This window comes from Phacochoerus africanus, chromosome 12 (assembly GCF_016906955.1).
Source record: "Phacochoerus africanus isolate WHEZ1 chromosome 12, ROS_Pafr_v1, whole genome shotgun sequence".
Taxonomy (NCBI): Eukaryota; Metazoa; Chordata; class Mammalia; order Artiodactyla; family Suidae; genus Phacochoerus; species Phacochoerus africanus.
Window position 1 is genome coordinate 2,455,157 of NC_062555.1, and position 72,089 is coordinate 2,527,245.

A 72,089-nucleotide genomic window follows, 5' to 3' on the forward strand; every position below is an offset into this window, starting at 1 on the left:
CTCTAAATCATCACTATAAATCAGAGGCTGAATGACTCTATTTAAAGAGCAACATAGAGTGTATCATCTTGTTGCTATTTTGAACCAGAAGATAATTGGATCATATTCCCCTTGCGGCATCTCCAGAAGTTTCATCAATAGTTGAATAAGTGTATATAAATAATCTATATTAAATCAGTATATCTAAACCTGCCTTTGCTGTTTCACAGGTAAGAGAAATTTTCAGGTCATTTTCAGAACAAATTCAGAGGTGGGAACTAAATTGGTGATACTAAAATGTTTTCAATTCTTACTACTAAATCCTTTAGTTGTTGCCTATTACAAAGGCAAGTACAAACAATAAAGTAAATCAAAACAATTGAATTTCTGCAGAGTTAAAAAAAGAGTACTCCAAATTGAGTGTATGTTTTTATTTTATTCATAGAAGACAGATCTGTTTAAAATAAGCACGACTAGGAAAATTTGTCAGTGGAAATCAAGAAAACACTTGACTTAGCCAACAATCAGAATGCTTATATTATGCTATAATGAGAAAAACAGTCAATTATATTTTTGTTTTTGACTTTGTGATATAGAAGCTGTTTTAAATGACTATTATTTCATATAGTTTTTTTCTTCATATTATAAAAACATCTAAATATGTAACAATAATCATGTTTTATTTCACTGAAAGTGGCAATTGGGAAGTCAGTTAGAGAATGAGGCCATGGTATTACAGGAGGCAGTAAAAAATGATGAAAATGGATATACTATATTGGAGATCTTGGGTTAAATCTTGGCTCTGGCACTTACTAACTGTGAGAAACCTTATACAGGGGAAATAAAGGAATGTATACAAAAGCCCATTCCTGTTACATGTGCTTGATAGATGGATCTTATTATATTTCCCCACCTTTGTGAACTTTGTGTTTCAAGATTGAGCCAAAGATAGTTGGATTTTCTGCCTTCCATTGAAATTGTATTTTTAGAAAAAGCTTTACATTAAAGTTGGTCCTAGATTACTAAATTCTTCAAGAATCACAGTCATTTTCTCTTTATAAAATTTTCAACACAATCTAATATTGAATTAGTTATATCCAGTATAATTTTATTTTTGCCTCTAGCTGAAATATGTGTTTTAAGAGAAATATAGCTGAAGTATTGAAACATGTACTCTTTCACTTTTATTTTTACTGAAGTAAACTTAAGTTCACTGTAATGTAAAAAATGGAATTGCGGTGATCTCTCTGTGTATTTTTGGTCTCAACAAAACACAAAATTCACATTTTTTTAAGCCATGCCTATTGCATGTGGAACTTCCCAGGCTAGCGATACAACCCCTACCACACCAGCAACTCCAGCCACTCCAGTGACAACACTGGATCCTTACCTTGCTGTGCCAGTATGGAAACTCTTTTTATTCTTCAATCAAGACATAAAGAGCAAGTGGAGAAAAAAAAGAATAACTCAAATTTGATTTGCTGGATTTAACCCTAGTAAAATAATATTTTGGTACATATTAATAATCACAAAATAAATATATTACATGTAGGTAAGGAATAGAATATTTTGATCAAGACCCTGATCACATATATTTTAAGTTATTAGTTATAATATTAATTTTGTGATCCAATATTTGCTACTATTTTAAACATACATACATCTGATTACTGAATTTCAATTATATGGTTGTATTAATAACTAATATATGTAAAGGAAATTGCTTTGTATCTTTGCTACTTTACACATTAATTAATATGCCTGAATACATATTGTTTTGTCTGCTTGCTCATTTTACTATAGTAGTACTTCAAAGTACAGTTATCTGTATACTCATGTACTATCTCACCTGTTTGGACATGAGAAGGAAATTATTTTTTAGCCAATCATTGAATGTTTCAATTTGATTTAATATGAAAACAGCTAATAGAATGAGGGGGTAAATTAACCAAGTAATGGTTTTAGAAATGACATGAATACAGCCAGGGATTGAATGAATGCATGTGTATTTCCATTGGTTCTTCAATGAATGGCATGAACACTTGACCCAGTGTCTTGTCACCATATCCTGAAATGCACCTGGGAAATTATACATTGCCAAAAAACAATGTGAGGATGCATCTCTCATTCCCTTGAGTCACCATATTATTTTTCTTTTGGTAGTAAACAAATTGTAATTTTTGAATATATTAAAGTGTGTTCCATATGGTATAAAGATGAAGAATGTCACAGAAGTTACAGTAGTTGTACTAAAGGGCCTCATAGACGATCGTGAACAGCAGATCATCTTATTCTTCATGTTTCTAGCAATTTACCTGTTTACTCTAATGGAAAATTTGGGACTGGTTTTTTAGGTCATTTGGGGATTCCAGGCTCCATAACCCCTTGTACTATTTTCTGAGTGTGATTTCACCTGTGGATGCCTGCTATTCTTCAGTACTTACCCCCAAAATGTTAGTAGATTTTATGTCAAATAAGAAAATTATTTCATTCCCTGGGTGTTCAACACAGACGTTTCCTGCTGTAACTTTTGGGACCATAGAATGCTTTCTCTTGGCTGTAATGGAATATGATCACTATGTAGCCATCTACTCTGCCCTCCTGTATTCATTAACATGTCACCCAAAGTCTTTGTGACACTCATCACTGCTTCCTATGTTGGTGGCCTCCTACCTGCTTCTGTACATACAGTGACCACATTTAGTCTATCCTTCTGTGCATCCAATGAATCTAAGCATGTCTTTTGTGACATCCCTTCTCTCTTGGCCATTTCTTGCTCTGACACCCATACAAACCAGCTTCTCTTCTTCTACTTTGTGGACTATATTGTGCTGGTCACTATTTTGATTTTCCTAATCTCCTATGGTTTCATTCTGTTGTCCATTCTGAGGATGCATTATGCTGAAGGGAGAAGAAAAGTCTTTTCTACATGTGGCTCTCACTGAACTGGAGTGCCAATTTTTCATGGCACTATTTTCTTCATGTATGTTAGACCAAGTTCCAGCTATGCTTTGGACCATGACATGATAGTGTCAATATTTTACAGCATTGTGATCCCCATGCTGAATCTTATTATCTAGAGTTTAAGGAACAAAGATGTCAAGAAGGCAATGAAGAGAGTGTTCAGGGAAAACTGGTTTGTCAATAAAATATATTTTAGCTGTAAAAATTAAATGAAAAAAAGTGAGAGTGTTCTGTGCCTCAATATCAAGAAGAAATGAAAATATTTTGTTTTACTTTATAAATGTTTCTTTACTTCTGGGATATTTTAAAATAAAGATCATGGTCAACCCTCTACTATACAGAAAAAACTATTATCCATTTGATTCTTAATATGTTCTGTTGATATATACACACATACACACACATGTGTGTGTGTGAATATGTGTATATGTATGTGCATAGAAGCTATATGGATTGATATGATAAATTATGTCATGAATACTTGAGATATTGAAATGAAAGTAGATAGAGATGCAGTTACACAATAATTATTACCAAGTTATATTCTTTAAAATGACTAATATTACAGTATAGGAATTTACTTCTATAAATTATTTTAAAATAAATTTAAATATAGTTAGCATTTTTAACTGTCATTTGTGTCTTTTTCAGTGAAGTTCTTCACAATTTTATATTTTTCCCATATAATTTGCATGTATTCTCTGTAATAAATTTTGTTATAATAAATTTTGTCTATTATATGCAATAAAATAGTGGGTGTTTAACCTAAAAAGGAATGTGTCCTGCCATAGAAATGGCAGGGTTGATGGATGTTTTTAGAGGTGCTCTACACAGATAAGAAATTTATTGTGTCTTTGAAATATAGGATTCCATGTCTCCCAGAAAGATTTAAATATTTAATGTCAATGAAAACAATTTTTCTCCCTTTCTTGCTTTCTGTGTTGCCCAGGGTGATAAACCCTAGGAGGGAAAGAGTCCCTGATATCAACAGTCAGTCTCTCTGTTATTAGTGGACCCTGAGAACACATGCTGAGTTGCTGTGTTTGTCCCTAACACATTCAACATCTATTTTTACATTAGAGACCAGTAGATGATAGCCTTGAAATCACATCAGAAGCTATTAAAAATTAATTTCCAGTAGGAGCTCCTGTCATAGCTCAGTGGTTAATGAATCTGAATAGGAACCATGAGGTTGTGGGTTTGAACCCTGGCCTCGCTCAGTGTGTTAAGGATATGGCATTGCCATGAGCTGTGATGTAGGTCACAGATGCAACTTGGGTCCGCATTACTGTGGCTGTTACGTAGGCTGGTGGCTACAGCTCTACTTATTAGACCCCCTAGCCTGGGAACCTCCATATACCAAGGGTGGAGCCCTAGAAAGGACAAAAAATTACTTTCCAGTAAAAAATAACATAAAAGATTATCATTATGTACCTTTTAAAATTTACTCAGAATTTATTATTTAGGAAAGCTATTGATTTTTTTTTTCAAAAACAAATAAAAACTATTTGAAGGAGTTCCCATAGCAGCTCAGCAGTAATGAACCTGACTAGGATTCGTGAGGATGAGGGTTCAATCCCTGGCCTCACTCAATGTGTTAAGGATCTGTCATTTCCATGAGCTGTGGTGAATCCCACAGACAAAGCTAGGATATGGCATTGCCATGGCTGTGGTGTAGGCTGGTGGCTACAGCTCCAATTTGACTCCTAGCCTGGGAAATTCCATATGCTGCCTAAAAAAGCAAAACAAAAACAAAAACAAAAAATGAAACAAACAACACTATTTGGAAAAATTAAAAGAGCTCTTATAAATTGCAAATAATAAGTTAAACAAGATTCTAAAAAATAGGAGAAAACAGGCTGCTCTGCAGAAACTTTACTTCAAAGACATGTACTTACCAAATTAAAAAGAATCCTAGTTTTGTCATCTGTTACATTTCACTTAAAAAATTTAATAACAGATAAGGATACATACAAATGTCCTCCTATACAATAGTTAATTGCACAAACTTAGAGACAATAATTGCTGTAATCTTTATCTGTTTAAATTAAGGATACCTTTATTAAATATATTATATCAGAGTGAAACATGCACTGAGTTGCTTTATGTGTAAGAAACAGAAAAAAAAATCATGATACCATGCCATTAACAAACATCCTATACAGACTCTTTGAGAAAGTGAGTCTCATTGAGTCTAGATTATCCCATCATATATATAAATAATTATATCCACTTTCTAGGTCACTTCTGCAGGATAATAAATTAATTATTTCAATGATTCTCGTATGTTCTGGGCACAGAGTACATTGCATTATAGGTTACGGTAGCCCCTCCTTCACTTATTTGTCTCTATAAGAAAATAAACAGATCAACCTATACCTTACACATTTTTAAAAATAAAAACAGGCTTTAATCTATTTAAAGAAGAGGAGTGTAAGTCTTCTTTTAATTAAGAAAAGAAAGTGGGTGTTCCTATTGTGGCTCAGTGGGTTAAGGCCTCAACATTTTCTCTGTGAGGTTTTGGGTTCAATCTCCAGCCTCACGCAGTAGGTTAAGGAACCAGTGTTACTGCAAACTCTCATGTTGTTTGCTGATATGGCTTACATTTGTGTTGCTGTAGCTGTGGCATTGGCTGAAGCAGCAGCTCTGAGATTTGACCTCTGGCTGAGGAACCTTAATATGCATCAGGTGTGGCCATAAAAAGGGAAGAAAGAATGGAAGAAGAAAGGAAGAAAGAAAGAAAAGAAAGGCTAAAATATAGAGGGATAGAAAAGGACTGGTTCATTTGGTCAAAGAAAGGAAATGTGATTTAATAAAACCATATTCAGAATTTCTGAATGATTATAGATAGGAACAGCATTAAGGTGTAAGTCTCCTGGTTGGAAGCTGAATCACACTGGTGATGTAATTACTGTTAAGGAAAAACCCAGGCTATGGAAAGTGTTTCCCACGGAAATAAGAAAATACAAGAATGATGACAAAGGATGAGCTGGAGAGAAGGCCTGTAGCACCTAAGGGGGAAAAACAACAAGTAGATATCACTATAGCTAATCATCACCTTATAGTGAGCACTATTTTTATCATTAGGAGCAGAAACACACACAAAGGCATGACTATGTATATGTAAATACAAAATACACATATATACATGCAGGTATATATTCATGAAATTTATATTAATACATTTTATATGCATAAAATACTTATATATAATCATATGTAAATTAATGTATATATATCCAACATCTTACAATGCATAAATATATTAAAAACTTAATCAAGCAGGTCTAAGATCCAGAAATGTTTCTCTGGAGAGTTGTATTTCTCAACATTGTGAAAAGGTAAAGAGGAAAAACAATTTAAAAAGATCTGAGGACTTCCCATGTAGCTCACAACATAACTACTCAGTGTTGCTTCCAGAGTGGCTGTGGCTCGACCCCTGGCTTGGGAACTTCTATATGCCACAGGGGTGGCCACTTGTTAAATTAAAAAAAAATTAAAAATAACAAAAATAAAAAATTAAGATATCTGAAACTCCTAAGTATTTGTGAACATAACTGATTTGAAATGAAACATTTAAGAATCTGGTATATAACGGGAGACAACAAAAACAAAAACATTTTACCATCTATTAATTCTTTCCATTTCCCCCATTGAAAGATACAAGCAGCAAAATAAATGGCTCCAGAAAATCTCCCTCAAGTGAATGAATTCATTCTAATGGGGGTCTCAGGCAGCCCAGAACTCCAGATCCCTCTTTTCGGCATTTTCCTGGTGATCTATGCTCTGACCTTAGCAGGAAGCGTGGGCATCCTCACCCTCACCAGTGCTGACTCTCAACTTTAAATCCCCATGAACATTTTCCTCAGGAATTTGGCTGTCATCAACCTTGGCAATTCTATGTCCTTGCCCCTGAAATTGTGTTAACTTATTGGTTACAAAGAAAACCATAGGTGTGTAGCCAGGTGGGATGGATTCATGTTTATTGTGGCTGAGATTTTCATGCTGGATACCATGGCCTATGACTGCTACGTGGCTATTTGCAACACCCTGCTCTTCTTGGTGGTGGTTTTCCCACAGATCTGCCTTCTCCATGTGTCCCTCATCCACCTCTACAGTCTGACCACCGCCCTGATGGTCTCTTCCTGTGTGTTCTCCGTGTGGTATTGCTCGTGCAATGTGATCAACCATTTTTACTGTGATAATGTCCCTTTGTTAGCCTTGTCCTGTTCTGATACCTACATTCCAGAAAGGGCAGTGTTTACCTTTTTGGGGGCCAACTTTTTTGTCTCTATGATTATCATTCTAACTTCCTGTTTCAACATCACCCTGGCCATTTTGAGGATATGTTCATTAGAGAGGTGACAAAAAAGCCTTTTCCAGCTGTGCTTCTCACTTGATGGCTGTCACTGGGTTCTATGGGACCCTTCTCTTCAAGTATTTGCAACCAAGGACCTACACCTTAGACACTGATAAGATGACCTCAGTCTTCCACACCTTAGGGATACCAATGCTGAACCTCCTCATTTATAGCTTAAGGAACAAGGATGCCATGGAGGCATTGAAGAGATTTCTTGATAACCCCTGTCAATTGTTCAAATGAATGAAATTTTTAAATGACACCTACCCTTATTTAATGGTTTATTTTCTCCTGCTAAGTGATAGGGCAATAGTTTTTTTTTTTTTTTTTTAAAGAGTCAATTATTTTAAATGGAACAAACCCTTAATTATTTTCATACAAACTTTATTTTTGTCATGATCTCAATGAACATTTCCATTTACTTTGGATTATATGTCATTATAAATATTGACAAATAAGACATAAAGGACGTCTTTGGGTAGGTCAGATGAAAGTACAAAAATTATGTGTGGGGCTGCAGGTTAAGGATGGTTTCTGCAGCTGAGACATGATAGCAAAACAGTGGGAAACAGTGCATATTCTGTGTCAAAGATAGCCAGAGACCATGCCTTGTTTGGAGAAGCAAAAAAGGAGGACATGCTCTGGCCAGGAGATACAGTTCTGGGCTCTCACCACTAGAGGCCCAGAGGTTAAAGCTTCAGGGTTGGAAGACCAACCCATGGGTGACTGGCTACAGTTGATGATGGACAGGGCTGAGACTAGGCAGGGCATGGGAGGTGGAGGCTGTTGCCATGCATCTGGTGACCCCTGGTGAATGACACCTGCCTTTGGTGTGACTCTTTTGGGTTGCTCTTGGCATCAAATTCCTTGTCTTTGTAGGGCTGAGGGAACAGGGGGAGATGCCGGTTCAAGGTCAAAGGTGGAACTTATACTGCAGCTTCTCAAAGCACTTCTTTCTCTACCAGAGGTACAATCTGCAAGGGGTCCTGAATAGCACCAGGGTCCTAGTGAAGGGTCCGTCACTCCCTTGGAGTCCTTCTGCCCAAGCACCCCATCCTCCACTTGGGTGAGCTATAGAGAAGCCCTACCTCCCAGCCTGACTGTCCCTGCGGTCAGCTGGGACCATTTTTCAGGACCAAGTCTGCACTTGCACATCCCAGGTCACTAGAAGGCCTGGACTAGGTTCCAGGGGTCCTGGGTCCTTACCCCAGCCAGGTCCTCTATAGGAACCTTCTGCTTGCTGGGCCTCAGATTCTCCATCATACTGACTTTAAATTTCCCTGTAGAAAAATACATTCATTGTTCAAAGAAAATGCACTAAGTCAAAAATAATCATTTGAAAGTAAACACATTTTTAAGTAATGTATTTATAAATGAACTTATTCACAAAACTGGAGTTCCCATTGTAGTGGAGTGGAAACAAATACTACTACAATCCATGAGGATGTGGGTTCAATGCCTGGCTTCACTCTTTGGGTGGAGGAGGCAGCTGTTGCCATGAGCTGTGGTGTAGACTGCAGAAGGGGCTCAGAATCACTAGTTTCTGTGGCTGTGGTTCCAATTTGACCCCTAGCCTCTGAACCTCCTTATGCCACAGGTGTGACCCTAAAATTAAAACAAACAAACTTATTTACAAAACAGAAATCGACTCACAGAGGTAGTAAAAAATATTTATGGGAAAGATAATGGATAAATCAGGATTTGGGGATTAAAATATACACACATATAAAATAGATAACCACAAAAACCTACTACTCTATAGCACAGGAAGCTATACTCGATTATCTTTGCTTTTTACTTCTTTGGCTTTTTAGGGCCACACTCATTGTGTGTGTGTGTGTGTGTGTGTGTGTGTGTGTGTGTGTGTGTGTGTGTGTGTGTGTGTATGGCTGTACACATCAAACTATCGCAGCCTTGTAACTCAATTGTATTTCAATAAAAATTATTTTTAGTATGTGAGTTAGTAGTGTTAGTAAAGGGTTTCAGAATTGCTAAACATGGATGAGAAAGCCTTGTCACTCATGATGGAGGAATGCATGCAGGAATCAGTTCTTGGACGGTTGTCAAGAGTCAGGAAAATCATCTTCCTGGTCACTGATATCTTTTATTCAACTGTTAAAAGTTTTGTATTTTTTGCCACATTTTACCCATAAGCTTATTAACCTTTTTGGACCAATTGTTATCTTGTATTTAAAATATATTTACATCACAGGAAAAAAATAAACCTTTAGGTAAAATAAAATCTAAATATAAAATGCTTAGCTATACTTGAAAATAGCCCATGTGGCAAAACAGACTGAAGAAAAAAAAGAGATTATAAAAGAGAATTCTACTTTTTCACTTCTCATACTTGGCATACATACACGAAGCAAATTTGATACTTAACCAAATATGACATAGAATAACTTTACCTGTCTTATTCTCATATTAAATGTTATTGTAGAAAAGTATTTTTTGTTATAAGATCATAACCACAAATACTTCTTTTAACATTTTTAGTCAGTGTGTTTTGGATTGAAATATTTTTATAAACACACAAAAAAACACAGTTCTCCAAATGACACCAATCATCAAAAGCTCTCATTGCAAAAAATGAAATAAATAAGTCATTTTGTGCCCTATCTCTGTCTGTATGTATAAAATGCTACTGACATACAGTGGAGTGGGGGAGAGTGAACTTGTCATGGGAGGTACAGACAACATCAAAAGATAAATTATTCATGACATTTTCAACGGAGTCAGAAATAAGTCAAACGTGGGAAACATGAAACTCAGGCTCATGAGCTAAAATTTCTAAAATTAGTCACAAATGATTAGTATACCTGAAAACAGAAGTGTCACACTATATGATGGAAATTTGTGGTCTTCAGGGACAAAATCAGCAATAACATGAGAGCATTAGCTTTTAGGATTAGTATGTTGTATTATTTATAAATATATAAAATAGACAGAATATAATTTTGGTTGTTTTTACTTTATTATGGTTGTATTTGCCTTTAAAAGTATAGGCACTTGCAATTAGAAATGTAGAGTCCCCAGCTGAAAGCCATCCTCTTAGGTGCAGAATTGGGGCAACAGGTCTGAACTCACCTGAATTCCTACAGATGCTCTATATTTATCTTTATTTTTATTTTAATTTTATTGGAGTATGGTTGACTTATAATGTTGTATTAATTACAGGTTTACAGCAAAATTAATCAGACATGAATATAAATATATCCATTATTTTTCCCCTTACAGGTTATTGCAACCTATTGAGTATATTTTCCTTGGTTATATAGTAGATTCTCATTAATCATCTGCTTTATACAGTAGTGTGAATATGTTATTCCTACCCTCCCAATTCTTCCTTCCCCCCAATGATTTAACTTCTGGTGACCATAAGATTGCTTTTGAAATCTGTGAATTTGTTCCTGTTTCATAAATAATTTCTTCTGAACCATTTTTCAATTAGATTTCACATAGATATGATATATATTATATAATCTGGGATAGTTCATTCAGTATGATAATCTCTAGGTTCAACATGGTCCTCTATATATTTTTTGTGCTTTATAAAAATTATTTATTTTGATGAGAGTTCCTTTCATAGTGCAGTGGTTAATGAACCCAACTAGGATCCATGAGGATGCAGGTTCAATCTCTGGCTTTGCTCAGTGTGTTAAGGATCCAGTGTTGCTGTGAGCTATAGTGTAGGTTGCAGACACAGCTCAGATCCTGAATTGCTGTGGATGTGGTGTAGGCCTGTGGCTACAGCTTTGATTCAACCCCTAGCCTGGGAACTTCTATATGCCATGGGTGTGGCCCCCAAAAAAGCCAAAAAAAATTCTTTATTTTGGAAAAAAATAAACTTAGAGAGAAATTATAAAAACACCCCTCATCTGTGCAAACTTCACCCAGATTCACCAACAATGAACCCTCTGCCTATCTGCCTTCTCTCTGTGAGTGAGCAAAGAGGGAGTGAGGGACAGAGACTGTAGCCTAAACCACATGATAAGGTGACTTTCTAAAAAGGGAAAGATAATGTACAGTGTTTTGATTAGCAACAAGCCTTCTCTTTAAAAACACCCTGCACTGACACTCTAAAAATATATAAAATAGACTTTACTGACACATTTTAATAGATTAAAAAGTTTCTTATGACCCTATTTTATTTATTTTATTTTATTTTTTCCCACTGTACAGCATGGGGATCACTTATCTGTATACATTTTTTCCCCATCCTTTGTTCTATTGCAATATGAGTATCTAGACATAGTTTTCAATGCTACTCAGCAGGATCTCGTAAATCTATTCTAAGTTGTATCTGATAACCCCAAGCTCCCAATCCCTCCCAATCCCTCCCTCTCCCATCAGGCAGCCACAAGTCTATTCTCCAAGTCCATGATTTTCTTTTCTGAGGAAAGGTTCATTTGTGCTGGATATTAGATTCCAGTTATAAGTGATATCATATGGTATTTGTCTTTGTCTTTCTGACTCATTTCACTCAGCATGAGAGTCTCTAGTTCCATCCATGTTGCTGCAAATGGCATTATGTCGTTCTTTTTATGGCTGAGTAGTATTCCATTGTGTATATATACCACCTCTTCCGAATCCAATCATCTGTCGATGGACATTTGGGTTGTTTCCATGTCCTGGCTATTGTGAATAGTGCTGCAATGAACATGCGGGTGCATGTGTCTCTTTTAAGTAGAATTTTGTCCGGATATATGCCCAAGAGTGGGGTAGCTGGGTCATATGTTACTTCTATGTATAGATTTCTAAGGTATCTCCAAACTGTTCTCCAGAGTGGCTGTACCAGTTTCCATTCCCACCAACAGTGCAGGAGGGTTCCCTTTTCTCCACACCCACTCCAGCACTTGCTATTTGTGAATTTATTAATGATGGACATTCTGACTGGTGTGAGGTGGTATCTCATGGTAGTTTGGATTTGCATTTCTCTTATAATCAGTGATGTTGAGCATTTTTTCATGTGTTTGCTGGCCATCTGTATATCTTCCTTGGAGAAATGTCTATTCAGGTCTTTTGCCCATTTTTCCATTGATTGATTGGCTTTTTTGCTGTTGAGTTGTATAAGTTGCTTATATATTCTAGATATTAAGCACTTGTCCATTACATCATTTGAAACTAGTTTCTCCCATTCTGAAAGTTGTCTTTTTGTTTACTTTTGTGTTTCCTTTGCTGTGCAAAAGTTTTTCAGTTTGATGAGGTCCCATGGGTTTATTTTTGCTCTTATTTCTGTTGCTTTGGGAGACTGACCTGAGAAAATATTCATGAGGTTGATGTCAGAGAGTGTTTTGCCTATGTTTTCTTCTAGGAGTTTGATGGTGTCCTGTCATATATTTAAGTCCTTCAGCCATTTGGAGTTTATTTTTGTGCATGGTGTGAGGGTGTGGTCTAGTTTCATTGCTTTGCATGCTGCTGTCCATGTTTCCCAGCAATGCTTGCTGAATAGACTTTCTTTTTCCCATTTGATGTTCTTGCCACCCTTGCCAAAGATTAATTGACCATAGGTGTCAGGGTTTATTTCCGGGTTCTCTATTCTGTTCCATTGGTCTGTCTGTCTGTTTTGGTACCAGTACCATGCTGTTTTGATGACTGTGGCTTTGTAATATTTCTTGAAGTCTGGGAGAGTTATGCCTCCTGCTTGGTTTTTGTTTCTCAGGATTGCTTTGGCGATTCTGGGTCTTTAGCTGTTCCATATAAATGTTTGGATTGTTTGTTGTAGTTCTGTGAAAAATGTCCTGGGTAATTTGATAGGGATTGTATTGAATCTGTAGATTGCTTTGGGTAGTATGGCCATTTTTACAATGTTGATTTTTCCAATCCAGGAACATGGAATATCTTTCCATTTCTTTACATCTTCTTTGATTTCTTTGATTAAAGTTTTATAGTTCTCGGCATATAACTGCTTTACCTCCTTGGTCAGGTGTATTCTGAGGTATTTGATTTTGTGAGGTGCAATTTTAAAAGGTATTGTGTATTTGTGTTCCTTTTCTAATATTTCATTGCTGATATACAGAAATGCAACTGACTTCTGAATTTTAATCTTATATCCTGCTACTTTGCTGAATTGATTAATCAGTTCAAGGAGTTTTGGGGTTGAGTCCTTAGGGTTTTCTATGTCATGTCTGCATACAGTGACAGTTTGATCTCTTCTCTTCCTATATGGATGCCTTTTATTTCTTTTGTTTGTCTAATTGCTGTGGCTAGGACTTCAAAACTATGTGGAAGAGCAGTGGTGAGAGTGGGCATCCCTGTCTTGTTCCAGATTTGAGTGAGAAGGCTTTCAGTTTTTCCCCATTGAGGATTATATTTGCTGTGGGTTTGTAAGAAATGGCTTTGATTATGTTCAGGAATATTGCCTCTTTACCCACTTTGGTGAGGGTCTTGATCATGAATGGATGTTGGACTTTGTCAAATGCTTTTTCTGCATCTATTGAGATGATAATATGGTTTTTGACTTTTCTTTTTTACTGTGGTGTGTGATGCTGATTGATTTGCGTATGTTGAACCATCCTTGTGAACCTGGGATGAACCCTACTTGGTCATGGTGTATGGTTGTTTTGATATGTTGTTGGATTCGGTTGGCTAAGATTTTGTTGAGAATTTTCACATCTATATTTCTCAAAGATATTGGGCGATAGTTTTCTTTTTTTAGTGGTATCTTTGTCTGGTTTTAGAATTAGGGTGTCAGTCGCATCATAGAATGTCTTTGGGAGTGTTCCTTCTTCTTCAACCTTTTGAAAGAGTTTAAGGAGGATGGGCACATGTTCCTCTTTATATGTTTGGTAGAATTCTCCTGTGAAGCCCTCTGGTCATGGACTTTTATTTGTAGGGAGTGTTTTTATGACCTCTTCAATTTCATTTCTAGTGATGGGTCTGTTCAGTTGGTCTGTTTCGTCTTGGCAGACTGTAAGATTCAGTTTTGGCAGGCTGTAAGATTCTAGAAAATTGTCCATTTCTTCCAGATTGTCAAATTTGTTGGCATATAGTTGTTCATAGTATTCTCTTATGGTTTTTTGAATTTCTGCAGTATCCGTTGTGATTTCTCCTTTTTCATTTATAATTTTGGTTATTTGGGTTCTTTCTCTCCTCTTTTTAGAGAGTCTGGCCAATTGTTTTTACCTTTTCAAAGAACCAGCTCTTGGTTTTATTCATTTTCTCTATTGTTTTTTGAATCTCTATTTTATTGATTTCTTCTTTGATCTTTATAATTTCCTTCCTTCTGCTGACTTTAGGCCTTTTTTGTTCTTCTTTTTCTAATTCATTTAGGTGGAGGGTTAAGTTGTCAATTGGGATCTTTCTTCTTTTTTGAGAAAGGCCTGTATTGCTATAAATTTCCCTCTGAGCACTGCTTTCACAGCATCCCATAGATTTTGAGAGGTTGTGTCTTCATTATCCTTTGTTTCTAGCTATTTTTTAATTACCTTCTTGATTTCCTCATTGACCCATTGGTTTTTTAGTAGCATGTTGTTTAGCCTCCATGTAGTAGGTTTTTTCGCATTTCTTTTCCCATGGTTGATTTGTAATTTCATGGCATTGTGGTCAGAGAAGATACTTGAGATAATGTCTATGCTCCTAAATTTATGGAGGTTAGCTTTGTGTCCCAATATGTGGTCGATTCTTGATAACATTTGATGTTCATTTGAGAAGAATATGTATTCTTATTTTTTTGGATGTAGTGTCCTTAAGATATCAATTAGGTCTAATTTTTCTATTGTTTCCTTTAGGATCTCTGTTGCTTTATTGGTTTTCTGTCTAGAGGATCTGTCCTTTGGAGTGAGTGGGGTATTAAAGTCTCCTACTATGATTGTATCCCCATTGATTTCTCCCTTTATGTCTGTTAATATTTGTTGTATGTATCTGGGTGCTCCTGTATTTGGGGCATATATGTTGACAATAGTAACATCCTCTCCTTAATCATTAAGTAGTGTCCTTCTTTGTCTTTCTTTATGTCTTTTGTTTTAAAGTCTATTTTGTCTGACATGAATATTGCAACTCCTGCTTTCCTGTCATGTCTATTGACATGAAATATTTTTCCCACCCCTTCACTTTCAAACTATATGTATCTTTTGTCCTGAGGTGAGTTTCTTGTAGGCAGCATGTTGAAGATTTTTGCCTTTTTATCCACTCAGCCACTCTGTGTGTTTTGATTGGAGCATTCAGTCCATTGACATTTCAAGTGATAATTGATAGATGATTATTTATTGCCATTTTGAACCTCGTGTTCCAGTTGATTCTATGGCTCTCCATTCTTCCTTTCCTTTTTTGGTTGGATGGTCTCGGTTTATTATCTGTTTGAGTGTTTTGTTTTGTTTTGTTTTTTCATTTTTTGCGAATGCAATGTTTGGTTTTGGGTTGTGGTTGCCCTGTTTTTTAAGTATGCTGACCCCTTCCTACAATTGTGTGTTTTAGCCTGATGGTCCTGTAGGTTCAAACACTTCATTACTATATTAAAATTAAGAAGAGAAACAAACAAACAAACAAACAAAAAAGTGTCTATCTCCTAACATCCCTTGCCCACATTTTATGATTTTGATGACTCTTTTTTTTCTTTTTAATTTTATTTTGTTTGAAACATGTTCATGATTAAATCTGTATGCTGGCTTATTTGAGAGAGTGCTCTCTGATTGTGGTTCCCTCAATCCTAGTTCTTCCTCTTCTTTTTTTTTTCCTTTTTCCTCCCTTTCTTTCCTTCCTTTCTTTTTGGTTGAGAGAAGCCCTTTCAGTATTAATTTTAGCCTGGGTTTTGTATTGCTGTATTCTTTTAACTTTTGTTTGTTGGAAATTTTTTAAATTTCTCCTTCTATTTTAAATGGATATCACAGAATTTCTTATCTCCCACTTATTCCCTTAGAAGCTCATTTATTTTTCCCATTGAAGTCATGTTTCCCTCTCTTTATATTAAGTATATAAACTCTATCTCTAATTATTGAGAAAGCCACTTTTTTGATGCCCTGCTACATTTTGGATGGTGGAAGATTGCAGAGGTGCTGAGAGCCATTCCTGGGTTGCGGGAAGAGGGCTGAAAAAATCAGCTTAAAGTTTTAGGAAGGTCCTCCTGGCACTAGAAGGTGGGAAGGGAGGGGCAGCAGGGATGAGCCCAGGTCAGGTGCCAATTTCAGAAACACATGAAAAAGGAAAAGCCCTCATTAGAGTGACATCAGTGGGCATAGAGGGAATGGAGTGGCTGAAATGGCATGCAGAATGGGACTCTTGACCTGAGGTCCGCTGGGTGTGGTCAGCAATGTGTTGGAAATAGCCTAAGCTCTTGGTTCTCAGTCAGTGCTCCTCCCTGCACCAGTTGGTCCCACATCCTCTTTCCTGAGACTGGGCAAAGTTTTCCTTGACCCCTGTGGTTTAAGGCACTGAGAGCTGTGAGTCACGTGGGATGTGCAGGAAGGCCCCAATGTGAGGCCATCTGCTGGCCAGTCTAGTGCCAGTGCTGTTGGTCACCTGGGCTCAGCAGGTCAAGACAGCTGCCACCTAGTGCTGTCAGGCTCCAAGGCCACTCATTCTGTTAAGCTCACACCTGGGATGCCTTGAGAGTGACCAAGGCTGGTGGCCAAAATTCTTTTCACCCCTCTCTCCCCACTCCACCTGCCTCCCCTACACTCAGAATAAGAACTGCTTATTTTGACTGCAAGTGTGATGATGCTAACCATAAAGTCTACTCTGAATTGAGAAAAAAAAATTAATTAATGCACTTTGTCTATCCTTACGTTAATCAACTTTTTTCAGTTCAATTTGCATGACCTTAATCCGAAAATCTAAGAAAGTAGAAGAAAAGTTTTTTTTCTCTTATAGAGTATATTTCATATATGTGTGTGTATGAACACACAAAACATATGATGTAATATTTATGACATATGTGTACATGTTTCCAAAAGCCAATATGTAATATATATTTAAAATATTATCCTTCTTTTCTTCCAACAACTCCCAAAGAGATTTAATCATGTACCTGACCAAAGAATCAATCTGTATTTGCTTCTGTTTCAAAATCCATGGCCACTGAGGAAATATTTTTCTCATCATAATTCTTTTTTTTTTTGTCTTTTTAGGGATGTGCCCACAGCATATGAAAGTTCTCAGACTAGGGGGCCAGTTGGAGCTGTAGGTGTTGGCCTACACCACAGCCACACCCAAGGAGGGATCCAAGCAGTGTCTGTGAGCTATACCACAGCGCACTTCAATGCCAGATCCTTAATCCACTACATGAGGCCAGGGATCAAACCTGTGTCCTGACGAATGGATGCTAGCTGGGTTTGTTAACTTCTGAGCCACCATGGGAACTCCCTCTCCATAATTCATTTTATTCCTTCTTTGTCCTCTGTGTTTCTTACACTGCAAATCAGAAGATTTAATATTGGAAGCAAAAATGTTTAGAACATGGGCAGGATTTTGGCTGTATCCTGTGGGTAGTTTGAGCTGGTCCCCAGGTCAGTAAGCATTATTGTTCCCTAAGGAGAGTCACCACTATGATGTGAGGGCACATGTGGAGATGGCTTTGCATCTGCCCCTCAGAGACTGTATCTTCAGGACAGTGAGAAGGATTCCCAGGTAGCCTAGCCACTAACCACTACCAGAAAGGTAGCCACTGAGGTGATTCCAGAGAGGACAGTAAATAAAGCCTCACTGTACTCGGTATCAGAACAGGAGAGTGGAAAGAGCAATGGGATATCCCAGAAATACTTTCTAATGACATTGGGTCCACAGAAAGGCAGACCAAGCAAGCCAGTAAGGTGGGTGAGTGTATGGGCACCACCTAGTAGGTAGGAAGCCATCACCAGGTGGATGCAGAATGTGGTGGTCATGAGACATTTGTACTGAAGTGGGCAGCAAATGGCAACATACTGATCATAGGCCACCACAGCCAGGAGGAAGCATTCTGTGGTCAGCAACATGCTGACAAAGTAATCCTGAAGGACATAACCTCTGTAAGAAATGATTTTCTGTCCATCTAGGTAGTTCACCAACATCTTAGGAATAAAGACTGAGGAGTAGCAGAAATCCAGGAAAGCCAACTGGCTAAGAAAAAAAAAGTACTTGGGAGAATGGAGCTGGGCACTGACCAGGATGACTGTGATAACCCAAATGCTGCCCACCATGGTAATCAGATAGATGAGGAGAAACAGCACAAATAGTACTGTATTCAGTTTAGAGTCAATAGTCATCCCCAGGAGAATGAATTCAGTTATCCTACTGAAATTTCTGATAGCCACTTATGTGGCTCCTCTATAATGGATCCACTGAGAATGAGAGGAAAAAGAAAATAGGAAAAGACTAGAGTTTCCACTGCAGTTCAGTGGGTTAAGAAACCAACTAGTATATATGAGGATGCAGGGTTCAATCCCTGGCCTTACTCAGTGGGTTAAGTATCCAGCATTGCCATGAGCTATGGTGTAATTTGCAGATGAAGCTTAGGTATGGCCTTTATGGTCTAGTCCAGCAGCAGCAGCTCAAATTTGACCCCTAGCCTGGGAACTTCTATATGCCACAGGTGCAGTCCTAAAAAGAAAAAAAAAAAAAGAAAGAAAATAAAATAAGCAAGTTAAGGCTTGGACACATGAATTCTATCTACTAGTATCTTTAGAAAACTGCAAGGTTTCAATAAATATAAATAATCCACAGCAAATTCAAGTCTTACAAGTATGAATAGTTAGCCTGATACAAAACTTTATTAGGATCAGTGTCTCACCAAGGGATATACACTATCATTATGCACCACATAAGAACTCCTGGAAAAATTAAAATCCCTGTGAAGAGACTTAATAGGAATTTTTTTTTTAACAGAGAAAGTTCAGGAGAGGGTTCCTAGGTAATGATATATTTCAGATTCCAGACATGAGGCAAGAACCTCATATTTTAAGAAAAAGCATACCTTAACAAAGAACAAAAAACTTAATATTTAATAGGTAAACCCTTGAGACATCTATAAAAATTATTCTCTATGACATCTTTTTTAACTCATACAAAAAACACAGATGACACATATTAAACAATAAAACAACTAATAAGCAGAATACATATAAATATACTATATGTGCATGTATACTATATAATCTAATCAAATTAATATACATAAAAATGTAAAATGAGAATTAGAGGTGTCTAGAATATAGAATCAAATGTAAACATTTACTGTGCTAACATTACTTGTTAAAACTCACTTGTTGCAGGAAGTCAGATATTTTTCATTTCACCCTCTGATTTCCAGCAGCATTTATTGTCTAATGGCTTGAATTAATCCATATCATGTTTTTCTATTATGATTAAGTTAAAAACTTTAAAATATATTTTAACCCCAGAAGGCAAAAATTTCAAGGACAATGCTTATGCTTTTGGCATATTAGCTCACATATGGATCTGGATTTTTTATCCAAGAAGTTAGATCATTAAGTTAAGTTTATTTTATGTTTTATCACATGTTCCAAAATACATGAAAAACAAGGTTCTGATATGTAAAATTTTGACATTTGGTTTATTAATTTTTAAGAAAATCTCTCTTTACTGCAGGACTTAGAGGAATGTGTAATACACTATTCTGCTTTGAGTATCCTAATAAGAAATAAAGAACATGTGTTATAGTAATTCAACAATTGAATCTATTTTCTTTGAACATTAATGAATATGGTGTTCTACAATCCATCCTTTGGACATTATATTTTCTTGATATTGAATTAAGAGTTACTGGACTTGGATTTGTACCCTTTATTTGTCAGTGTGATATAAAGTAGGTTATTTGATAACAATTCAAGAGCTGCAAATTATGCTACAAGATATCTTTGATTATGTCCCTTTTACCAAAATACAAGATATAAAAATTATATTACATTTTACCACATTAAACTGTGATTTCATGTTTAACTCTTGGTTTTGTCTATAAACTTTTCTCAAAAAGTAGTTGTGAGAATTAAGTAAGAAAACATGTGAAAACTGAAAGTTTCATCAGAGATACTCTCTAAATGTTTGCTGTCTATTCAAAGGAGAAAAAAAGTATGCATACATGTATATGTAACTGGGTCCCCATGCTATTCAGTGGGAAAAAAAAATGTGTTGGGGAAATAACAATTAAAAAAGTTAAAACAACTATGGAAAATAGAGATTAGACTATTTGTTGAGATTATGGAAAAATGGCTTTGACTAACATATATTTTTGGATCTTTGCTTTTTTTGGTTTAGTTCTGTTTAATTAACTGCTGAAACTTTGTTTTTAAACAAACCAATTTATTATTTTGATGATAAATTTCTTATTTAACTGATTTCATATTTCTTCTTTAATTTTCACTTAAGTAGTAATTTTCATCTAGACTGCCTTTCACACCATTTTTGTCTTGCTATAGTCAGTTATATACAATAAATTCATCTTTGAGTTTAAAAATTACCTGTAAATAGGATCAAATAGCTGCTCTTTTCCTCTGATATAACAAAATTCAACAGTTTATAGTATAGTAATCAATCTTAGATCTTAATGAACTACTTTAAATAAATTCTCTTTTGTAATTTATATAATTATGTGAAGTTTTAAAACACATCTACCTAAGGAAATGTGGAATAAACCAACTAATGATTTCAAGAGAGCTAGTTGACTTGGCAATGGTCTAATTATATTTCATGTATGTCAATAACTGGAATGTATTTAAGGCAGATGATTCTTCTTCACATTCCATTCAAAGTGTGTACTGAGGGTTGCTGTTCTTGAAAACTGAAGAAGATATTTATAATTCCTTTTTTTAGAACACATAAATGGTATACATACCTAGTGGTCAACTACTTTCTCTTAGTTTCATGACTTGTGTTTATATTTGGCTCAAGGCCTTTTGAGGATGCAGTACCCCAGGGATTCTGTGAACACTGGATTTCATCAAAACAGATAGAAATGCCTGGGGGAAGTAAGGTCCTGGCCTTATCTTTACAAATTATAGCAATTCATGTATTTGGCCTTTTCTCAGACTTAGAGAAAATGGTCAGACATGTCCTTGTTTAACTTACATGAGGCTCTAAGAGGAGAAAATGAGTTAGTAAAATAAATTCCACTGATATTAGTATGATTTGTAATTAGTAACATAATTGTATATATATGTGTTTTAAAGAGTACTAAGTTCAACTTGTTGATCATGTGCTTCTATAAGCACATTATCATTGATTAACTAATTATAATAAATATGAAATATATACACATTTCAGTGATGTGGAAGCAGTTAATAAAGTTTAGGGGTGTGCGTATGTGTGTGTATGTTTTCATGTACTAGATTGTCTTTTAATTTTGGAGTAATTTAGCTAATTAATACACTAAAATAAATATTGGTTTCAAAATGATAGTTACTCTATTGGATGAACATAAGAATAATTTTTAGAAATCTTGAATGGGCTTATATTTGCCAGATAGGATGCAAAATATAAAAGAGGTAGATATAGAGTGAAATGGTATGCTAAGTGTAAAAAAGGATGGTGGCAAGTAAAACACTGAGGTGGGTCAAATGCAACCAAACCAGTAAACAGAGCTCCACAAGAAAAGGTGTGAAAAATTAGTGATTTTAAAATGAAGCAATAGTGAAAACAGACTAACACACAGGAAATGTATTAAATGGTTTTATTAGCATGAGTGTTTCATTTATTCTGGCAATGACAATTTAATTCAGACTGTAGTTATGATGATTTGTCTATATTAAATGTCTAGTGCATTCCAGGAACTTCAGAACTATTATCTCTAATCATTCTGTGACTTGATTTAATTAAATATTCTGATTAATATATTTCACATTATGGATGGTCCAGAAAAGTTGAAGAAATACTCCATATTTGCACTCTAAAAGACGGTAGAACAATAGTTTTAATAAAATGTGTAATGTAAAAATATGTGTTTCTTTCACCTGTTTAATGCAGATTTTCAATATTGAGGAACTATAGAGTGAATGTTAAAATGATGGAATTTTAAAACTCATTTCATAAAGAATACTAGAAAAGATAGAAAACATCCAGTGTAAGAAAAATTAGACTCAGAATGGTATTCTAGCAAAAACTGAACATCTGAGGAGCCTAAGAATGAAGAGTGTGAATAAATGGATTATAAGGCTTCATAAGAAATATCTAAGAACAAAAAGTGAAACATGTCTTGCTTAAACTGAAAAAATACACTTAACTACTAAAATCAAATAAATGATGGTTTGAGGAGTCAGGGGGCAGTAGACATACATTAGAGAATTTTTAGAGCATACTCTATACCAGATCAGACTTTTGATGATTTGGCTATATGACCCTTAGATGTCCGTGATTCTGGGCATTGAGGTTTCTTCACAGGCCGCATTTGACCAAGGATAACTGAGAATTGCCATCAAATTTAGTCACTCTGTGCTCCTGGCACTATACTGAATCTCAAATCTTACAAAGATAAATTCATTGCATTGTCTTGAAAGTCTCTTAATAAGTATCAAAGATGATCAGGACTCCAATGAAGCCAGTCAAATGGTGCTGGTAACTTATTTTCCTAATGAGTTAGACAATTTCAAACCCAACTCTGAGGATATACTTGTGAAATTTTTCAAATCAACACATATTTGATAGTGATTCTCTGAGTGCTTTAAGAAAAGTTATATGCAATCTTCTGCTGAGCCTAGATTTCTTTAAATATTGATATTGAGCAGTAACCAATTTTATGCATGAGGTTCAGGAACTGGAGCTACAAGTGCCCATTCTCAATTTCTGTCTCTGATATTTTACATGAAAATTAATGGAATAGCACCAGATATTTCATTGATGAAGTCCACACTTATTTCCAATTTTATCTGTCATTTAAGGGTATTCGGAATCTGTTTAACTCAGTTTCATTTACTTTTAGAATGTATACATATATGTGTGTGTGAGTGTATATGTATGGTACATATTTTCCAGTCCACTTCTATGTGTCTACACACATCCTCCATTTGCCTCTGAATTCTAGGACAGTTTTTTCCTCATTTAACCATCTAGCTCCTGTCCATAGTATAATACAGTAGCTATTTGTTGAAGTTAAAGGAAATCATTAGAAAAAAATCATTCTATTGCATAAAATAGACCCCCTCCCAAACATTCACGCTTAGTAAACTGTGCTTTTATCTATGTCTTGGGAGGTCATCCCTTTCTTTTACAGCGTTTTTATTGTAAGAGAATTTATTTAAAAAATATAAATAGTTCAATTTTTTTGAGTATCAATAACTTTGCTTCTAATATCATCCCTTGTTTCAGACTATAGAATATAAGATGCTTGGATGCTCTTGAAAATTTGTGAAGGACTATATAAAATTAGGTTTGATTATATATAATTATTTTACTACTTATTTTATCATGAAAAATAACACTTTCAGGAGGTATAACTGTGGCTCAGTGGAATAAGTATATGACTGCAGTGGCTCAGGTTGCTGCACAGCCACAGGTTCCATCTCCACCCAATACAGCAGGTTAATGGATCTGGTGCTGTTGCAGATAAGACTTTGTTTCAATCCCTGACCTAGGAATGTCCATATTCTAAGGGTGTGGGGTGCAGCCATTAAGAAAAATAAGAAAACTTTCATACAAAAGCATTTACATGAATGCCTCATATGTAAATGCAGCCTTATAAGACCCAACTTCAGATAGTATGTGAAACAATTTTGGAGAATTGAGAAGGGCTATACAGATGTTACATCTGTTTTTGGTGTTGATGCTGTAGGAGGTGATTATTTCATCATGAAAAGTAAATTTTCAGGGGTTCCCTTAATAGGTCACTAGTAACAAGCCTAACTATTATCCATGAGGATGCACGTTTGATCCCTGGCCTTGCTCAGTGTGTGTGATCTGGCATAGCCATGAGCTGTGGTATAGTTTTCAGACATGGCTTTAATGTGGCATTGTGGTTGCTATGGTGTAGGCCAGCAACAGATCTGATTTGACCTCTAGCCCCAGAACTTCCATATGCCATGGTTGCAACCCTCAAAAAAAGAAAAAAATAAATAAAAAACAACATTTCACATGAACTTCTTTGACTGAATGTCTAATATAGTAAGCATTGCAGTTTAATAACTTCACAATAGTGAAACCATACACTTATATGATTTGACTGTCACTGAGAGAAAAAGAGTTTAATCTAACCTGCCATCTAAGACCATAAATTAATTTTATAGAGTATCCAGATGTTTTGTTGTATTTCATAACCTAGCTGCCACTAGTTATATAAGTATTTAAACTCTAAAAAATAAAATAATTTTATTTGTAATGAAGGTTTTCTTCATTCACTTTCAATTTTTCATGGCTGCACCTGCAGCATATGAAATTTCCCAGGCTAGAGGCGTCAAATTAGAACTGCAGCTGCAGCCCATGCCATAGCCACAGCAACTCTGGATCCAAACGACATCTGCAGCCTACACAAGTGCCTGCAGCAATAAAGACCCTTAAGCCCTGAGCAAGGCTAGGGATCATATCTGCATCCTCATGGAAACTATGTCAGGTTTTAACCTGCTGAGCTACAACAGTAATTCCTGAAGGTGTTCTTGAGAATACTGTTTTTGTTTTCCAGATGCAACAGTTTACAGCAATTTAGGGAAAAATGGTTAATGATTCCCTAATGGACACTGAGGTGTTTTTTCTTCAGGGTAAGTTTCTTCTGGTATTAGCGGCCCTTCCATGTGAAGTGGTAATAAAACCATGATATTCTATCTTGCTCCATTTCATGTGTAGTCATGGAAACCAAGGCCAAGAAAGAAGAAATTGTTCAGACTAAACCCTGTAAGTGGAAAATTAATCTTTTTCTGACTAGTTTTGAGTGTTTACATTTATTTTGCTTAATATCTGACTATAAATAATCCATGTAAATTCCAGGAACATGATCTGGGAGTCTTTTTTGGGGAGTAGTTCAAGTACTAATACTTTTTCCACATTAAAACTGTTTCGCTTTTTTCTGCACTCAATAGGGAAAATGACGATATGTTTACTTATTTATGAGCTTTAAGTTTTCATATCTATTTGCGTATGTCTGTATCCTTATATCTGTGCATATGTATTCTTTTCTACCTACATATAGGAATAAGCATGTTAACAATCCCCCAGAGATAACTAACCTAGATCTCCCAAATGGGAGCCAATGACCAGAACAACACAAACTATTTTTGTCATAGCTACTGCATAAAGTAAAGCATTCATGATGGCCATATGGTGATCATAAGCCATTGCTGCCAGCAGTAAGCCCTCCAAGGTAAAGGGCAACACAGATTTAAAAAAATATTGTACAATGCTTGCAGAAAAAGAGATTGTCTCCTCTTCGAAAAAGAAGTTCAGCAGCATTTTGAGTGCAAAGACTGATAATAGCGGGCATCAATGAATGATACGCATCTAAGGAAATGATATATGAGTATTTGAGAATTATTTGGAAGAGAAAAAGCATTCCTAGACTCCCAACCATGGAAATAGTATAGATGAGCAGGGACAGGAATAGGAACACTTTAATTTTTGCATGATCTGTCAGTCCCAAAAGTATAAACTTGGTCACCATGGTAAAATTAACATCAGCCATGTGTTCTTTTTTTCTTGGTGCTTGATAATTATAAGAAGTTTGGTATAAAGGAGAATGACTGTGCGTGTTATCAAGACTATTTGGAATGGTTAACTAGCAGTATGACTTGGGTTATTACCTCTCTCCCCTAGTTGCTTTATCTATAAAATTAGAAGAAATTTACTAGAATTTTCTAGGGTCATCAAGTTCTGTTTATTTGCCTGTCCCATAGGAAATTCCTTGCATTGAAGAAAGTATACATTATGGTCTTAACTTCAGGATGCATTCAAAATGCTACTTTTAGTGTGAAGAAAAAAAAAACTCAACTGAATTTCATTCTAAAAAAAATGTAAAGTCTAGTTTATAAAGCATAATGACAAAGTTGGAAATTTATTCCATGTAACCACTGAAGGTCTAAGACTTTCTTTGTATGTAACAGAAGCTATTATTAAATGTATCAATATGTAAGAACAAGCCATACTCTAACATTTAAAGTTGAAGTTTTCAACTTATGCCATCATGTTTAACTCCGATGAACCACATTTTTAAAAATTGAATATAATAAAAGGCAAGAGCCTAATATCAAAAAATTCTGGAGGCATTCTTAGAAAATAGCCAGAGGCATTTTCTAGGAATTCCCTAGGAATCGGGAGAGAAGGCACTCTGAGCTGAAAAATGAAACATGATAAATAAAATTTTTAATTGGCCTTTAATATTTAACAGAAATACTTTCTCAGGGGACTCAAAAACAGAATATACCTTTTCTAAGAAAAAGTAAAGCAAGCCTATAAAGTAAAGCAAACCAGGCACAACATTGTAAATCAACTATACTTTATTTTTAAAAAAACCCTCAAACCTATAAAATACACAGATACTTCTTTGCAATACTTTGCTTTTCATGATGTTGCAACACATTTCTTAGAATATGCAATGGATATCTTTTCCATTTAATAAATACACATTTATTATTACATATTTTGTCCACAAAATTAAGCAATATTTTCACATTCGTATAAAAGTAAATGAACCTTTCCACAGAAAATAAAATCATGAACTTGGAGAATAGACTTGTGGTTTCCGAGGGAGAGGGAGAGGGAATGGGATGGATTGGGAGCTTGGGGTTAATAGATGCAGACTATTGCCTTTGGAATGGATTAGCAATGAGATCCTGCTGTGTAGCACTGAGAACTATGTCTAGTCACTTATGATGGAGCATGATAATGTGAGAAAAAAGAATGTATTCATGTATATGTAACTAACTGGGTCACCATGCTATACAGTAGGAAAAAAAGATAAAATAAATACATAAATAAAATAGTAATAAATATTGTTGACAATTCAGGATATTAGGAACATTACTTCTACAGATTAAAGGATGATGATTTTGACAGCTTTATCATCCTTTCAATTGGGAGATGCTCTTTCTTGTGTACAGTAGGGAAAACTCAGAAACAACTTTTCAGGATTACTGAACTAGTAAGACATAAAGAATTATCTGTTAGATCTAGAGTATCTGGAATGACATATGAATAGTCCCCATGAGGATAAATAGTTATGATTAAGAACACAATTCATGTATGTTCCAGCTGAGGCTCAGCAGGTTAAACACCTGATGTTGGCTCTGTGACGATGTGGGTTCAATTTTGGCCTGGATCAGTGGCCTGGATCAGTGGATTAAGTATCCCACATAGCCAGTTGTGGGCAAGAGATGGACTTCAGGGGTGACTGCCCCCCTGGGAAAGGTCCTAGGGTCAAAGCTATGGAAAGACCAGCCAGCAGCTCCATCCCTGAAAAGCTGGGTTTTTCCTGGACACCTGAGCTCGCCTGCAGACCAGATGGGAGATACTATAGTGAGCAAGCTACAGTCCCATTATGTCAAAAGTGGAAGGCACGGGCTTGTCCTCTGCCCTCTGATGGGCTATGCCAACCTTGCCTGCCACCACACCTGAGCTGATTCCAGAAGTGGATGCTGGGATGAATGATGACTTCCCCACCATTGATTCTAGCCCTCATCCATCCCACTGCCCTTAGGCAGGAGTGTGGGTTGGGAGAATCCCAGGCCAGCTCTCAAGGACACTCAAAGAGACAGCACAGGGTCAGCAAGCCCAGGCATTGGTGCTTTCTCCATCCTGACTATCCATGGCCAGAGCAGAGACAGGGCCAGGCCAAGGCCCAAACCCATCTGCAGGCAAGGCAACCTGTATGCCTTGCAACTCCTGGATTCACTCCAGCTCTCTCTCCACTTCTCTTGTCCTGTTTCTCCCCTTCATCCTCACCCAGAATGGTACAAAGCCCCTCCACCCCACCCAGAAATCTATAGCCCAGTCATGGGACCCCAACTCTAATCTCCCCCTACTTCTCAAGCCACCCACTCGATGGGTGATCCCACATGGCAAACCCCTCTCCTGGCTCAAAGGGAAAGAAGACTGTAGCCCCACACAGCTCAGGCCAGCTCTCCCCAACACTGACACCAAGGGCAGTCTCAGGGCTCTGCCTTGGCACTATACTTTCCTCCTGTCAGCATGCTACACTCCTCACCTCCCATAAGCCTACTCACTCCCTACGTTCCTATTCACCTCCCTGCATCCACTGCTCACCTGCATTTACCACCATCTCATATCTCCTCACGCCTACTCACCTAGACTCACCCCTACTCATCTTCCCTGAACCTTACTCAACTTCCCTCACCCATGCTCACCTCCCCTCAAACCTGCAAAAATAGAGGATAGCATATAGCAAGAATACAATTGCATTAACTATTAAAAACTCAAAAATACATCCTGTCCACTTGACCCTGGAGTTAGAAGCTCTTTACAGAAGAAATATGGTCTGGATACAAAGCTTCCACCTCTCATTCAAAGTGGGAACACAGATCTTAACCTAGCTAGGCCCTTCAAGTGCTTTGAGAACTATGACATGCCTTTAACAACAAAATTCAGGCACTGTATTCAAAACACACCATCACTCACTAAAGAATATACTGCCTATGGATGATCTGCTCTACTTATGTTTGCCACTAACCTGAGTGACTAACAACTTTGGTTATGCTGCCTATAAAGAAGAACTTTCTGATGCCGTGTACTGTGAGTTCAGGGCCATACCACATTCCATGTATGACAGTGAGCAAACTTGCCAGATTTTACCAATCACTCCAGATTATCTCAGACCAGGCATAGCAATGAGCCCACAACTGGGTATCCACAGCCTGCAATAAGCAGTAAGTCCTAAGAAGTCCTGAAGCTGTTTACAGGTCATAGGATTGGGGAGATGTAATACACTCTGCACTCAATTGGATGACACACTTTGAGTTCCCAGAGTGAGGATTAATCCTAAATAAGAGACCTCCTGTTTCACAAGCTGGGCTTTGTCCTTAGTGACCCAGTATCCCTTCTGGGAATGGAAACAGAGACAGCTTCCCAGAAAAAGCCATGCTTTAAACGACTTTTAAAGGAAAAGTGAAGAACAAGAGACAAGAAGGGAATTCCCTGAAAAGGTGCAGCATTTACAAAAATCAAAAACATACTAGCAAAGACCTATATAAGCTAATTTGCTTATGCTATATGAGTAGGTCATTGCTGTTCTGGGTTGTCTGAAACTACACTGAGACTTATTTCCTAGGGTCTTTTTTTTAATATTCTTCCTTTTCATGACCAATACCTCCTGAAGCCCTTTCATTTTGTGCCACAGACTCTATCTTCCCACTTATTTTCAACATTCTATAAGCAACATTTCCAACTTGGACATCTATATCTGAATATCAATTTAGTACATATAAAAATAAATTTAAAATTTTCCACAATAAAAAGGGAGTTCCCCATCTCAGTAAATGGTACCACTTTCCATATAATTAGTCATATACATGTATGTTAACTGGGTCAACATGCTGTACAGAAGAAAATTGACAGAAAACTGTAAACCAGCTATAATGAAAAAAATGAAAATCATTATGTAAAAAATAAATAAAAGGAAAAATTAAAAAGAAAAAAGTTGGGATATCAAAGCCATGGGGAAAAATAATCATGCATCTATAAAATAGCAATATAGAGAAATGATTAAAATGTAATCCATACTTGAGTCCTTGCATCAAAATGAAGTGTAGTTGTTTTAAAGTTTTTAAATATAAAATATAAAGAAACAGTCATTAAAATCAAATGTTGAAAAATGGAAAAAAATGGAAAAATAGATTGGTAACATGGAAACAGGGAAATGCTAAGACATAAAAGCTATAAAATATTTATCAATTTAATTTATATGTGTAAAATTATTTCTTCATGGCCAAAAATATTTTGCACAGTATAAAAATAAGAAAAAATAAATTACAGGATAGAAAAAATAATTACATGTACAAGGTAAATGAGATAATTCATTTATTTTATAATTAAATATAAAAAACAGTATGGGAAAAGATCAGTGATTAAATATAATACATAAAATAATTAATAGGAAATTCATTAAAAAGGAATACAAATCCTTTTAAACAGGTAAATAGATGCCAAAATTCAACTTTATTTATTTATAATTAAAATGAAATTATTATTATTATTATTATTATTAAATTAATATTTCATATGTCATAAATGTTCATTAAGCATGTGTTGTTCAGAATGTGGTCAAAAAGGTATTTTCCAGACTGAAGGGAGTAATAAGTTTGGTCGAGGTCATGAATGGTATTTTGGCAATGCTATGAATATGGAAAATTTCAATACGTATACCAATCAACTCAGCAACACTTATTCTAGGAACTCACACTTAGAAAATTTCAAAAAGATTTACTTACAGAACTTTTTCTCATAGAATAAGACTGAGGACCACATGAAGAGGACTGGATACACTGATTTTAATATGTCTTTGTAGAAGGGTTAAGCAGATGAGGAAACAGAAAGAGTTATAAAGATTTTCAGGCTGAGAAAATCTATTTTCTGGCATATAAAGATTTTCAGGAGGCTGAGAAGAAAAATGCCAAAAATATAGTCATAAAGGCAAATACATATATGCAAATATACTTGTCTTTGCAAACATTATTACTTGAAGAAATTTAGAAACAGACTAGACTGACTGCCTCTGGAATATATGGGAAAATCTGGTAAGAGAAGTGTAGGAGGTTTATTCTACAATATTGCATTTTTCATAATTTCAATTTTTAAATGTCCTATTATCCATTATTCTTTCAACATCTTTTAAAAAAATAAATATTATTTTAAAATATCATATCTAATGAAAATGAATTTGAAGAATATATATAATCTGTGCATCATTAAATATTTTAAAAATTGCAATAAAATGAATGAAGATAAAACAAAATGCCTAAAATATAACCAGAATTAGCATTAAAAGGAAAAAAGTAATTAAGTAAAAATGAGTATAACTCTATAAAATTTTATTGACTAATAAATTGCATATTATTTATTGACTCCCTAATTTAAATGAATTTCTCATTTTTAGGTATAGTGATAAACAAGACATTATAATCTGTACAAAAAGAAACCACTATTAGTAGCACAAACTATTCTTTTTTAGGTTATAATTATCACAAATCCTTTATAGTAAAATTTGCATCAAATTTGTGAAGACAAAAAAAAAGAATTATGAGTTCCTATCGTGGCTCAGTGGTTAACAAATCTGACTAGGAACCATGAGGTTGTGTGTTAAATCCCTGGCATAGCTCAGTGGGTTTAGGCTCTGGCATTGCCATGAGTTGTGTAGTTTGCAGATGCACCTTGTATCCTGCATTGCTGTGGCTGTGGCATAGGCTGGTGGCTACAGCTCCCACAGCTCTGATTGGATCCCTAGCCTGGAAACCTCCACATGCTGAGGATGCAGCCCTAGAAAAGACAAAAAAGACAAAAAAAAATTGTGAAGAATTTTGCATTCAATAAGCTTGACCCTAATGCTAAATTACTCTTTTCTTGATGTATAGTGTACTTATTTACTACTTAATATGATATGATTTTTCTCCAGAGCATCTTGATAGCATTAGTCAACTCAGAATTTCTTAGACAATAAATTAATGGGTTCAGCATGGGGCTTATGTTTGTTTAAAACACACTCAAAGATTTGTCAGTGGGGAAGGTCTTAGCAGGTCTTGTATACATGAAAAAACAGGGAACAAAGAAGCAGACAACAACAGTGATGTGGGAACAACAGGTCTGGAAGGCTTTTCATCTCCCTTCCTGACTCAGTTTCTTTAGAGAGTGCAAGATGACTCCATAGGAGATGAGTAAGAGAAGAAACACAAAACTGCAGATCATTCCTCCATCAGCCACCACGAAAATGACAATGATACAGGTTTCAGTGCAGACAAGTTTCAATAAGGGGAACATGTCACACATAAAGTGATCAGTGACATTGGGGCCACAGGAGGGGTGCCCATGTATAGTGCTCAGTTGAATAATTGAGTGCAGAAAATCTCCAATACAGGAAAGTACCAGTAGAACAACACACACCCTTTGACTCATGATAACCAAATAATGCAAAGGCTTACAAATGGCCACATAGCAGTCATAGGCCATCACCAACAGAAGGGATATCTCTGATCCACCAAAAATGTGCTCAGTAAAAATCTGGGTAAAGCAAGATTCAAAGGATATGGTATTGTACCCAAAGAACAAACCTGAAATCATTCTAGGGGAAATAGAATAAGAATATATTAGATCTATAAATGATAAGCTAACAAGAAAGAAGTACATTGGTGGGTTAAGGGTTTTTTCTGACAGTTATGGTCAAAACAATTAGCAGGTTGCCCACCACAGTCAAGATGTAGAATAGCAAGAATATAACAAAAAGGATTTTCTGCTCCTTTGGATTCTGCATGAGGCCCAGGAGGATAAAGAAACTCACATTGTTCCTTGGTTCCATCTAGTCTGTATAGGAATTGACTTCATATAATAGAAGTAGTTTACCTGCAAATCAGCGGGGGTAAAATTTTAATGTAAGTTTCATCTTTTACTTATTCATTCAATTATAAGAATATGTATGAAATATATATTATGTTAATATGTCATAGACATTGTGATTACCAGGCTGAATAAGGCATAGTTCCTGTGCTCAATATGATACAAGACAAAGGATCAGACAATTACAGACCCATGTAATAAGTGTGGCTGTGAGAATATTCATACAATGCTAGATTGACAGTGTCATAAAGGCTAACATATATACGAAAATAGACTTATTATTGCAAAGATTGTTACTCAAAGAATTTTAGAAACAGACTAGAATGACTGCCTCTGGAAGAAAAAGGAGACTGTTGTAGGGGATGGGTTGAGATTTGTTCTACAATATTGTATTTGCATAAATTCAATTTTTATGTGTCCTATTATCCATTAAACTTTCAACATTTTGTTTTAAGAATTAAATATTAGTAAAATATCATATATAATACAAATGAAACTGAACAAAAAGGATAATTTGTGCAGCATTAAATATTTTAACTATTACAATAAAACTAATGAAGATAAAACAAAAGCATATACATAAAATAAAGCAGAATTAGAGGAGTTCGCATTGTGGCTTAGCAGTAAGCATCCATTAGGAAGTGGGTTCCATCCTTGGCCTTGCTAATTTGCCTGAGCTGTCGTGTAGGTCACAGATGTGGCTCAGATCTGGTGTTGTTGTAGCTGTGGCAAAGCCCAGCAGGTGGAGCTCTGTTTTGAACCCTAGCCTGGGAATTCTATATGATGTGGGTGCAGGCCCAAAGAGACAAATAAAAATAAAAATAAATTTAAAAACAAAAATAGAAAGTATTAAAATTAAAACAGAAATTAAGTGAAAATTAGCATAACTAAAAATTTCATCAAATAAAAAATTAAACATTATTTATTGACTCCTTAATTTAAATGTATTTCATTAAAAAACGTGTAGTGAGGAGTTCCCACTGTGGTACAAAGGGATCCACAGGGACTTAGGAGCACTGGGCACAGGTTCAAGCCCTGGCCCAGCACAGTGGGTTAAGGATCCTTCTTTGGGGCAGGTGTGGCTTTGGTAGTGACTGTGTTTGGATCTTATTTCTGGCTTGGCTACTCCATATGTCACAGAGAAGCCCCCCAAAAAAACACGCAGCGATAAACCAGACAATGTATAGTGTACATTCTAGCAGGGGAATTACTATTAGTAACAGAAACCTATAGTTCTTTTTTAAATTAAAATTATCACAAATATTTAAAGAAAGGAAGTTTTCCATCAGATTTCTAAAGACTTTTACATTCCAAGATTTACTGTATATTTAAATTACTATCTTTATGATGGATAATGTAATTATTTACTACTTGATAGGGTATGTTTTTCTCCAGAGCTTCTTCATAGCATTATTCAACTCAGAATTTCTTAGACCATAAATTAACAATTTCAGCGTGGGGGATTATGATGCTGTAAAATGATTTATCAATATGGCTGGTCTTAGCAGGTCTTATATACATGAAAATACAGGGAACAAAGAAGCACACAGCCACAGTGAGGTGGTAACTACAGGTCTGGAGGACTTTCTCATGTTCTTTAGAGAGTGCAAGATGACTCCATAGGAGATGAGTAAGAGCAGAAACACAATACTGCAGACCATTCCTCCATCAGCCACCACTAAGAGGCCAAGGATGTAGGTATCAGTGTAGATGAATTTCAATAAGAGGAACATGTTTCAAACAAAGCGATCAATGACACTGGGGCCACAGAATAGGAGCTGATAAATAGTGCTCAGTTGAATAATTGAGTGCAGAAAACATCCAATACAGGACAGCACAGTAACACAACACACAGCATTTGTCTCATGATAACCAAGTAATGCAAGGGCTTACAAATGGCCGTATAGCAGTAATAGGACATCACCAACAGAAGGGATATCTCTGATCCACCAAAAATGTGCTCAGTAAAGAGCTGGGTAAAGCAAGATTCAAAGGATATGGTATTGTCCCCAAAGAACAAATCTGAAATCAATCTAGGTGTAACAGAAAAAGAATAAATTAGATGTATAGATGATAAGCAGCAAGAAAGAAGTACATTAGTGAATTCAGGGTCTTACTGACAGTTATCACAACAATAGGCAGGTTTCCCTTATGTCAAAATGTACAACAGTAAGAAGATAACAAAAAGGACTTTCTACTCCTTTAGATTCTTTGTGAGTCCAGGAGGACAAAGAAATAATATTGGTCCTTGGTTCCATCTAGTCTGCACAAGAGCTGACTTCATATAATAGAGACAATTTATCTAGAAAACAAATGTGAAAATCTTTAAAGGCATTATAACATCTTTAACATTTAAAAAAATCTATTCCATTGAAAGAATGTGTGTGACATATCTGTTCATGCCCAATGCATCATAAACATTGTGATTTCCAAGCTGAGTAAAGCATAATTCCCTAGCCTCACTGCAAACAGTTGCCAATCCATGTAATAAATGTCATTATAATGGCATTCACATGAGTTAAGAGTCAGAGTGTAAGGAGATATCAGAGAAACTAGAAACACAGTAGTTCCCTCATGGCTCAGTGGGTTAAAAACCCAGTTTTGTCACTTCTGTGTTCAGATCAGTGTTGTGGCATGTATTCAATTCCTGGCCAAGAACTGCATGCTGTGGTTGTGGACCGGCATGGGGGGGACCACAAATACTGGAAATAGAGACGACTTCACGGAGGAAGCATTTCTCTGAGTTTCCATTTAAGTGAAAGAATAAAAAATTGGGAAGGGAAATCCATGAAGAGTTATATCATTTTCAAAGTCACAAATGTGTAATATGTGAGCCCCACCAAGGTAATATATACAATCTTTGTGATTAGACCAAACTATGACTAGAAGATCACTGTTCCAAATTGCCTCATACCTCCTTGATATTGCTTAAGTTCTTTAGATGGATATTTACCTTTTTCTAGACAATAAAGGCTATTGCAGTCCTATTTTGTGTCTCCAGCCCCTGTCTCTCCCCTAACATTCAAACTTGTATATGCAATCTCTCTCACTTTGGACACCCAATTAAATGGTAATTTAGTATTTATGAAACTATTTAACTTTAAAATTTTACATTTTCTATGTATAAAATATAATTGGTGTTCCCTACTTATTAAATCACAGTTTTTAATTTCATTTTCATTGGACACAATTGACTTACAATGTTGTATTAATTTCATGTATACAGCAAAATGAATTGGTCATACATATAAATATATACATTATTTTCCCTGTATAGATTATTACAAACTATTGAGTAGATTTTCCTGTGCTTTGCACAAGAACAGGTTATTGTAGAGATTTTTGAAGTCAGTCAGACAGAGAAAGATAAATATCATATATCACATCATACAAATGTGGAATCTCATATAAATAATACAAAATATTTCAAGTTCCTCTTCAGTGTACACCCTGGGATCATCACCTGGACCCTTATCAATGTGTCCTTTGCAGCCAAGCAGAAGGAGCTCTATGGCCATGTGATCAACCTTGTGATCTTGGTCAACATCCTGCAGGTCTGTGGCCCAAGGAGTTGGAAGCTCTGATGTCCACTGGGTGCAGGGGAAGCCCAGAGACAGATAGTTTTCAAAAGACCATAATCCACCCCTTTAGAAAGGAGGCAGCCCTCTTTCCAGTATCTCAGCAGCCAACTAGTGAGCAAGAGGCCAAGGAGTTATGTCTCTGCCAGGTGCCATGCTGGCCCTGGAGACTCAAGTGGCCCATGGCCTCTTTCCCAGAGGATACCTATTAGCAGCTTGGATGTCAGTGGTCCTGGCAACATGGCCTTGGAATCTCTTGGAGGACCCTGCACTAAGCCCTTGAACCTTGAGCTGTCTCTCTGGCCCCAGCTCCCAGCCCTGTGTATCAGCATCAAGGGCACTGACAGGTACCCCTGTTCTGGACATCATGTCATTGCAGCTTACAGGCTCTGTGGACAGGGAGACTGTGCCCCACCCTATCCACCTCCCTCCATGTCCCAGGCATGGTGGGAAGTGCAGGAAAAGCCCCCTGTTTCTCTTCACCAGAACCCAGGGAAAACACCCCCTCGTCCACTGTGGTTTTCCCAGGAGCCCGTATCAGTGCCTGCAGTCTGTACACAGCTGCTCATCTTTTCCAGGCCATCTAAGTGCTGGACTTCTGAAATGAGACCTGATATGTGAAAAACATTGTCATCTGCCTCAGCCACTTTAGGTGGCTGGTGGGGACTGTGTCTGGCTGCTGTATCCCTACACACTGCAGGTGAAGGGCAGGGTGCTAAGCCCCTATGATGTTCTCAGCCTGGAAGGGCACTGAGCTGTTTTGGTTTCCCCAGGCATGCTCAGCACTTCCCTTTGAGTGGACTAGGAAGGGTATGTTCTGGGCCTTGTCTTCACTCAAGTGTCCGTGGTGGTATTGGTAGTGGTGAGGACCTAGAGAAGTAAGGCTGTTCCTCTGTTCCTAGAAAGAAGAGAAGGCTTAGTATATGAGAGAGAGCAGGTGGCCATAAAAACTCCAGAGCCCAGGCAGCTCAAACAACTGATGGTCACTGTCCCCAGGTCCTGGTGGGTGGAGTCTGAGACCCAGGTGCGGTCAGGGCTGGTCCCTCATGAGGCTTCTCTCCTGGGCATATAGATGGCTGTATCCTTCCCATATCCTCACAGGGTCATTTCTCTGTCTGTGTCTTGACCTCCTCTTGCTATAAGGACCTTGGTCTTATGGGATTAGGCCCCAACCTAGTGAATTTGTTTTAACTTATTCATCTCTTTATAAACACCCCACCTACAAATATAGTCACACTCTGGGGAGCTGGGGGTTAGGGCTTTGGTACATGAATTTGGAGAAGACACAACTCAGCCCATAAACCTGAGAGAGGAAGATGATAGAGCTTTGGCTGTGGGTCAAAATAAATGATTTGGGAGAAGTGGGCCAATGGAGGACATTTACATTTATTCAAATCTTAATGCTGGGAAGATAAGAGGCCTTCTCTCCTACCTTGGTTTTCCCCTTAAATACCTTGAGTTTCTATGTGCACAGGTGGAAGACATGGGTGATTCCTTCCCTCTTGGAGCTCATAGCTTGGGGAAATGTTGTGACACAAGCATCCAGTGTGGGGAGAGGGTGATTGACAGGAAGTGGGGTGCATAACCCTGTAGAGGCCCAAGGAGGAGCCATCAGCTTCAGGGCAAATCTTCTGACAGCCACAGCCAGCCTGAGAGCAGAGTGATGGATCTGGATGTGAGAGCATTCCAGAAAAGGGGACTAGCATGTGCAGTACTGCTTGTAAGGGAGCATATCAAGGTGGGGGGCATGTGAGGAGCAGAGAAGGACATTTAAAGCACTAGACAGTCGGCAGTAACTGGGACACAGGATGTGGGGGTATTAGGAAGCCTGGCCAGGTGGAGAAGCTAGCATCGCCCTGCACTGGTTGTGCAAGATTTGCTCTAGGGTGTGTCTGATGGTGGGGCTGGGAGGCCTAGAAGAGGCGAGCATTCCCATGAGAAGAGGATGGGGAGGTGGGAGCAGGGAGGTCTCAGGTTCTGGGCCAATGTCCCATGAGTGACAAATCAAGCTGGGTCTCCAGGAGATCCTTCACATAAGTCACAGAGTTGAGGATAGAAACCTGGCCCAGGAAGCCAGGGGGATCTTGGTTAGCCACCAGCCAGGGGAGAGGGCCTTGAGCCCATCCCCAAACATCTCTGAAAAATCAGGGCAGATGCCGCCTTGGTTGGGGTTGGGCCTGGTGACTCATGCTGAACTGGGTGGCTTTGTTCCTGCCCCTGCTGTGTGCTGTGTGCCACACAGAGCTGCCTTGGGGCTTTCTGAGGCTGTTGGGGGACAAGGAAGAGGGCCCCTCAACCCTCCCAGCTTGCAAAGTTCCCTGCTTTCCTCTGCGTGGTGTGGGATTCCGTGTAGCGTGGCACTTGAAAGCCTGGCCTGATACCACCTGCTCATTTTGTAAGCTAATGGGGTGGTGCAGGGATGGAGGAAGGAACTTATTCTGGGGCACTTGAAGGGTGAGCCATGAGCTGGGTGGCCTGCATTAATAGGTTGTGTGAGAATGGAGAGAACCAATTTGAGAAGACTCTGTAGGCTGCCCAGAATGGGCACAGGTGAGGCCGATCCTTCCTCATGGACTGGTCATACCCAGTTCTGCAGGTGATGATGACAAGAACAATGTCAGCTTTCTGAGTATCCTGTGCAGGATCCCAAAGCAAGAGCCCTGAAAAGGCGGGAGTGAGCAGGGTTATGGGGAAAGAGCCCTGGGCTGAGGTCCAGAGGTCCTGGCTCTCTCTAGTCCCCACCCTGGTTCCTCTGAGCCTCTTTTTCCACTTGGCTAGTTGCAGGCTCACTGGATCCCTGATTCTGTTAATTCATTTTATAGGCTTGCAAAAGAATAACAATACAGCATATATATGCAAACATGTATATGTGTGTAAGTATATGTGCAAGTGATTGTGTGATTTTGGTCATGACAGGTCCATAATCTGCAGGGAAGCCACCAGGCTGGAGGTTCAAGGAAGGGTTGAGATTGTAGCTGGGTCTGAAGGATATCTGCTGGGGTAATCCACTCTTGTTCCAGGAGTTCTTTTATTTGTAAAGCCATCAACTGATTAGATGAGGCCTATCTGTATTGTGGACTATGATCTGCTTCATTCAGTCTGATTGGAAATGTTAATCACACCTAAAACCTACCTTCAAGGAGTGCCCTAATGGACTAGTGATTAAGGGTCCAGCATCATTACTGCTGTAGTGTACTGTCAGTGCTGTGGCTTGGGTTCAGTCCCTGGCCTGGGAGAATCTGCCATTTGTAGGCATAGCCAAAAAAAAAAACCTTATAACAACCAGACTACTGTATGACCATGTAGCTGGGTCCTATAGCCTGGCCATCATGACCATAGAATTAACTGATACAATATTACATTCAAATTATATTTTATATAAATTATAAAAATATAATTAGTACAATACATACAGAAAATAAAAACAGATTAAAATGAATGTATAACACTTTTCCAATGAAAAAGAAAAACATGCATGCTAAGTATTTTATAAAGTGTTATATCTTTTATATTTATGATATAGGTAATGTGTGTGTTTATGTATATGTGCATAGATAGATAGATAGATAGATAGATAGATAGATAGATAGATAGATAGATAGAAAAGTGGCTACGGAGATCCTGTCATGGTGCAGCGGAATTGAATCCAACTAGGAACCATGAGGTTGCAAGTTCGATCTCTGGCCTCACTCAGTGTGTTAAGGATCTGGTGTTGCCATGAGCTGTGGTTATGGGTCACAGACACAGCTAGATCCCGCATTGCTGTGGCTCTGGTGTAGGCCAACTGCAACAGCTCTGATCAGACCCCTAGCCTGGGAACCTCCATATGCCACTGGTGCGGCCCTAAAAAAAGACAAAAAAACAAACAAACAAACAAGAAAAACTGGCCAGGTAGGTAGGTAGACACACAAATATGTGTATTTACTCCTTTGATCCCCACCTCCACTCCCCGAGGCAGGTCCTTCCATTTAAAGGAAAGCTAGACACGGCCTGGTTGGGCAGCTGGTAAGGGGCAGAGCTAGGGTTTGAATGCTGGCCATGATCCTGAGCCCATGGACCCACACACTCGCTGGATAAGTCCACACCTGACCTCTGCCCTCTTACCCCACAGGATCTTTACCTGCTTTACCACCCAGTTTAGCTGCCCTTCCCTATGCTGTGGCCATCCTGCAGCTGGGTCCACTGGGCTACTGTGTCTTCCAGATGGCAAACCATTAGAAAGACTTGTTCTGTTGCATGGACTGGTGCTGCCTGATTTGGAACCAGAAACACCACGGCAAGCTGCTGGTGTCTGGCAGGCATGGCCTGCCACTACAACTACACGGGTGACCTGATGGGCAGCAGCCCCCTCCTGTAGGCCCACAGCTGCAGCTCCAATTCAACCCTAACCTGGAAACTAGCCACAAGTGCAGCCATAAAAAGAAAAGGGAAAAAAAAAGTAAACAATTGCCGTTCATATTCTGTGCAGTTGACCCCTGTAGGGGCTGGACCTTCAACACAGCTCAGTTCCTGGTATGTAGAATGGATGCCAGGGAACGTGGATCTGATGCCTGGGTGCTGCCTCCAAGCTCTGGGCACCCACTGTGTGGTCCAGGGGAGACTCTTTCTTCCTCTGGTGGTCCTCTGTGGGGGCTGCTCTTCTGCTGGGTGTGAGAATCCATTGCATTTCCCAGAGGAAGAAATGCCAGATCGTCTACCTGCCCTCAGGAAGTGAAGGGAGATACCAGAAAAATGGCACTAGGCCTGCCTCACACCTGGAGGAACTGAGGATGGGGATGGCTGGGTGTAGGGTGCCCAGACCCTGGGCAGGGAGGGCAGGTGTAGGGCAGCACCACCCCTGCTCAATTTGGAACTGGTTGAACAGATATGTGGCCTCCTATACAGCAAGAGGTGGTCAGAGCTTGGGCCCAACACCATCTGACTGCAGAGCTATAGATTTGGGGTGTTTTATCCCTTTGTATGGTTTCATCCAGGGCATATGAAAGTTCCCAGGCTACAGGTCAAACTGGAGCTGCAGCTGCTGGCCTATGCCACAGCCCAAGCGATGCAGGATCTGAACCCTGTCTGTGACCTACACCACATCTCACAGGAATGTCAGATCCTTAACCCACTGAGTGAGGCCAGAGATCAAACCTGCATGCTCATAGATACTAGTCAGGTTTTCAAGCTGCTGAGCCACAACGGGAACTCCCAGAGCTGTAGTTTCTAATGCTGGTGCCCCACCCCTGCCCACAGGAGCTCATGCATTGCAGGGGTCCCAGGCATTTGTATTTGTACCAGCCACATGGGTGATTCGGTACCAGTTTGGAGCAGTCCTACCAGGGTGACCCAGAATGAACCCACCATTTCCTCCCAAATGTTGGGCAAATTCATTTTCAGGAAGCTGGAGGGGTGTTGTTGTGAGTTCAGACACTGGCTTCCCCATTCAATAGGGGAACTTTCATGAGCAGGCAACTTCCCTCTCTGTGCCTTGGCACCCTTGTTTGAAAAATAAAGGTGATTATTTTTTTCCTGCCTTGTGTTAAAATGTTTCTCAAAGAGATTTCTTGGGGAGAGCTCCAGGTTCGAGCCTTGTATATGCCTCTCAATTTGCTAAGCTTTGTTTGTGTTGGAGTCTTGGAGCTGGGCTGCAGTTGAATCTGTTTTGTCCAGTGCACTGAGCAAACAGTGAGGCAGGGTGACCTGCGAAATGTGGAAGGTTGATCTTCCCTCAATCATCCCTTTTCCTGTGGATGGAGTCATCACCCCCTCTCCAGACAAGGAGACAGGAGCCCAGAGCTCCACCTTTGTGCCTGCTGAGGCTGATGTGGGTTGTGGGGGGAAAGGATGGTTTTCATGCCAGAGATGTGCTCCCATGGTGATGGATTTGGTTTCACTGTGTCTCCAGGAGAGTTTTCCAGGAGGGACAGAGGCCTGGGGTATTCCTCCAGCTCTTGCTGCTCCCTTGTCTGGATATCAGTGTTATTTAGATCACAAGAAGGCAGGTCAGATGGCGACCAAGCCAGGTTCTCTGGGTGAGAGGCCAAGTTGAGTGGCTGCAAAATCAGGATGTAAGTCAACACTACATGCTTATTTCCTAGAAATGGCAGGTCATTCTCATTCCGTGAAACCACAGTCTGCCCCTCACTAGGCTCAGCTCTCCAAATCTACTAGGAAAGATTTTAAAAGCCTGTCCTGGTGTCTCATGGGGAGACCACAGTGACTGAGAGGCAGGAATGGGACAGCTTTGGCTTCCAGAAATTTGTGTCTGATATTGTTCCTTGGTGACTCAGAGACAGACTTGCCCACACTGGCCAATTCTTGGTCCCATAATATGGGCAAAGATTGGAGGCTTGTGCAGGGTCAACCTGATCACTTGGACTGACAGGGATGTTGCAAGAGAGCTAAGAGGCAGGTAACCAGGTAAACTCACCTGTCTGGGGGCCTTAAATACCTCCATGAATACTGCTAACTCCATCTCTGCCACCTCTCTGCCCAGAATCCCATCCACATGTCTAGCTGCCCCCTGGGAGAGGGCTGAGTTTTGCAAAGCGACCTCCTGGAGAAGAGTGCAGGGTGGGGCAGCTGTGCCACAGATTTTGGCAGAGATCCTTTGGGTATGAGGGAGCTGACTGTGGGACAGAGTGACCCTGAACAGACAAAAGGGAGCCACAAAGCCTCTGTGCTAAGTGGTCACCATCATCCATCACACACTGACATCTTGAAGTCTGGCCCCTGAGGCCACTCATTCTCCCCTAACCTGGCCCCAGGTGGTAGGTCACTTTCCAGGCAATCATGGTGATGGCTTCAGGATCTGGTGCTTGATGCGTGGAAGCAAGGTTCTCAGGGTTCACTACCCCATTTGGGCCGGTGTTCCCATCTTACTGGCCAAGGCAATGCCCCTTTGCTCTGCGGAAGTGGGTCTGAGTCCCAGTCACCTTCTATTTTTGCAATCCCACCCACCCCAGATAGGATGTACACAGAATCTCCATGTGAATCTGCTCACTCCCTGCATCACCTGACATGTGTGGACCTTTAAATACAGATTTTGGGAGGTCTTGCCCTTGGGGGTGAACCCTACTGCATGTACCCTGCCTTGTTCAGGCCAGGACACCTAGGACATCCTCCATCCTGTCACTGTCCCTTCCCAGGGCTGAGAGAAGCTGCACCCAATGGTCAGTTCTCCTCCAGTGCCTGGGGCTCCCCATCCCAGGTGAGGACCTCAGGGATCCAGCTCAGGCCCAGGTCCCCGGACTTTTGCTGCAGGACTGGTCAGTGAAGGGCCTCACATGCCAGAGCAATCATAGGAAATGTCACAAAGAAGTCATAAAACTAGACAGCATGCAGGTCCTGGCAGGCTGGGACTGATGTCAGTGGAGGACTTGAGGTCATGGCTGTATCACAGCACAGTGAGATTGTTCTGCATCATGATGGCCCCCAGCCACCAGAATTAAACTGTCTCACACTAGCCCCCTGGGTCAATCAGGGAAAAAGGTTGGTAATTTCCCTGAGATGATTGTGGGTTTAAAAATTCTATGTCTGTGACATTTCAGTTAAAGGGATGGCTCAGCTGCCTGCAGTGGCCTTTCCCTAAGCCACAGGGTAGAGAGGTGATTAGTGGGTTGCTCTGTCCATGGTGTTCATACAGCTCTTTGATTTGGTAACTCTGATTTCACTGTTTAAAGTCTTTTTAAATCTTTTTCTAGTAAGAAGAAAAATGACACTGAGCAAGGCCAAGGTTGCTGAATAAACACAAACCCCCTTGAGATCCTGGCATGCAGGCACCACATATCTTTCCCAGGAACTTGGAGATAAGAGGTGTATTGTTGCTTCCCAGGGGTTTGAGGATCAGTCAAATTGTGCCTGGGGAGTCCACATTTCCCACCTGTACAAGTGGCTTTATGTTATCTTGCTTCTTCATTTTACCTTCATCCTCCAGCTGTTAAAAAAAAAGACTCCCTGGAAGCTCCCACTGTGGTTCCACCATAATAATCAAAATAGTATCTATGAGGATGAGTGTTTGATCTCTGGCTTCACTCAGTGGGTTAAGGATTCAGCATTGCTGTGAGTTGAGGCGTAGGTTTCAGATGTGACTTGGATCCAATGTTGCTGTGGTTGTGGTATAGGTTGGCAGCTACAGCTCTGATTCAACCCCTAGCCTGGAAACTTCCATATGCTGAGGGTGAGACCCTAAAAAGAAAAAAAAAAAAGAGAAGAAGGGAAAGATGAGGAAGCATAAATTAGGAGTTTGGGATTAACGTTTACACACTACCATATATCAAATAGATCATCAACAAGGACCTACTATATAGCACAGGGAACTCTAGTCAATATTCTGTAATAACATACATAGAACAAAATCTGAAAAATAATGAATATATATATATGTATAACTGAATCATTTTGCTGTACACTTGAAATTAATAAAATATTGTACAGCCAATATAAAATAAAAATTATATTAAAAAAAATGTTGCCTACAGCCTGAAATGTACAAGTTAGCCATTGCTCAAGGCTCTGAATTTTAAGGGTATAACAGTTTTCCAATCATGTAGAGATAAAAACTTGCAGAACATAGAACGACACTTGTCTTGTTGGAGATTTATAGGAACATCATGACATGACCTAAGCAGACAGCTGCAAGAACAAAGGATTGAGACACCAAGAAATTTGTAACAGTGACCCCCACTTCATCCTTTTAGTATAAAAGAATCCTGAATTTTACCTTGAGTTAAATGGCTTTCTAAGACACTAGTCCATCATTTTCTCAGTCTGTTGGCTTCCCAAATACAGTCACTATTCCTGGCCCCAACACCCCATCTCCCAAATTATTGGCCTGCTGTATGGTGAGCACAATGAGTTTGGACTAGGTAACGATAGAACTGTTCTGTGTCTTGATTGTGCTTTTGGTTACACAGCTATACAGATTTGTTAAAGTTCTCACAGAACTTTAAAAAGTACTTTTTAATTTACATGTAAATTTACAACATACTATACACTAGTTGAAAATACTTTTAAAAATACTCTCAATTAACAAAAGCATCATTATGATTATGGTGTTATACTTGGCCATTCCTCTGATCCAGTCTAAAGCATGCATTTCATCCTCATTTACCATCCAATCTCCCTTGACAATTCCACTTCCAATTTTAGCCTGCATGTTTAGAAATAATCAGAGTTATATATGACTGGAGGTCTTTGTTGCTGCCCAGGGTCATTTGTTTCACACAGACACTCTCATGCTCTCAGTCAAAACAGACTATAGAGAGGGACACATAGACAATGTTCAAAGATGTTAGAACAAAATATGTGCCATTTGTTATGCCACATATGGTACAATATTTGCACAATGCTGTAAAATTTTGCTGTTTCAAAAACAACAAATTAAAACACATCAAGATGGGAGAACAACTCATTCTTCTCTACAAGGCCATTTATAAATAAAATTAGCAAACTTTGTCTTAATTACAAAATTTTAGAGGAGTTTATTATTGTGATTGCATGAATGTTCAAATGAAAGTTTGATACACATATATCATACTGATAGAGATATTATTAATCATAACCTCTTGAAACAATTTTCCCAACTTAGAGATACTATTTTAAATGATGGCAAAGGGGTCATATTCTTTGTGAGCCAAATTGTAAAGAAAATACGCAAAACCTGCCGGTTTAACAATGCTTTATAATGTCAAGATCATATAGGAGCAACGACAAATTTGATAAGAAAATGCAGCATTGTTTAAATGAAAGATATTTTTGTGAAGACTACTCTCCAATATCTGGCTGTAGAATATCATAATTATGAAAGCCACAACTATAGAAAGAGACAATTCTTTTCTTTGAAATGTCAGTGGGTCATTCTAAGACATTGCTTATTATTCTCACATTGTTATACAGAGTATATTAAACTCCTGAAAAGTCCTAATGAAATGTGTCTGTATTCATAGCTGTCTATAGCTGCAAGAGTCCATATACATGCACGTCAAAAAATAAATAAATAAATAAATAAAACCCTTGGAACACCCAAAGTGGTCAGTCATACTATGCTCGTTAAAAGTATCAAAACTTGCATTGCTGAGAATCATTTCTTCCTACAAAAGAACTTCTGCCTCAGCAGAAAAGACACTAAAAATGAAATATCCACAACTAAACATTGTAAAACATTAACACTGTAAATATTTCCTCTTTTAAAATCACATTCAAGTCTTTACCATAAAGCATTTATTTACCTCACACAGCAACATTTCTAGTGGGATGATAAGAATACTACTATGCTTTTAAAGTAAAAACATTAGGGAGTTCCTGTTGTGGCTCAGTGGTTACTGAATCTGACTAGGAACCATGAGGTTGTGGGTTCAATCCCTGGCCTTGCTCAGTTGGTTAAGGATCTGGCATTGCTGTGAGTTGCGGTGTAGGTCGCAGATGCAGCTTGGATCCTGCATTGCTGTGGCTCTGATGTAGACCTGTGGCTGCATCTCCAAATTGACCCCTAGCCTGGGAACCTCTATATGCTGTGGGAGCAGCCCAAGAAATGGCAAAAACACAAAAAAAGAATTAAAGTAATAACATCAGAGGGCCAGGTTTCTTATATCTTCCTGCTTTTCCAGATTTAAAACCTGCATCCTTCCAAGAATGAAAGGAAGGGCAAGCACTACTCGACATCTACATGCATCTCATTAACCAAACTTGAGCCATCTCCTCACACAAGCTGGAATAAAGGCTGAGAAATTGAATGTTTCAAATATCCAAACTATACAGTTAATTTTTTTTGTTTCAGATTTTACTTTTGTTTACAACCACTTAAAATGAAAGAAAACCATTATTTGCTCATGAGTCTTATGAAAATAGGCCACACACCGGTTTTGGCCAACAATCCATAGTATGCCGGCTCATGAAGTAGAGAGTAAATTGTGTGGAGATAGATGATTTCACCTCTTAAGAAACATACTTTTTTTAGGGTGGTCAGGGAAGGTCCCAAACTTGGGGCTCCTAGGACATTTCAGACTCTTACTCTCTCTGACACAGGAATAAAGAATATCATACCATACTCTGAGGAGATCCACTGAGGTTCTTGGATTATTTAGTGATGATGGGTGTCATGTACAGTTAAATTTGTTTGGAGATAAAAGATTTACACTTGTATATCCTCAGCATGTCTACAACATCTTCTAGTTCTTTTTGAATCTCTGTATTAGTTTTCTCTTGCTGTTTTAATAAATTACCACAAATTGAGTGACTTAAACCAGAACATACTTATTAACTTATAGCACCTTAGGTCACAGGTCCAAAGTGTATCTCATTGACAAAAAGCAGTGTTGGCAAGGCTGCATTTCTTCTTGTGTGCTTTAGCAGGGAGCCAGTTATTCTTGTTCAATTACATTATTGGTAAGGTTCAGTTCCTTGAGTTTCTAACATTGAAGATGTTGTTTCCTTGCTGGCTGCCAGCCAAAAGTCATTCTCAAATGATGGAGATGACTGCAGTTCTTGAGAATGAAATTGGGAGGATGACTCTAACTGAGAGATACTCATTTTCCTTTATAAGCTCAGTTCAAAGGCTTAAATATTTTAAACTCTATAAAAAGAGTTAAGTCATGGAAGACAGGCAAGCACATTAATGTAATAAAATTGGATGGATTGGATAATTTAAAAGATCATTTCTACCATATTTCTACATTTTTAAATTAATAGACAAGTTAAAATATGCAACTTGGCATAGGATTGTTTGGGGTACAGTGATGAAAAAGATGAAATAATTCAAAGTAAATTAATATGAGGCCAAAATTGCTACATAGAATATAGAGATATCTGCCAAGTAAATGGGTTGAGACCAGTGGAAAATTCTGGTATAACATGCACTTAGAAAGAGAACTAAGGGCCTGAAAGTTTTCTCTTGGTATTTTGATTAGAGTAATTCTACAGGAGTATACAATGGGTTTAATAAATATGCTCCCAATGTTTGTTGGTTCTCTGAAAGCTCTAGATTTTGTCAGGAGCCTGAGATAGGGGATAGCAATATTAATCTGCCCATTCACTCATTCAGTCCCTCATTTAAACATTATTACTTAACTGCTTTTGGCCACTTGCCATGTCATAGAATGCAAAACATATACAAGTATGAAGATATAGGCAAAAATTTGGGTAAATAATCTTGTATATTTCCAGTATAATTTAACACAAAAGTCTTAACAGATTCAATTATGGTTTTTTAATGAAAAATGTGAATCATATTTGACTTTTATTCATAAGACAGGATTATTATTTAGGCCTAGCGTATTAAAGATACTTTGCCTAATTAAGGACAGAAAATTGTGGATTACCATTTAAAAGTGTATCAAGGATTTCCTGCTGTGGCTCAGTGAGTTACGAATGTGATTAGTATCCATGAGGATGTGGATGGACCCCTGACATTTCTCAGTGGGTTGAGAATCTGGCATTGCCATGAGCTGTGGTGTAGGTTGCAGGCGTGGCTCAGATCTGGCATTGCTATGGTTGTGGCATGGGTTGGAAACTGCAGCTCTGATTCAACCCCTGGCCTGGGAACTTCCATATGCCATGGGTGGGGCCCTAAAAAGACACTAAACATATTTTTTAAGTATCTTAGAATACATTAAAACAAATGTTTATAGTGATGACCTTCTTAAAAAGAGAATGTAAAGATATAAAATGTTTCTCTGATACTGTGTGGCAAACAGCTAAATTACATCCTTGTTCCCAAGGCAGTATATCATAGGATTAAAAATCAGAGTCATGATGGTATAAAACAGAGAGAGCAGTTTATCAATTCCTGCAGAATGACTGGATTTGGGCCTGAAGTAAGTAATGCTAAGAGATCCAAAAAATAAGAGCACAACCAGCAGGTGAGAAGAACATGTGGAGAAGGCTTTGGCTTGATCTCTGGCTGTGGGCAACCTCAGAATATTGGAAGTGATTTTGTTACAAGAGGCAAGTATCAACATGAAAGGGACAGCACCAAACAACAGAGCCACTACATAAATAGACAGCTCATGCACAGAAGTGTCTCCACAGGCAAGCTTCAGAATGGGGGAAATGTCACAGAAAAGTGATTAATTTGGTTAGAATGACAGAAATGCAGAGAGGAAATCTGGCATGTTTGTCCTATCTGCACTGGGATTCCACTGATCCAGGAGCCAACAGCCAGTTGGATGCACATCTTGTGGTTCATGCCTAGAAGATAGTGCAGAGGGTTACAGATGGCCACATAGTGGCCATAGGCCATCACAGCTAGGAGGAAACATTCAGTGCCTCCCAGTATAAGGAAGAAACACATTTGAGTGGCACAGGTAAGCATAGAAATGCTTCTATTCTGAGTGCAAAGGTTGACTAGAATCCTTGGGATTGTGACAGACACATAGCAGATTTCCAAAGAGAAAAATATTGCCAGAAAAAAAATACATGGGTTTCTGGAGTGTAGTGTCAAGCCTATTTATTATTATTATGAGGTTACTTTAAGTTAAGATAATGATGTAAATGATGGAGAACCCTTCACTGGGTTCAAATGAAAGAGTAACCCTTGAAGGATTGGAATGTCAGAAAATTGCAGGAGTACAAATTGCATCACTGTGGACACATTGTCTACTGCTTCCATCTCTCCATATTTCATCTGTGGGAATGATTTTATTTGCTGTACTATTAATCCACTTTCATTGGCTCTTGTTTTCTTATGTGAAACAGGATTATATTCTTTCCAGTTTATCTGCTTTCCTATAAAAGCAAAACCTATAACTGATAAGAGGTCTAAAAGTGTGAAGTATTTTTTCATTATTATTAAATGTGTTTTAAGGAAAAAACCTCTCTAGTCTCCACTTTCTATTACATATTATCATATTTCTTTGTTTCTAAAGATAGGATTATAATTTTGCTAGCCATATAAATACTCAAAATGCAAAATATGAATTTATGTTCAATTATATCAGTGATTTTCTTCTTCCAGTTGACATTTTTTTCTCACCACTCAATTCTATTTGATATTATTATCAACTCAAAATTAATTTTATTGCACAAGTAAATATTTTGTAAGCCATGTAAGATAACTTTAGGGATAAATATAGTTAATTTTTTAAAGTTATTGCAATGTCCTCTTCAGTTTTGACTTTCTATTTAATTTATTCTATTATAAACAAAATTGGTGAGCTGACCACTCAATACTTGAGATGATATTTAAATTTTATAACTGTATTTTCCAATATAGGGTCTATAAAATCAGCACTCATCACTTTTATTCAGGTTTTTCAGTCAAGAGGAAAGAAACTCTAAAGTGGTCTTCCTATCCAGGTACAGTCATGAGGTCAGAGGCTGGAGCACCTAGCATTTTTTGTTCAGAAAAGCAATTCTAACTAGAATGTTCACTTCTCAATGCTTATGCTATGAAAGAGACATCAGCCATAACTCATCTCTGAGAACTTCCCAAATTACTCACTTCCTCAACAATTGCTATTATTCTGCTAAATACATTTAATTCATTCATTTTTTTTCTTTTTTGCACACATATGTGTATTAGTTGAAGCATGTGAATATGTTAGGTTGAGATTGCCCAGCTTTATATTGTACTTTTCTTTTTGCTCTATGTAGATTTTATGCTTCTTCTGATATTCTATACATCTTTTTCTGCAATGTGTGGCATATTTTTTCCACAAAAATATATTTACTAAATGCTTGAATAAATTAAAAGTGAATCAGCTTGATTGCCTCTTTGGAATAGTGCTTAAGCTGTAAATGATGGTTCCTACTCAGAATTCAGACTGACTTCCTCCTTCCCCTGGTACAGTTCAAGCATGCCTTCTGTGGTGTGTGTGTGAGTGTGAGTATGTGTTTGGGTGGTGGGTAGAAATTGTAATCTTTTCACTCCCTCTGGCATAAGTAGCAAATTATTTCTTGTTTTCAGTAGGTTACATATAATTTTCATAGTGTTAACTGATTTGAAAGTTCACAGAGACTAAATCGTTACAAAGAATAGACACCCATATCCATATTCTACAAGCATTAGATGAAGACAACTGTCCAGATATCAGCTATAAAAATATCAACACATATGGGGCAGAAGCAATGGTTCAGCTAAAACTTGTGAATCCTGGACTTCCTGTAATGGCACATCAGAGATAAATCCAACTAGGAACCATGAGGTTGTGGGTTCAATTACTGGCCTTGCTCAGTGGGTTAAGGATCTGCATTGCCATGAGCTATGGTGTAGGTCACAGACATGGCTTGGATCTGGCATTGCTGTGGCTCTGGCATAGACTGGCAGCTATAGCTCTGATTGGACCCATAGCCTGGGAACCTCCATATGCCATGAATGCAGCCCTAAAAATACAAAAAAATAAAAATAAAAATAAGAAAATAAAAATGAAACTTGTGAATCCTGAGGATTTTCTGTGAGTTATAAAAGGAAAGTTAAATAATAATTTTTTTTTACCATTTACAATATCTCAGATTCCATATTAAGGTACAAATGCTATTTAAATCTTGATTCATTACTCTACAGTTCTCTCAAAGAAAATGTGATTGTAGGAAAGGCTGTAACTGTGGCTTTAAAATGGTCAGAACCTAATGGCTGATAGGTGGTATTACTAAATAATAATTTCATGTGTCTGAAACTACATGACCATAACTTTGTTTTTTGTTAGGTTATCTCATCCTGACACCTTTACTCATGTGTTATTCACTTATTTAATTAAATGTAAAGTGTACTGCATGGATACTGATTACAATTGTTTGTTGAATAAATCATCAATATTTTTGGACCAGCATGCATAATGCACCTACATTTGATGGGCTAACCATTGTCTTCAGAAACTGTCATCTGCCTTATTCCTTTTTTTCTATCTGCTCTTTATGTAAGGTTTTCTCTCACTTTTTTGTCCTCTCTCTAAATGTTTCCTCACTCTTCAAGCAGGGTAGTGCACTTGAAAAGCATACTGAAAATCAGGTACATAAAATAGCCAGAGAAACTAAGAACAACAGAACTTGCATCCAAGAATATAGTGTCCACATTTACTGAAAACACTTTTAACTACAACTCATTATTTGTCAAGTGGAACAATATTTTCTGACCATTACATGCAATTATTAGTGTAAAACCCTTTGCAAATTAAGAAATAATTTTTCAAATCCTATCTATATGTACTTATCTTCAAAATTCAATCTCAGATAAAAAGATTTTCACAAATCCTGCCAACATATTTGCTGGTTTCTGACTTTTGGGAACACTTACTTCTTCTATTTATAAAACTCAGAAAGAAAAACATGAAATAATTCAGGTAAATGTACGAACTTTTTTTTACTCAAATAATTTGTGCTTATTTTTCTGGTCTTTCCACATTTTTTTTGTCTTTTCCTAGGGCCACACCTGCAGAATATGGAGATTCCCAGGCTAGTGGTCTAATCAGAGCTGTAGCTGCCAGCCTATGCCAGGGCCACAGCAGTGCAGGATCTGAGCCACGTCTGTGACCTACACCACAGCTCATGGCAATGCCAGATCATTAACCCACTGAGCAAGGCCAGGAATTGAACCCACAACCTCATGGTTCCTAGTCAAATTTGTTAACCACTGAGCCATGACAGAAACTCCTGGTTTTTCCACTTTAATAATAATTTTTTTTTGGTATACTAGCTGTATCACAATGCATTTAATGCTATTTAGAGCAATTTCATAAAATCAAATTGAAGATCAGTAATAACCTATATGTTTTCAATGCAGTTCAGAAGACGTTTTTCTTTAGGAGACATCTCCAAAGATAAAAGTGAAAACCACCTATTATTTCTTTAGCATTTTCAGATTCATTTACCATCTAACAATTTTAACCAAAAAATTATTCCCTTGGTATTAGAATGATGCAAAACTATTTTGATAAAGTTAATCCAGTATCTTATTCTTAGTTATATGAAATTAAACTTTGATGAGATATCCCCAGATTTAATATATATAAATATTAAATATATGGCTACCATATAGTAATTACTTAATAAACATTAACACCTAAGATGATGATGAATATGAAGAACAGAGCAGTAATCTTTGGTATATTGCCCCTTTACATTACATAATAATTTGTAATTTCTCATTTGATAATATAATGCTGAGAATCATACTGTAAAAATCTTTCTGAATCAGAGTTTGAAATTAAATAAAAATTACATCAAAGAATTTATCTTTTAAATTCTCAAAAATAAGTGTTCTTTAGTAGATGCAAAATATATATAGATGTATGTAAAAATATATTGTTTTTATTGGACAAAAATGATTCATGCCCACAAGTTTGAACTGACATTAAAGATAATGCTTACACTTACAGATTGAGTTACAAGAGAGAAAATTAGAATTTTTTTGACAATTAGGCAATTCACATTTATTTGAAACAGAGGTTAACCAGTGTCTATAATATTTTCTATTGTCATAACAAATATGCTCTTTAACTAGGAACTACTCTTTACCCTGGAGATTAGCTCCTTCCCCAAGCCACTTCCTAACTGATCTAAACTTTTCTTTTTTTTTTGTCTTTTTACCTTTTCTAGGGCTGCTCCCATGGCATATGGAGTTCCAAGGCTAGGGGTCTAATCAGAGTTGTAGCCACCGGTCTACATCAGAGCCACAGCAGTGTGGGATCCGAGCTGCATCTGTGACCAACACCACAGCTCATGGCAACACCAGATCCTTAACCCACTGAGCAAGGCCATGGATTGAACCCACAAACTCATGGTTCAGAGTTGGATTCATTAACCACTGCACCACAATGGGAACTCCTGAACTAAACTTTTCTCCCTTCCAATCAAGGAGTTTAGTACAATAACATATCTGTCCATATAACTCCACCTCTAAATTCTCTACATCTTTTACTGGATTTTGTGTTTATTAAGACATAAAAGCCTTGCAAAATCAGAAATTTATGATTATATATTACCTGCAGCACAAACTAAGATGTTCTAAAAAGATTCAATTGTGCAGGGTCTTAAATGAATTAGATTATTTTTCAGTCATTATAAATTCATAAGTGGGGAATCTAGGGCTGTGGGGGCAGTGATGCCATCTTAAACACAAATCTTCCATCTCCACATCCACACTAGTCTGGCAGTCCTCATAACCCCCCAGATTACAGAATGGGCACCACAGATAAAGGGAAACACTGACTTCTTTTTTAGATGTACAGAGTAAAAACAGAATGTAGGATTTCATTCCCTCACCTCAACTTTAGTTACAAGACAACACCAAGCTGGAAGAGAGGTTGGGAATATTTTTCACTGCACTGCCATGTGACCAGAGAAGACTGCCTATGTCTATCCTCAACTCTCCTTAGTTGTCACAACCTAAAATTCCAATAGCTCCTTTGCTGAGTTCCCAGCCAGAGGTGTCCTCAGGTTAATTGTGGCTCTTCTCAGTTTAGTGAGTATGCATTGACAGAATATTTTTTCTGTAACATATCCTACAAACAAACACACATAGACACACACTCACAAAATACAATGGAGAAGAATATTAGATTTAACCATAGAAAGACGGAATAGATTTATACTTGTATAAAGAAGAATGGGTAGAGGCATGGAGAAAATTATATTAGAAATATTATGCCCATGTTTTGAAAGCTATCACTAATAAAGGGTTATCTCTTTATGTACCAATTTTGAGTTATATTATTTTGTGATATATTTTATTTTAATTCTAGCCACTAAATATATATATGTGTAGGACAGCATTATTGTGGTTTTAATTTGTATTCTAATAATGGCTAGAAGTGGTGAGCATCTTTTATGCAATTATTTAACCTCTTTATATCCCTTTAAGTAAAAAATTTATTTAAGTGTTTGGTCCATTTGCTAATTAGGTTGGTTCTTTTCTCACTGTTGATTTTGAAGCTCTCAGGAAGAAGCTGCTTTGAGGCAGAATTTCTTCCTCAGGGAGACCTCAGTTTTGCTTGTAAGAGCTTCAGCTGATTGTTGAGGACTACATTGTACAGGGTGATCTCCTTTACTTAAAACTTACTGAGGAGTTCCCATCGTGGTGCAGTGGATGACTCCAACTAGGAACCATGAGGTTGAGGGTTTTATCTCTGTTCTTGCTCACTGGGTTGATCCAGCATTGCTGTGAGCTCTGATGTAGATCACAGACATGGCTCAGATCTCGCATTGCTCTAGCTGTGGTATAAGGTGGCAGCTATAGTTCTGATTAGACCCCTACCCAGGGAATCTCCATATCCCATGAATGCAGCCCAAAAAAAACAAACAAAAACTTATTGATTTTAAGTGTTAACCACTTATACAGAATATCTCAAAACACTTCCTAGATTATCATTTGATAGCTGGGCACTATAGCCTGGACATGTTGACGTAAAACTAGCTGTCAGAGAACATCCTTTGTCAACTTGATAACCATACTCATCTCCTTAGCTGACTGATCTCCAAACAATAGCAATAACAAAGACATAAATCCACTTAACATGGTATCAATATTCAACATGCAGCCAAAAGAGATACAAAGTCATGGGGTAATGTTCTCTCTGGTTCTTGATATTTTGATATATTTATAATCAAATGAAGAAATACTCATAACAGTTATAGATTACAGTCCTTGTTTCTGCAAGTTCTTGATAGTAATAACTAGTATTGATAACTCTCTTCTTTCATTATTCCCTTTGCCCCCAGAAAGAACTTCAGCTGGTCATGGCTATGTCTTTGGTGTGTGATGAAAAACTTCATTCCTGAAGGGTCTGGGCCATTAGTGCATCTGCCTCAATTGACTTGGTATAATTTTACATTGAATTTTATAACAGAACACACACATATACATATATATGTACATATTGCATATTCTATTGTCTAGAACAGTGAAGCTAATATAGTGTTGGTGGAGTGGTAGCCACTATACCAATGGAATTTAAGACAGTTTAAATATTGCCCCACACAAACATGAATGCTTTTTGACAAAGTTTCAAAACCATTTGGCTGAAATAATATAGTGTCTCAAAAGTGGTGTTGAAAAATTGGACACACAAAAAAAATCCAAAAAAAAGTGAAAAACTGAACCTCTATATAAACCTCAAACCTTATACAAAAATTAACTCAATATTAATCCTGTAAGGTTGATGTGATATTAGTGAAATGAAGTTGGTTATATGCTTTTACTATATTTCAAGGGATTAAACCATATTCTTCTTTCTACTTTTGTATATGTTTGAAATTTTACATATTTAGAAAAAGAGCTACACTTCTGCTTTTTTCTTTACAAATGTTAATTATTTGTCCTTTTAATCCTCTGTCATTCTTCACTTACACTTCACAGTTCCCTGAAATCTCAGTAGTGATATTTACTTCCACAAACACTCTGATTTTATACATTCTTCCACTTATGGTCCACTTAATTTCAGCACAAGAGAATTTTATGTATAAGTAACAGATTAGGAAGCAGTATAAAGGTCAGGGGAGTGTCTAAATTGTAAATGTCAAGAGAATACCAGCAAGTCATGGTCTATGCACTAATTAAAACACTACAGAATATGTAACTAAAGGCATTTGATTATTGGAGTCTGCAAAAACAAACAAAGCACAAGAAAGACAAAGTGAGAGAATGTAGAGTAAGATTTCACTACAAAGGCATGTTATGGCCAGAAATGTTTTTGGGTTGCTTTCCATAATATTTGAATGCCAATTATTATGAGTTAGTTCAATTAAAAAGTGATATGGAAGAGGAATAATTCCCATAAGACAGAAAATAAAATATTTAAGGGGCACTACTTGTTTTGAAGGAAAAAAAAATGTTTTAGGAAGTTATTGGCAACTCAAATTCAAATAGTTTAAAACTGAAAGTTAAGAGAAAAACATATACAAAATCTGTGTCAGTGAAAGAAATAATTTCATTCCAGTCTGTGAGGGTAAGCATGAACTTTTTCATCAAAAGTGTGATTTATATTTTAGATTTTTTTTAGCAAATTACATCTTTAATATCAAAGTTCAGAAAGTCCAAATATTTACAGCATATTAACAGAATAATATATTAAACTTAATAAATTAAACTCTATTTCAGACATCTACATTTTTCTTTCAGAAAATTAGAGATAAATGATTACAAGAATTTGAAATGCATTGTTAGAACATAACAAAAGTTATTCAAATTATTGAGACAGTTTTGAAAAAATCTAATACAATAAAACTTACTAGAGAAGGCAGTAATTGGTTATTTTAAAAATGTTTTGAGTTCCATCAGTAGTGGGAGTGGAGAGCGGACCCCAGATTGCCCTGAGTAGCCCCACTGCTGCTGCTGGCCTAGTTACCATCACACTATGGAGGAGCTGCAGCTACTGCAGCCAGCTCCAGTCACGCTCACAGCAACTATGATCAGTGAGGCTGAGATCCAGCAGCTGCCTGCCACTCCCTTCCCACCCCAGGACAGCCCCACCATCAGGGAGGCAGCCAGGCCTGGGCAGCTTCACATTGGTGATGTCTGCTGGCAGGGACAAGAGGTCATCTCACAAAGGTTCAATGTAAGAAACCTATACGGTTTCAACAACAGGAATGACACCAAGGAAGATGTATTTGTACACCAGACTGCCATAATGAAGAATAACCCCAGGAAGTACAGTGGTCATTGTAGGAGATGGAGAGACTGTGGAGTTTGATGTTGTTGAAGGAGAAAAGGGTGCAGAGGCAGCAAATGTACAGGCCCTGGTGGAGTGCCAGTGCAAGGCAGCAAATATGCAGAAAACCATAACCATTATAGACACTATCCATGTTGCAGGCATCCTCCATGCAACTGCAAGCAGAGTTGCCAGGATAGTGAGAGTGGGGGAAAGAATGGGGGATCAGAGATTGCTCCTCAAGGCCAGGCCCAACAGTGCTGGCCCTACTGGCTCTACCAGGCCTACGGCAGGCAAATGTTCCCATCTTATTACATGCAGTAACCAGATGGGCAGAGACCACAGTATTCCAACCTTCCTGTGAGGGAGAAGTGACAGAGGGTGCTGACAACCAGGGTGCAGGAGAACAATGGAGAGAGTAGGACAGAATATGTGTCAGGGCTATAGACCTTGATTCCACATGGGTCCTCCACACCAAAGACAAACCAGAGATGATGGCAATGAAGGAGGTAAGTGGCTTGGAGTAGAGACTTGTGGTTGCCAAGGGGGAGGGAGTGGGGTGGATTGGGGGCTTGGGGTAAATAGATGCAAACTATTGCCTTTGGAATGGATTAGCAATGAAATCCTGCTGTGTAGCACTGAGAACTACATCTAGTCACTTATGATGGAGCATTATAATGTGAGAAAATAGAATGTATACATGTATGTGTAACTGGGTCACCATGCTGTACAATAGAAAAAAAATTGTGTTGGGGAAATAACAATTAAAAAAAAAGAAGATAAAGAAAATCAAGGAGATGAGAACCAAGGTCATCAGTCACTACAATGTCCATACCACCGCAACTTAAATTACAGGCACAGATGCTTAGAAACCCTAAACCACAAGATGACAAAGAGACAAAAGCAGAGGAACCACCAGGTGAATATTCATCTGCTCTCAAGGCTGAGAAGGGTGGGGCTGAGTAAATGCCATCTTACTGTCTCTACCATCATCCAGTTTAGCCATCCAACAAGAAGAAATGAATATGAAATTCCAGCAGTAAGAAATGAACAAAAGATTTGAGCCAAAGACACTAAGTGCTGGCTTTTCGCCTGTTGACCAGATAACTAGAACTATATGCATTATTTATGCAGCATGGGGTTTTTATTATTTTTACCTAAAGATATCTCTTTTTGATAATGAAAACGGTGTTTGCGTGTGTTTGCTGTTTTTTTTTAAGATCTGGTTTTTCTCAAGACACCTTTAAATTTTTTTGTTTCATATCTGGTCAAGTTGAGATTTTTAAGAACCTCATTTTTTAATTTGTAATAAAAGTTTATAGCTTGATTTTTTCAAAAAAGTCAATAAACTGAAAGCAACTGTTAATAAAAGTCTTAAATAATTGTCAAAAAATAAAAAAAATAAAAATAAGTTTTGCACATGACCATCAATGAAATGAATTATTTCTAAAGAAACACTATCTTGAAAAGGAATCTAACATTTTAAGTTATTTAAAAAATTCATGGGGGCTAAAATTTTTCTTATTAAAACAATGCTACAAAATCTGATTACACATATGACTGTCTTTTTCCCTATCCAAGGGAATTTAGTGCCCTAAGTTCATTAGTTAAATATAACTGTGTCCCTGACTAAAGAACTCAACTGCAGCAAAAAGCCTCAATTAAAAGAACAAAAGAATCAAGTCCTTATTTAATCTTCACCTTGTAGGTCTTCTGGAAAAGAGGACTGTGAATGGTATTAATTTTGGAGTAGGTACAATGAAAGGATACATATATAGGATCAAATTATAGTATTAATCTCATCTCCAATGTTAGGGATGAATTTAGTTTATTTAAAAAAACAGGAGACCATATTTTACTAATCACTATAGTGAATATTTTATTTATTCATTTATTTAGCTTTTATTTTTAGGGCTCAACCTGGAACATATGGAATTTCCCAGGCTAAGGGTCAAATTGGAGCTGTAGCTACTGGCCTACACCATGGCCATAGCAGTGCTGGGTCCTTAATCCATTGAGCAAAGAATGGGATAGAACCCATGTCCTCATGGATACTAGTCAGGTTCCATACCACTGAGCCACAATGGGAACTGAGAGGTAAATATTTTAATACAAAAATTTGCTGAAGAATTCTTAGCTTGTGGCCTTTCTCCCACTTCCTTCCTCCTTCCTTTCCTCCCTTCTTCACCCCCATCCCCATTCCCCATCCTCTCTCTTCTTTCTGTGGATTACTTTTCATCTGGTCTCCGATTCTCATATTGCTTAAATATCATTTAAGAAAATAAAATGCTGACAGCCTTGGTGATTGATGTGGCAAATAATGTTCTCCTTGTTGAAGAACATATTAATTTCATTAAAACATTTTTTTAAGAAACTAAATATAAGATCATTTAACAGAAGTAGAAACTGTCCATCAGAGGTTGAAGCATGTAGAGTAATCAGAATAGGATTTGCAGTCAGAAACTGTTAGGTTTGTGCACTTTTTCTTTGTAACCCAATTCTTTCACATTTTCTGGGTTATTAAAATATTTAGGATAATATATTAACCCAACACAGTTTTAATATATAATATCTGTCAGTTTTCCAGACCAATATAGCTTTGGAAATTGTAATAAAGCCATTCATGAATGGCATTCCCGGAAAAACTGAAAAAAATTCCAAATTCAAAAGGATGATCCTCAATATTTTTATATTAAGGAAGTACTTTATGCTACTGTAATGTTAAGGAGGAAATTAGAAATTGGATAAAAATTGCTTAATAATCCTATTTCCTACATTTCAAAGCCTTTATCATACAATTACCATTTAATATTCACAAGCATGTGGAAATTTAAAAAATACTGGGTGTCCCACTGTGGCACAGTGGAAATAAATCTGTGGAAATAAATAAATATATCTGTATCCACAAGGTTTGATCCCTGGCCTTGCTCAGTGGGCTGAGGATCTGAGGTTGCTGTGAGCTGGTGAGCTGTGATATAGGTCACAGATGCAGCTCAGATCCTGCATTGCTGTGGCTATGGAGTAGGCTGGCAGCTGTAGCTCAGATTTGATCCCTAGGCTGGGAAATTCCATATGTGGTGGGTGTAGCCTTTAAAAAAAAGCAAAAAAATAAATAAATACTTAATATTAATTTCTATTCACAACTTGCCTCAAATCCTGTTAGAGTAAATTAGTGACTCAGTTTTAGATTATTAATTTCTAATTTGTTTTTCAATTATTTGTTTTCTTTGTTCTGCTTTGTTTCTCAAAAACACTCACCTGTTAGAATATTGGAGACAAATTAAGACAGGACATCAGAGTTCCCTTGTGCTCCCATGGGTTAAGATCTGGGATTGTCACTGCTATGGCTTGGGTCACTGTTGTGGCACTGGTTCAGTTGCTGGGCCATGAACTTCCACAAACCGTGGGTGAAGCAAATAAAAAAAAAAAACACATTGGGGTGTGTTTGGAGATCAGGGTAGAAGCCTGAATGAGTGATTGGTGTTCAGGAGCCTTCTTGTGTGCTATAAAATATGTCCTTTGCTTATAGAGGTTTGTGGAAACTTTGGAAAGGTGCAGCTTTCAGAATGCAGTTAAGCTGAAGGAAGAAAATTTTTTCTTCATTTTCTTCTTTACACTGGAAGAATTAGTAGCAGTTGTAATTTACTCTGATCACATGGTAGTCACCATCAATGTCTCAAATCAGTCATTTAGTTCTTCATACATGTTGAGCATATTCATAAACATTTGCCTGAAAAATTTTAACACAGACTTTTTGAAAAAAATATCATCATCAGTAGAATTGGTATGAATGTATTTACATGAAATTCTATTATAAAAATATACTATAATTTCAGTACAAAAGATCTAAGTAAAGTCCTCAACTCTGCTTAAGTCAAAAATATTAAAGCCCATCTCTGAATTTTCTGTTAGGAAAGAAAATCCATTAACCAATTGTATATTTTTAAAATAGTAGTATAAGTACAGGCAGTTTGAGAGGTTTTTTTTTAATTAACATGAAGGGTTCATGTATCATTAATGGAAAATATGAAACGATAGATATCAATAGAATAAATAGTCCCCAGTGGAATTAAGTCTCTGGTGGACACGTTATTATAACTAGAAAATTGGAAGTGTTACAACTTGTTTTATAATGTGTTTAATACATGAGTTCTCTACTATGTTCCAAATATTTTAGTACCCATATTTGAAAATTTTACACTTTTCTCCCTGATTATGTCCTTGATGCATTATTGTTTTATATATAGAAATAGTACAGTCCTTTGGAATGTTGTATCAATTTCAATTAAACTTTCAAATCTGAGTATTCTGGTAAAGAAAATTAATTTGACTTGCTTAAATGAAAGTTTAAAACCCCATAAGCATGTGTTAGAAATAAATATTCCATTTGCATTAGTAGAAATTATTTATAAATTTAGAGGTCTGGTCTTTCTGTGATTCTTTATAATATTCTGTAAGTGCAAGCAACATACTTGTTCAGATCTGCATTAAAAATCTTTGTTTCTTAGCCTAAGTGTGGCTTATTTAAGATCTTGAAAAAAACCTCCCTAAAGCATTTTTCAATTAGATGACAGTTGGTTTATTCATTAAAGGCAAGGGTTTGTTTTTTTTTTAACTGTTTAAGTTTTGCTTTTTTATGGAACTTTTGGGGAAAAAATTCTATTTTGTAATGTGAACCTGCACCTATTTGTAGTATTCAATTTAGTAAAACAAGAAACATTATATTGGTATAGAGAGTGCCATATGCACATGTTTTTCTGTAATTTTCTGGGCAATTTCCTTTCTAGTCCTAAGATTTTTTGTGATTAGCATATTTAATTTGTCAAATTTAGGTTCACATTCAATGTTGGAAGGTGGAAAAGTTGATGAAACAATTGTTTCTTCTGTTTTCCAGTTAGTTATTGTTTTTTGAAGACTATAATTGGAGATGGAGATGAAATTCAAATTCAGAAGTATTCAAAGAGATAGCAGGAAAGCCAGGAGTGTGTTTCAAAGAAAAGATGATATTAAGGAAAGCATTTGAACCTCCAATTTATAGAAGATAATGTATGCATTTAGTTGTTTAATGTTCCAATTTATGTGGCTACTGAAATACCCACTTACACACACCCACACTTAAAATAAATACTCAGATATTTTACATTTTTATACTAAATCTTTATGATCTTATTTGATTTTTGTCCTCAGCACATCTCTGTTTGGACTAGCCACATTGTCAGGGCTCATTCCCACCTGTAGCCCATGGCTACCATCCTGGGTAACCTGGCTCTGATTGTCCTGACTCACCTTTCAGATCAGCTTATCATTTCTCCAAGAGCCTTTCTCTGACTCCCCAGGCCTGTAGTTTCCTGGGATACTCAGTCTTATTTATAAAGTCATATTCCTTTCCTTAGGAACAATTATCATAGTTGTAAATTAATCTTTAATTAGTGAGATTGTTGATATGTGTCTATGCAACTAGATGTAGGCATAAGTGTTTCCTGTTGCCTTTTGTATTTATACACAACTGGTTCTCCATAAATAGTATTTGGAATGAGTTGTGGTAATCACTAGTATAAAGTCACTTGACCAGGGTCACACATTTAATTTTAGAATCAGTCACTAAATTCTTTCTAATTCATTTTACTGGCTGACAGTATATAAAAATATCACCAATAGGAGAAATTGATTTATTTGTAAGTTGTTTGATTGTAATGGTGTTTTCCTAGGCAATAGTTCTGTAAGTTATCATTTTAAACTATAAGCATATTTTAAATTGATTTAACAGATTTGATAAAAGAAGTTTAAGAATTTGAGTTCTTTTAATTTAAATTCTCTGTGTACATTTATTCTGAAAATTATGACTGGCTTAAATTATGATAAAATAAAATTATTTCAAATGAAAGAATGATGAATAGTAGATGAATATGGTAGCCTTTTCTTCTTTTTAAAGAATGCTTACTGTGCATTTGATAGGATGATAAAATCATGTGGCCCAACTATCTAATTATTTAAAATCATGTGGTCCAACTATCTAATTATTTGGCTGTAATTTAGATAATTTCAGGTTGTAACATAGTCTTGAGTATAAAAGAGAAATTAAACATTGTCCATTACTTACATAAGTTTACATTTTTGTGTGTATTATGCAAGTAGAAGAATGAGATCCTGTTAAAGAGGTGTCTAAGGTTTAATTTGTAGCTGATATTTGAAGGGATGCTCAGCATTTATCCAAAGCGAGGGAGAGGTATTTCTATTAAAGGAATAGCACATAACACAGGTATGGGGTTTATGATAGTTCCTCTAAACAATCATAAGTCAGTAATTAAACCAATAGCCACAACAAAGTGTGTTGTGGTGGGATGGAGTGGGAAGGAGGTCCCTGAATTGATTCTGGAAAGACAGTGTGAAAGTAGCAAAAAATGGTCCCCATTAGGCACTCTGAGGGGTGTGAAACCATCCTGAGCAGCAGGGCGCAGGCTAGTTGGGGGGAAGACCCAGAAAGTGTGAGCCCCAAGGGGAAGCCACAGCAGGATGGATGGGGGAGGAGAATGGCCTCCTGAGGGGTGTGGAGGGGAAAGGCAGGGTCTACACTTTTCCTCACCCTCCAACCACTCCAACAGGGGAACAGGAAGTTGAGGACGGCATCATTCTGGTAAATTCATCTTTAAATATCAGTGACCATAGTGTGTCTGTATTTTAGTGAACTTTAATGGAAACATATTGAGTAATAAGTCTACTAATTACCAAAGGACAGGATAACATTTTACAAAATAGAATGATTATGACTCGCGTCTTCCTCACTGCATGCTGCATATTTTCATGTGAAATATTTCTTCAAATGATAGCCTGATTTTTCTTATTTTTTTAAATTATTACTCAATGAATTTATCACATGTGTAGTTGTATAATGATCATCACAATCTGATTTCACAGGATTTCCATCCCACATCCCAGGCACATCTCCCCACCCTCCAAACTGTCTCCTCCAGAGACCATAAGTTTTTCAAAGTCTGTGAGTCAGCATCTGTTCTGCAAAGAAGTTCAGTCTGTCCTTTTTCCAGATGCCACATATCAGTGAAAGCATTTGAGGTTGGTGTCTCATTGCATGGGTGATTTCATTTAGCATGATAGTTTCTAGGTCCATCCATGTTGCAAAAAATGCTGGTATTTCATTCATTTTAATGGCTTTGTAATATTCCATTGTGTATATGTACCACTTCTTCTTGACCCACTCCTCTGTCAATGGACATTTAGGTTGTTTCCATGTCTTGGCTATTGAAAGTAGTGCTGCAATGAACATTGGAGTACATGTGCCTCTGTGAGTCATGGTTTTCTCTGGATAGATGCCCAGGAGTGGGATTGCTGAATCAAATGATAGTTCTATGTTTAGTTTTCTGAGGAATCTCCATACTTCATTACAGAGTGGTTGTACCAATGTACAATCCCACCAACAGTATACTAGGTTTCCTTTTTCTCCACACCCTCCCCAGCACATATTTTTGGTAGACATTTTGATGATGGCCATTCTAGCTGGTATAAGTTGGTACCTCATAGTGGTTTTGATTTGCGTTTCTCTAATGGTGAGTGATGTTGAACATTTTTCATGTGTTTTTTGGCCATCTGTCTTCTCTGGAGAATTGTCTGTTTAGATCTTCTGACCATTTTTGGATGGGGTTGTTTGTTTTTTTATGGAGCTGCAGAAGTTGTTTATATATTTTGGAGATTAATCCCTTGTCAGATGATTCATTTGCAAATATTTTCTCCCATTCCGTGGGTTGTTTATTCATTTTGTTTAGAGTTCTTTGAGAAAATTCTAAGTTTAATTAAGTCCCACTTGTTCATTTTTGTTTTTAGTGTCATCACTCTAAGATGTGGATCTAAGAAGATGTTACTTTCATTTATGTGAGAGAGTGTTTGGCCTATGTTTTACTCTAAGAGTTTTAGAATGGCTGGTCTTATATCCAGGTATTTAATCCATTTGGAGTTTATTTTTGTGTATGGTGTTAGGGAGTGTTCTAATTTCATTATTTTCCATGTGGCTGTCCAGTTTTCCCAGAACCACTTATTGAACAAGCTGTCCTTTCTCCACTGTATATCCTTGCCTTCGTTGTCATAGATGAGTTGGCTGTAGGTGTGTGGGTTGAATTTGGGGCTTTCTATCCTGTTCCACTGATCTATATTTCTGTCATTGTGCCAGTACCATATACATTTTTGATGATTGTTGCTTTGTAGCATAGTCTGAAGTCTGGGAGCCTGATTCCTCCAGCTCCATTTTGCTTTTTCAGGAGGTCTTTGGCTATTCTGGGTCTTTTGTGCTTCCAAACAAACTTTGAACTATTTTGTTAGAGTTCTGTGAAAAATGTCCTTGGTAATTTGATAGGGATTGCATTGAAACTGTAGATTGCCTTAGGTAGTGTAGTCAATATTAACTCTTCCAATCCATGAGCATGGTATGTCTTTCCATCTCTTTGTGTCATATTTGATTTCCTTCATCAGTGTCTTATAGTTTTCAGAATACAGTTCTTTTGTCTCTTTAGGTAGGTTTACTCCTAGGTATTCTATTATTTTGGATGTGATGGTAAATGGGATTGCTTCCCTAATTTCTCTTTCTTCTATTTCATTGTTAGTATATGGAAATGCCATCGATTTCCATGTATTGATTTTGTATCCTGCAACTTTGCCAAATTCGTGGATGAACTCTAACAGTTTTCTGGTAGAGTCTTTAGGATTCTCTAGGTATAGTATCATATCATCTGCAAATAGTGATAGTTTTACTTCTTCCTTTCCAATTTTGGTTCCTTTTATCTCTTTTATTTCTCCAATTGCTGTGGCTAGGACTTCCAAAAGTATGTTGAAGTGTAGTGGCGAGGGTACACAACCTTGTCTTGTTCCTGATCTCAGTGGGAATTCTTTCAGCTTTTCACTATTGAGAATGATGTTAGCTGTGGGTTTGTCATATATGGCCTTTATCATGTTGAGGTAGGTTCCCATCATGCCCACTTTCTGAAGGGTTTTTATCAGAAGTGGGTGTTGGATTGTGTCAAAGGCTTTTCCCACATCTATTAAGAGGATCATATGGTTTTTATTCTTCCGTTTGTTAATGTGGTGTATCACACTGATGGATTTGCAGATATTGAAGAACGCTTGCATCCCTGGGATAAATCCCACAAGATCATGATGTGCAATCCTTTGAATGTATTGTTGGATGTGGTTTGCTAGTATTTTGTTGAGGATTTTTGCATCGATGTTCATCAGTGAAATTGGCCTATAGTTTTCTTTTTTTTGTGGAGTCTTTGTCTGGTTTTGTTATCAGGGTGATGGTGGCCTCATAGACTGAGTTTGGGAGTATCCCTTCCTCTGCAATATTTTGGAATAGTTTCAGAAAGAGAGGTGTTAGTTCTTCTCTAAATGTTTGATAGAATTTGCCTGTGAAACCATCTGGTCCTGGACTTTTATTTATTGGAAGTTTTTTGTTTTATTTTGTTTCATTTGCCATTTCTTGGGCCACTCCCACAGCATATGGAGGTTCCCAGGCTAGGGGTTGAATCTGAGCTGTAGCTGCCAGCCTATGCCATAGCTACAGCAACACGGGGATCTGAGCTGCATCTGTAACCTACACCACAGCTGACAGCAATGTCAGATCCCTACCCACTGAGCAATGCCAGGGATTGAACCTGCAACTTCATGGTTCCTAGTTGGATTCATTAACCATTGAGCCACAACAGAAATCCTGTTGGAAGTTTTATAATTACAGGTTCAATTTCAGTTTTTGTGATTGTTCCATTCATCTTTTCTATTTTTTCCTGGTTTAGTCTTGAAAGATTGTAATTTTCTAAGAATTTGACCATTTCTTCTAGGTTTTCTGTTTTATTGACATATAGTTGCATGTAGTAGTCTCTATGTTCCTCTGTATTTCTGTGATGTCCATTGTTACTTCTTCTTTTTCATTTCTAATTTTGTTGATTTGAGTCCTCTCTCTTTTTTGCTTGATAAGTCTGGCAAAGGGTTTATCAATTTTGTTGATCTTTTCAAAAAACCAGCTTTTCGTGTCATTGATCTTTTCTATGGTTTTCTTTGTTTCTCTTTCATTGATTTTGGCTCTGATCTTTATGATTTCTTTCCTTCTGCTAACTTAAATCTTGTCTGTTCTTTTCTCTCAAGCAGCTTTATATGTAAAGTTAGCTTGTTTATTTGGGATTTTTCTTGTTTCCTGAGGTTGGCTTGTATTGCTATAAACTTTCCTCTTAGAATGGCTTTTGCTGCATCCCATAGGTTTTGGAGTGTTGTAACTTTGTTGTCATTTGCTTCTAGGTATTTTTTAAATTTGTCTTTGATTTCTTCAGTGATCCATTGGTTGAGGATTAGCATGTCATTGAGTCTCCATGTGTTTGTGTTTTTTTGCAGTTTTTTTCTTGTTGATTTCCAGTTGTATAGCATTGTGGTCAGAAAAGATGCTTGATATGATTTCAATTTTCTTAAATTTACCGAGGTTGGATTTGTAGCCCAGGATGTGATCAATCTTAGAGAATGTTCCATGTGCACTTGAGAAGAATGTGCACTCTGTTGCTTTTGGATGGAATGTCCGTCCTATAAACATCTATTAACTCCATCTGGTTTAACGCATCATTCAGGATCTGTGTTTCCTTATTGATTTTCTGTCTGGATGATCTGTCCTTTGCTGTAAGTGGGGTGTTATAGTCCCCAACAATTATTGTGTTATTGTTAATTTGTCCCTTTAAGGTTGTTAGCAGTTCCCTTACATATTGTGGTGAACCCATGTTGGGTGCATATATATTTAAAATTGTTATATCTTCCTCTTGGATTGATCCTTTGATCATTATGTAATGACCTTCTTTGTCCCTTAAAATATTATTCATTTTAAAATCTATTTTGTCTGTTATGAGTATTGCTACTCCAGCTTTATTTTGATCCCCATTTGCATGAAATATTTTCTTCCATCCTCTCACTTTCAATTTGTATGTGCCCCTAGAAGTGAAATGGGTTTCTTGAAGACAGCATATATATGGATCTTTTTTTGTATCCATGCAGGTAGTCTGTATCTCTTGGTTGGAGTGTTTAGTCCATTAACATTTAAGGTAATTATTGATATGTATGTTCTTATTGCCATTTTATTAATTTGTTTGGATTTGTTTTTGTTGGTCATTTTTTTCCCTTCTTTTCTTGTTCTCTCTTCTGGTTTGATGACTATCTTTCGTGTTGTATTTATGTTGATTTTTCTTGTTTGTGTATCAACTGTAGATTTTTGGCTTGCAGTTATTCTGAAGTTTTGACATAAGAGTCTATATGTATATGAGATTGTTTTAAGTTGTTGTTCTCTTAATTGCAAGTTCATATCCAGTGTCCTGCATTTGTACCTACCTCTTCTCATGAATTCTGATTTTGGTGGTGTGCATGGATGATTTCATATCTTTACTGTATATATACCTTTACTGGTGAACCTTGTTGTTTCTGATTTTTTTTGTTTGTTTGTTTCCTGTTGCTGTCTTTTCTTTTCTGCCTAGAGAAGTTTCTTTAGTATTTGTTGTAAGGCTGGTTTAGTGTTGCTGAATTCTCTTAGCTTTTGTTTATCTATGAGGGTTTTGATTTCTCCTTCAAATCTGAATGAGAGCCTTGGTGGGTAAAGTAATCTTGGTTGGAGGTTTTTTTTTTCCTTTCATCACATTAAGTATATCACACCACTCCCTTCTGGCCTGCAGCATTTCTGCTGAAAAATCTGCTGATAACCTTATCGGGGCTCCCTTGTATGTAATTTGTTTCCTTTCCCTAGCTGCTTTCAAGATTTTCTCTTTGTCTTTAATTTTGGTCAGTTTGATTAATATGTGTCTTGATGTATGCCTTCTTGCATTTATTTTATATGGTACTCATCGTGCTTCCTGGATTGGAGTGAGTGGTTCATTTTCCATGTTAGGGAAGTTTTCGGCTATTATCTCTTGGAATGTTTTTTCTGTTCCCTTCCCTCGCTCTTCTCCTTCTGGCACCCATATATATGGATGTTGGTGTATTTAATTTGTCCCAGAGTTCTCTGAGATTCTCTTCATTTGTTTTCAAGCTTTTTTATTTTTTCTGTTCCACATTCATAATTTCTACTTATCTGTCCTCCACCTCGTTCATTCTTCTGCCTCCTGTATTCTGCTGTTAGCTGCTTCTAGTGAAATTTTATTTCAGTTATTGTATTTTGCATCTCTTCTTGTTTAAGTTTTATATTTTGTATCTCTTTGCTCATGTTTCCTGTAAGTTATCTATCTTTACATCCAGTTTATTTCTAATGTCTTGCATCATCTTCAGCATCGACAGTCTAAAGCCTGAATCTCCTCATCACTTAGCTGATTTTTCAGGGTTTTTCTTTCTCCCTCATCAGAGTTTTAGTTCTCTGTCTTTTCATTTTTATAGGTTTTTGGTGTGGTGACCGTTTTACACATAATAGAGTTGTAGCCTCTCTTACTTCTGGTGTCTGTCCCCCTGTGGCTGAGTTGGCACAGGGGCATGCTGTAGGCTTCCTTATGGGAGGTACTGATGTTTGCCCAGTGCTAAGTGGAGCTGATTTTAATCCCTCACGTGGGTGGGGCTTTGTCTCTGATGGGATTAGAGATGGCTTTGTGCCTGAGTGGTCTTTAGGAAGACTGTTTACTGAGGGGCACAGCTGCGATCCCTCCTGGATTGTTGTTTTCCCTGGGGCTTCTCAGTGCTAATGGGTGGGGCCAGATTTCCCCAAAATGGCCACCTCTAGAGAAAGGCATACTGCTGAATATTCCCAAGCTTTTCTTCCAATGACCTTCCCTCACAGAAAGCCACATCCACCCCTGTTTTCCCAGGATGTCCTCCAAGAACTGCAGTCAAGTTTGACCCAGATTCCTATGGAGACTTTGCTTTGCCCTGGGACCCAGTGCAAGTGAAAGTATGCATGAATAATTAAAGGAATAAAGTAGAATTCTAAATAGGATAGTTTGTAAAAGCATGTGTCTCGACCATGAACCAACACTGTAACAAGGAACAGGAAGCCTGGATAAAATGCCTTTGCTTTGAAACCATCTTTCTTCTTCTGGTGCATAGGGCCAAAACCATTTCATTCTGCTCTGTGTTCCAATCCTGTAAATTAGCTCCACCAGAGTTTTTAAGAAAATCTCCTTAATCTTAGTGGTTGCAAGAGAATATGATCAGGGCACTAGCATATTCCTGACAAGCCATGCTGCTCTTAACTGCAGCAGGATGCCCTACAGAAACAGAGACTGTTTGAGCCCTTCCCATAGCCATGGGCCCTCTGCCTCTTTTGGAAATGGCCCTGGAGTGTGAGGCCTTTTCTCTTCTGTTTGAACCTGCTAATTCTCACCCTTGTCACACATCATTTGTGAGGTATCACAAGATTGGTATTGTGATGGCTTTTCACTATATTCACTTTTTAGCCTTAAGTAAGGTTTTGGTGTAGCAAAAAAAATAGGTTAATATTTTCACAAAATATATCTTGTACACTATATCTTGATAAAATGATTAGATGTAACAAATGTATGAAATATTAATTTATTCAGAAAATAGGTGGTTGTTGTACTTTAAAACTTTACAAATATACACCTAAAAAATATCTTTTATATTCATATTAACCAGAATATGAAATGTTTAAAGCCCCTTGTGGTTTGTAAGAAGAAGGCATTGTCCTAGGGGATGGGACATCACGTGGTCATATTTTAGTTTGTCTGTCTGAGGGTCTTCTGATTCACCACATGTGATTTACAGGTCAGAGGATTTCACCATCACCATGCACTGTGTTTGGTAGCAAGTGGTTTGTCAGTTATTAAAAAGACATAGAAAACATTCACTAAAATACATTCTTAGAAAAATGTTTTTACCTTGGATGCTCCCAGAACTGAGATTCCCACATTAATAGTCTTTTTTTGTTTTCCATTAAAGATACATTTTTAAACATTTAAAATATGTTTTCAGGTTGACATTTTATTGAATATTTATTATATGTTGTTATACTACATACAATACAATAAAGAGTTGGTTTATATGACATAAATTAAAGATACAGTTCAACTTCATCAATGTACTGAGCTAATATTTTTTTCTAAGAACTTATGATGGGAATTTGCTGAACGAGCAAAACTTATCACTTTGTGACTAATTACATGTATTTATGAAATATCAAGCTTGGATTAGAATTAGAATCTATCTTTTATTACCACCATGGAAGATCATGAAGTTGATTCATTGGTAAAGTCATTAAAACATGTTTTTGCTAATATAACA

The 72,089-nt window shown here is 37.3% G+C and overlaps 7 pseudogenes; 3 read left to right on the plus strand and 4 right to left on the minus strand.

The window, feature by feature from the left end:
• Window positions 1–2,195: 2,195 nt before the first annotated feature.
• On the plus strand, window positions 2,196–6,789 carry LOC125112994 (olfactory receptor 1086-like; annotated as a pseudogene).
• An 82-nt stretch (window positions 6,790–6,871) lies between these two features.
• Window positions 6,872–7,546, plus strand: LOC125112995 (olfactory receptor 8J2-like; annotated as a pseudogene).
• A 10,064-nt stretch (window positions 7,547–17,610) lies between these two features.
• LOC125112996 (olfactory receptor 1052-like) lies at window positions 17,611–25,489 on the minus strand (annotated as a pseudogene).
• Window positions 25,490–31,744: 6,255 nt separating this feature from the next.
• On the minus strand, window positions 31,745–32,666 carry LOC125113020 (olfactory receptor 4A47-like; annotated as a pseudogene).
• A 1,405-nt stretch (window positions 32,667–34,071) lies between these two features.
• On the minus strand, window positions 34,072–36,222 carry LOC125112997 (olfactory receptor 4A47-like; annotated as a pseudogene).
• Window positions 36,223–48,956: 12,734 nt separating this feature from the next.
• LOC125113076 (olfactory receptor 10AG1-like) lies at window positions 48,957–49,888 on the minus strand (annotated as a pseudogene).
• A 7,258-nt stretch (window positions 49,889–57,146) lies between these two features.
• LOC125112998 (Y-box-binding protein 1-like) lies at window positions 57,147–58,808 on the plus strand (annotated as a pseudogene).
• The last annotated feature ends 13,281 nt before the right edge of the window (window positions 58,809–72,089 follow it).